The sequence below is a fragment of the Achroia grisella genome, unplaced genomic scaffold (genome assembly GCF_030625045.1).
Source record: "Achroia grisella isolate CSIRO2021 unplaced genomic scaffold, CSIRO_AGI_Agris_v1 utg3972, whole genome shotgun sequence".
Classification (NCBI taxonomy): domain Eukaryota; kingdom Metazoa; phylum Arthropoda; class Insecta; order Lepidoptera; family Pyralidae; genus Achroia; species Achroia grisella.
In genome coordinates this window covers 306,451-365,624 of record NW_026712838.1, presented here as the reverse complement: position 1 = coordinate 365,624, position 59,174 = coordinate 306,451, and the positions used below count along the sequence as shown (strand labels likewise).

Below are 59,174 nucleotides of genomic sequence, written 5' to 3'. Positions count from 1 at the left end.
TATTTAATGTTATTTACTTAAATGCACCGCCAGAGAGAGATCAACAGAGATTAGTGCTCTGTTTGTCGACCATAGGGGGTCGACTGAGTGAAAATGCTTTATGTTTAGTTCGCCATATGCACCTTTTTTGTATTTGTGTATTAAGTTATAGTAACTAAATAATATAAATTATATCCTAATATTGTTAATTTATTACAACAATATTACTTGTTATGTTTCGGTAATAATGATTAAATAAAAGCAATTGTGAACATATACAACTGTAAACATTTAGCTATAGGAATGCATAGTATTGAGCAACCAACAATAGAATACTTTTTTTAGATCTCTTAAAACAAAGATTTTTATTGTATAAGGAAATGGGACAGACTTAACACTCGAAATTTTCAGTACACACTTCAGTCAAGTAGATATTCTCTTCGTGTAAGAGACCTGTGGCGATTCTACGGATAACGCGCGGCAACACCGTTGCCTAGCGACGTTAGAAGACGAAAAAAATAACAAGCCTGTCATATTAAGACCTAATCGTTTTCTGTTCTGATACGTTGAATATATGTTTTATATATTATAATTAAACCATGCCATTATTGTAAATAACGCAAGAATATATTTGTACATAATCACCACTGGACTCGTTATTTCATTTTACTCCACCTGTCGCTTCCCGTTCCAGACGAACACAAACATAAAGAATAGCGATAACAATAAAGACGCTAAAGACCCTTAAATCCACAGTCCACGATCCTAGGATTGCAAGTTATAACATCGTCCGTAATTACCGCACCGTCACTCAAGGCAACCGCAATCTAATATACTATAAACGGCCCCTACATTATATACAGATGCAAACGCGGCCTCTCAACATGGACGCCTTCATTTATCTTTTCGTCATAACCGGCCATTAACCGCTAGCAGTGGCATCAGTTGACCAGCCTCCTAGCAAATCACTGTTGAGAAGTGGGTAAGTTGTACGTGCCCTCCTCGATCTCAACAGCGTCATCATGCTATCTGGAGATCTTAATTCTAAACATCCACTGGCACTACGTGTCCTCGAAAAACGGCCACCGACTATCTGACTCTCTCGACTTTATAGCCCTACTCCGAATGAATGTCTGGTATCTACCTTCTTCCTCATCGGTAGCTTCGACTCTATAGTATAGCTGAGGAAGAAAGATACTGCCCGCGGCATGCCTGTTTAATTGGTTTATCTAGACCCCGAGGTAACGCACTGTGCATTCCCATTTAATGGATTCGCCTCGGAAGTTGAGGGGTGGCGGGCACGACGTCTGGCAGATTAATAACTTTTAGTACTTGTACAATTTCAGACATTTAATTATTGTTTCATTAATGGTTATAATGTCAACTGGAAGGTACTGGTTTAGCTTTGACTCGCCGACAGTCGAAGTCTTTTAAAGTTACGTTTTATTTAACTTAATTTGTGCCGTCCTAAACAAAATGTGTTAAGAACCTCCTTGGTTCAATGGCAGGCGATATGCATTCTAGCAGCGCTTGTCAATGTAAAATAAAAAAAAGAAAATAATATTTTTTATGACAGTCTTATATACTATGAACATTGACTGAACTTGCTGACTAATATTAACTAGTGTAGGTATCCAAAATCCTAGTCCTGGTTTTCTTTAACACTGATCCTGATCCCGGCGTTGCTTAATACTGGTGAGTGCTACTATCAATTTCCTATATTAGGTTATGGGCTAATGCCAAACTTCAAAATGGATTTGTCGAAATTTCAAATTAATAAATTAGAAGGTGAAAATTGGATACATTGGAAGTATCGCATGTCAGCACTATTAAGGGGAATAGACGGTATAACGGATGTAATAAATGGATCAATTAAAAAACCGGAAGTGCCAGATAGTAGTGCTGGGGATTCAGCACCTATGGCTAAGTACGAAGAGGACTTACGAAGCTACACTAAGTTGGATAGTATAGCTGTACTTGTAATAACAAATAATATCTCTGATAATATTCTGGATAAAATTCTAAGGTTAACGACCGCAAAGGAAATATGGGATGAATTACATCGCCTGTACGAAGGTGTATGTGAGGACCGCCTGTATGATTTGTGTTTAGAATTTTTCAGATATAAAAAAAATCCTGTTGACGACATGGCTAACTCTTCCCAATCATTTCAGACCTATCTCTATTTTGCCTTTTCTATCGAAAGTTCTTGAAATTACGGTACATAAACAAGTATCTTACTTTATAAATAATTGTAACTTCCTTACTCCTTTCCAGTCTGGTTTTCGGGCTAGTCACAGTACTACCACTGCGTTACTTAATGTAACTGAAGACTTCCGTGAAGGTATGGAGAACACTCGACTTACTATTCTAGTTCTAATTGACTTCTCCAACGCCTTCAACTGTGTTGATCATGACTTAATCCTAACCCTACTTTCTCAACTCAACTTTTCGTCTTCAGCACTGGATTGGTTCTCTTCTTATCTTCGTGGTCGCCAGCAGGCCGTTCGCTCCGGGCAGGACTTATCTGACTGGTGTGAGTTGGTCGCCGGTGTTCCACAAGGCGGTATTCTTTCTCCCCTCCTTTTTTCTCTATTTATTAATCTAGTTGTCTCCCATCTCAGTTGCTCTTACCACCTGTATGCAGATGATTTGCAACTTTATGTACAATCGGACATTAATGACATCTCTGCGGCCGTAGACCGTCTCAATGCTGATCTCGACAACATAGCTCGTTGGTCCCATCGTTTTGGCATATCGGTTAATCCGAACAAATGCCAAGCAATAATTATAGGGAGCTCAAAACTTCTCCCAAAATTAAACTCGGCAAATTTGTATGTACGGTTTGAGAATAATATCATCCCTTTCTGTCCCAGCGTAAAAAACCTAGGTCTTCTTATCGACCCGACACTTCAATGGCATTTGCAGGTAGCGGAGATATCTCGCAGGGTCACAGGTATTCTCCGTGTTCTATATCGGTTTAAATTCTTTCTCCCACCTTCCACTAAATTGCTCCTCGTCCAATCACTTATACTTCCGCATTTTGATTATGCTGACGTGTGTCTTACCAGTGGCACTCAATGAGGAAATAGCCATTATTATTGCTAAAAGTTGCATATAGATGGCGTGATTGGTATCGATGGAATTCTTCATAGTTTTGCAAACGTTTTAAAAAACAAAACTGTGTTTTCAAAATAGTTTAATCCATTTTTAAAAAAATATATATACATGTTAAAATGAAATAATGCGTTTAGAAAAGTAATTTTCATATATTTACTCATTTTGTTATTTTCCAGTACTTAATTACACTTTAATCAGTGCTAATACGGGGCTCAATGTTTTCAAAATGCTTTCATAGATGGCATTGTTGTCATTTGTATCGGCCTAATTAAATGTCTTTTTTATATTTTCCAATAATAAGCACTTAATATATTATTATTGTAAATTAAACATATAAAAAAAGTTTAAGTAAATTAAAAATAGCCGAACAAGCAAATAATACTATTTCCAATAATACTTATGTATGAAGTGTTGTCATATTAAAAATAAATACATGTATTATCGATTTTTTTAATAATCGATAACAGGATTTTATTACAGCGCATTATTCGATGATGCTTTTAATGAGTCGTTGTGAACAGTAAATTTTCATTATTTTGTATTAAGTATAGCAGTATTCCGTTTCAAAGAACGGAATATAGTAGTACATTATTAGTGTCGTTGGTTATTTACATTTGTACTGAAAAATCGATTACATAATAATTTAAAATATCGAGTACGAATCGTAGCTGTCTTCGAATACTGGCAACTGGTAAGATTAAAATAGTTTTAAAAAAAAGAGCCAAATCGACCCTAACTCGAATACCATAAAGTTTATTTTCCTTTCTCATTAATATCATAGCAGTTTGTTTTTAACTTGCGTATGACTCTGTGGTATGATGTTTAACGTGTATTATTGTGTGTTATTGTACGGTGCATACATTTCAAAAATTATATTTTAATGTAGGTACATACATTTCTTTCATACATTTCATACATGTCAAAAATTATCTTTTAATGTAGGTACATACATTTCTTTCATACATTTCATACATGTCAAAAATTATCTTTTAATGTAGGTACATACATTTCTTTCATACATTTCATACATTTCAAAAATGAACTTTTTATGTAGGTACATACATTGTTTTCATACATCTCATACATTTCAAAAATTATATTTTAATGTAGGTACATACATTTCTTTCATACATTTCATACATTTCAAAAATGAACTTTTTATGTAGGTACATACATTTCTTTCATACATTTCATACATGTCAAAAATTATCTTTTAATGTAGGTCCTTACATTTCATACATTTCAAAAATTTCATACAATACATTTCTTTCATACATTTCAAAAATTATCTTTTAATGTAGGTGCATACATTTCACACATTTCAAAAAGTATTTTTTAATGTAGGTACATAACACCCCATGTCAGACCCCTTATATTTGGAAGAAACTTAAAAATAATGCCAAAAATATTAGATGAATATATTTTTAATACGAATATTGTTTTATTTTTGTTCATCAACTTTATCCCTCACTAACAATACTAGTAGTAGTACATAACCTGGTTTATACCGCTAAAGATATTGAAAGATGTACGAGTAATTCAGAATGTTATCAAGTTCAAAATAAGCACACATTACTTGCTTAGATAACAGAGTAATATTACTAGTAATAAAAACATTTGTAATACCCATATGTATACTACGTATGTATAGTAAGTACTTACGCTGCGGCGCCGTGAGACTCGTCTAAGTACTTCATCTACGCGCGGTAACCGCGCCGACCGACCAATAGGATAGCGCCTCTCGTGTTTCCAGAAAGTTCGCTCCTAACGGACGATATAGTAGTAAGACAATGAGTGTCCCAGTGATATCATTATAATATTTTCTCGTTAAATTTTATTGTAATATACACAATTTCGCACTAAATAACGTGTTACCCCGTTACACATTTCTAATAATGAAAAACCTAGACCGACCCTGTTCACTTAATCTTACAAGATCTGACTTTAAAAATTACGATATCCTCATATAGCCTTTCATTTCCCCTTTCAATACTTTTTCGCATTAAAAAGTAGCCTTTCTCAGGGTCTACATTATCTGTCTACCAAATTTCAATTAAATCAGTTCAGTAGTTTTGGCGTGAAAGCGAGACAAACAGACAGACTGAGTTACTTTAGCATTTATAATATTTGTAAGAATATCGCTATTAAAAATAGGGGTTGGTGAAAGACGGGTGAAAATTTAGGCGTGTATGTATTTTCAATGTAACATTATAAATAAATAAAAAATTGTCCATAATACAAAAAAATATTTTTTCGGGGTAGGCCACCCCTATGACTTAGGGGTATAAAAAATAGATAACAACCCTACCTCAGACCTGGGAAGTATACATATCAAATTTCATCAAAATGTGGGAGAAATATGGCAACTAACACTGTGATACAAAATTTATATATAAGATATAGCGGAATTCTCATTAGGTAAAAGAGGGGTACATCGTAGAATACATGAGGTATATACCAGTAAATTAATTGTAGCTAAAATCAGTCTCATACATATAACGATTGAAATAAAAAATCGTATAGCCCGATTTTGATACGTACGAGTATAAACGTATCAAAATCAGGCTATACGTATATCGCAGACGCGTTACAACATATCAAAAAAAATAGGCATGGAATGTAAAATAAACCATAACACAATAGGTATATACATTGGCACATAAGCGATATCTGCAGAGTGTCGGCTAACGATATTATACCTACACATTTACATTGAATCTTGAATCGTCCCTAATGAGGTACACGATACAGTTACCTACATATCTATTATATACATATCTTTGCAAAACAGATGTCATGTAGACTGAATTCACTGCCATCTATTTTCATGCTTTGTTACTAAGCACCCACTAGTAATCCGAACTGCTTCAGATCTAGCGACATCTAGCGGCTACGGTGGCGAAATAAAATAGCCCGAAGAATAGCCCGAGTTAGGAAGGAACCATTTTCTTGTATGGGATGGGGTATCTGTATGTAATATTATGTTATCTGTGGTCTTACTAACCTCTCCCAAGATCAGTTGAATAAGTTGGACCGTCTCCTTAACAACTGTATCCGGTTCATTTTTGGACTGCGAAAGTATGACCACGTCTCTAAATTTCGCTCACAACTTAAATGGTTGTCAATTCGTAACCGCAGAGACCTGCGTATCCTTTGCACACTCTTCTCTATTATTTTCGACCTTTCTTCTCCTACTTATCTGAAAGATAGATTTCGGTTCATCAGCGACTCCCATCCCCGTAACCTTCGCTCAGCTCATAACCTCCTTCTCTTTACTCCTTCCCATCATTCAACCTTTATGTCCAACTCTTTCACAGTCACGGCAATTAACCTTTGGAATGCGTTACCTGTAGACCTGCGCAGAACACAGAGTAAACCCATTTTTAAAAAGAAACTTTTTAACTACCTACTGAGTCGCCAGAATGAGCTATAACTGTTTGGCGTTGAATTAAGAGTATTATATTCATATATCTATATATATATTTATATATATGTACATTATATATCACATTTATATTTATATCGTGTATATATTATTTTATTTTATGTAATTTTTGTATCCATATCATACATAGTATTTTTATTTATTTATGTATATTTTAGTTGTATATTATATTTATATATCTACTATATAGTTTTTATTGTCACAGTTTTTCGCCACTACTGCCCTACAACGCTTTCTATTTGTACCTAAAGGTTAGCTGGTAGAGAATGCCATATGGCATTAAGCTCGCCTTTTGTACACGTGTTTTTTGTACAATAAAGAATAAAAAAAAAAAAAACATATTTTTCATTCAAGTCAAGTTTGTTGTTAATGTCTAAGAAGGATAGGAATATAGAGAATATCACAAGTCAGCTGTGTGCGCATGAAAAGGCACTCGGTAACAATGTAGACAGTGAATCTAGTTGTGAGGCCTTTGCTGTCAAAGGAGTCAAGAAGAAACCTAGTAAGTGTGAATACAAAGGCAGTAATAACAAGGACAGTAGCAAAAAGTTTAAATGCTTTGGTTGTAAAGAGGTTGGTCACCTTAAGAAAGACTGTCCTAAGAAAGTAGTTTCTCGAAAAGATGGCAGTAGTAAGGGAATTAACATGATGTTACTGACTGTGAATTCGGCTGAAAGTAGTATTGCAGATCGTGACCATTGGAATGTAGATAATGGGGCTACGAATCATGTTACAATGCGGAATGATATCTTTCAAGATTTCGAATACTTCAGTGAAGGTCACACTGTAATTACGGCGGACAAAAATGTGATCAAGGCAGTAGGCAAAGGATCAGTTTGTATTGAGGCCGATGTGAGATCGACTTTGAGAGATGTTTGGTATGTTCCTCAGATAAGTAGAAATCTGTTTTCTATATTATCGACACAAGATAGGAATCCAGGTAGCGTGTTTGAATCACGGGTCACTACTTGTACTATGAAAATAGGAGGAATGATTACCGTGACAGGAAATAGGGAGAGGTATGGAGGATTATATATGTTAGTAAATTTGGTACAGAAAGTTGATATATTGCAACTTTATCACGAACGTTTTGGTCATCAAAATAAAAGACATATAAGAAGTCTGATAGATAGAGAGTTGGGAATAAAAACAAAAGATAGTAAAGAATTATGCGAAAGTTGTATCTTTGGAAAATCTCACAGACAAAAGTTTGGTGTACGAGATAAAGCTACGAAACCTGGAGAACGCATATATTCGGATGTTTGTGGGCCTAAAAGTTTCCTAAAAGATTTAATGGGAAAATTTAAAATCACAACGAAGTCAGTATCCTACTTTCTCGGTATAGAGATAATAACCAGAGAAGACGACATAAAAATTCATCAGAAGTGTTATGTGAACAAAGTTCTTCGACGGTTTGGGATGGACAGCTTCAGACCGGTGCATACACCAATTGTTAGAGACATGTCTCAAAACCGGGATAAGGTCGATATGAGTAATATGTTGTTGAACTATAGACATATTGTTGGAGCCTTAGCATATCTCATGGTTGGAACGAGACCTGACATTGCATTTGCTGTTAGTGTCGTCTCAAGAAATTGGGAAATTCCAACTGAAGACGATTGTGTAAAGCTGAAACGGATTCTGCGTTATCTACAACATACGCAAGATATGGTTATTTTGTATCAAAAGGACTATAAAAAGGGCATCATAGAGTGTTATAGTGATGCTGACCATGGAGGAGACGTTGGTACTGGAAGGTCAACTTCTGGAGTACTGTGCATTTTTGCTGGTGGTGCTGTATCTTGGATGAGTCAAAGACAAGCAAGTGTTGCAATTTCAACCACTGAAGCAGAAATAGTTGCGGCCAGTGAAGCAGCTCGAGAATGCATTTGGCTAACTAGGATACTAAGCGAACTTACTGAAATACAGTATCCTCCTGTATTACAAGTGGACAATGAAGCCGCGGTGAGACTAGCGGAAAATCCTGAGTTTCACAAGAGAACAAAACATATTCTCATCAGGCACTTCTTTGTTCGAGAACTTGTGACAAAAGGTGATCTCATGGTTCAGAAAATTAGCAGTGAGTGGCAGCTTGCGGATATTTTTACTAAAGCTTTATCAAAGCCAAGGTTAGAGAAGATTAGTAAGCTGCTAGGATTACACATCGAGAGAAGATGTTAAGAACCTCCTTGGTTCAATGGCAGGCGATATGCATTCTAGCAGCGCTTGTCAATGTAAAATAAAAAAAAGAAAATAATATTTTTTTATGACAGTCTTATATACTATGAACATTGACTGAACTTGCTGACTAATATTAACTAGTGTAGGTATCCAAAATCCTAGTCCTGGTTTTCTTTAACACTGATAACTGATCCCGGCGTTGCTTAATACTGGTGAGTGCTACTATCAATTTCCTATATTAAAATGTTGTTCTAGACGTCCATGAATATATTTGTAAATAGGCTTAATACTGAAAGAAATGCTTTAGGTCCTTGTTGAATATCTTCCGAGAGTCCCACAACCATTAGTTAGCGTCTGATGGATGACTGTGATGATAAAGGCAAAAGCATAGGCGGGCGGGGTGGCATTTTTCAGCTATTGCCTGTTTCAAAAAATGTGAAGAAAGCGCACCTGAGTAACACCTGAGTGACAATAGTAAGTAAGCACTGTTTTACTATATTTGTAATTTATTTGAGACTAGCTAGCACTAGATTAGCTTCAAGCTATAAAAATCATATTTACAGACAACCAGACTTCTCATATCAGAAGAGGTAGAAAAAAAGAGGAGCAAATGAATAGTTTAAATTTAATAATCATATATGTATATTGTCTATGTTCTAGATTTAAACAGAAATACAATATTTTGATTACATATTAATAGACATTAATAATTATGTCAGACCTAATGAAATCTTAGTAAGATAAATCATTTTAATTGCAGATTAGCAACAACGACGTCAGTTAATTTACTTTCAATATTAAATTGTTTAGAAAACGGATTATCTGCTCAATGTGCGTTTTATAGAAGTTATATTCACAAATCGTCATTGGACGATGTAAACAAAGGCTATGGAATAAAATATGAAAGAAAATAGGAGTATTGAAAATTGTGGCTTGTTCATTGATAACACAAATCCGTAGTATTTAGGTGCAACATCTGTTGGTATTTCAGACATGATTGTAGAAAGGAAGTGTCCGTAATGAAAATGAAATGAAGTGATTCAACGAAATAAGGTTCAATTTTAAGCGGGTATATAATAATCTAAATAAAATCTGATTGACATATTCAAGTAAAAGAGCAAATGCACATTCATAGCAAATACAATGATGTATATATATATATATAATTATAATTTTGGATATGGTACAGAGACAAAATAAAAATATAATTTATTGAAAATGTATCATACATTTTTGCACATAAGTAAAGGAACCAAAATTGCTAAATTTGTACTAAATACATGAGGAGTTATAGTACCTTAGTCCTTTATACAGTACTTTTAAATACTACCAACGATGATAAAAATAACTACCTGCTTGTGACTATTGATTTGACCAATACACATGGGCGTAGCCAGCCATGGGGACATGGTAGGGCAGCTGTCTAAAATATTATGTAACTAGCAAACTATACCTGCAGTCTTAACCCGATTAATACCAGGCAGCCTACCCAGGCACACGGTGGCTACGCCCATGCCAATACACACAGCATAAATAGTAGCAAAACATGACTAAAGTTTGAAACTGTGAAAATAATATTAAAATTAATAACTAAAAAAACATAAAAATTTGCTAATAATCACAATATATGAAATCAATTGATATTAGGAGACAAAAAATTAGTTATTAAATAAAATTAAATAATAACAATTATCACAGACTAGCTTAGTAAATAAATATGAGTTACCAAAAAATTTTATTACTGATGATGATTAGATAATCTTATTAATTTAGGTGAATATAATGTGGATCTATTTATCTTACTGACAGAATAATGTATCTGTAATACATATTCTATACAAAAACCTGTAGCATGTTAGCTGTCTCATGTGCTAATAGTGCTGATAATGTACCTACAATGAATTCATGCGAGAATAAGGTATAAATGTGGGCTGTATTCTATGAGACTACCTATTGCAACAAGTAATAAATAATTGTTGTCCAGAATCGCCACACACAGTATTCTAAAATAGGTAGTCAAATAAAAACAATGTTAAGTACACAACTCTAGTAATTGCATTATGAAACTGTCTGTGTGTTCTAAAGTTTTTATATTTTGTTGAATGATTGCAAAAATAGTTAACTTAGGTATAGTAAACATAATACTACATGTTTTTCCCTACTCTCAATCACTGATATGGAATAAAAATAACTCCCATTTATAATTTTAATATTTTAATTTATACTGTGACATGCCAAAAAATAGCATAATGTTTTTTGGTTTATAGTCATTAGTTTATATGGTGTAGAAAAAATGCAAAAACGAAACAGTTAACAATTGCCTTTTTATATAGAATTTTGATCACCTGTATTAAGTAAAAATTTTTAAATATATGAAGCCTTTTTCTCGGACATCTCTGAAACTGGATTCGGTACTTCACATCAAGGACACAATAAGTTGAAACTCATTATTTGTTTTTAATGAACACATCAAAAAATCTAATTATTGTGTGCAAGAAAACTACTTAGTTTTCTAATTTCACATGATTTTTAGATTTTAATTCTTCTATGTTATTAGGCACTAGAGCAAACATATATACTGGATATATGCCATTTGGAAAATTTGTTTGTTTACATTGTTTGATACGTTTTAAATTAGCTATTTTAAATATTTTTATAAATTGTATTAATGATCTTGTTACAGATGAATCTTTATCATCTCTTTCTAATTCACCAGATGACGTGACATTTTCTTTCACTACAATAATGCCATTTTGAGTTAAGGCATTTCTGAAACAAAATTAATTAAAATTAATAAATATATACACAATTTTTAGATATTATGAACATAATTGGGTAGTACACTTCTGATTGACTTGTATTACAGACCATGAAAATGCTCTCTTTGGTTACATCAATTTGAGAATGGTTTGTCAAATTATTAAATATAGTTATAATACATATACATACATTTCATACACATAATTTAATTAATGTAATTAATACAAAAACAATATTACAGGACAACAAAATTTTTTTAAACATCAATTTATTACATATATAATCTTCATAAGTTCAATTAATGAGGCCGGAATAAGATTTCTATGAGACACCATGAATAACGAAGTGAAAGCAATTATAAAATACCTGCAATATTTAAGAAAAGATACCAAATCTTCGTCAGTCAAATGTCCTAGTACCCATTGATTCCATATAATATCATATTTTTTATCAGGCTTGAACTCTTGTAGTCCTACATTGTATAAATTGCCCAATTTAATTCTCTCTTCGCCAACAAATTCAGTGATCGTATTCAAGAATTTTTCATCAGGTTCTATTACATCCACAGATTGGAAATAAGGGAGAAGCAAATGTTTCGTTATTCTCCCGATTCCGGCTCCACAATCAAGTGCTATGTTTGATGCCGGTGGGTCTTTCAATGAAAATAACGATTTTAGAAATAATTTTGATCCAGCGATATCTAAATCAGATATAAATCCAAAACCTCCAAGTACGCCGTCAATAGTAGCAGGTATATCTGCCCAATATTCCAAAGCTTTGCCATATGATAAATCGTTTTGTTGGGTCATTATTATAAAAATACAACGGGCTATGCTGTCAGACGAGATAATTTTGAATTCTATAAGTAATTCAATGGCACCGATTATGCTTACGCTAGGTACTTCAAAAATTCATCTGTGCACATTGTGCTTTGGTTAATAAATTATTATTTATCTAAATTAAATATAAATGTAATGTAAAATAACAAAGTACGAAACTATAATGATCAGTCAATGAAGAATAAATCTTTGGTAGATTACCATAGCTATACAGAAATATTGATATAAATTATAAATGCTCTAGATTCTAAGGAGAGTTTGTTAATTGTCATCACTTCTTAACAGTAGGGATGTTCAATATATATCGATGTCAGCAAATATTAATATTTTGACAGTAATGTCTAATCGATAACAGATCGATGTTAAGTCCTCGATAAAAACGACAAATAAACGAGACGCAACAGTAATGACCAAAAAAATAAGAATAGAAACTATAAAGAAGTATGAATAAAGTATCTTGACAATTTTTTTCTAGTTTAGAACGAAAAATAAATCGCGATCTATTGTGGCACTATCAGATTATGACGGTTAACTACGGTAAATGCTAGATTGTGCTATAAGGCCTCGCCACCCTTTTGCGCGATTATGATTAGTATTAGAGCAAGAGCCCACGACGGCCAGACACGTCATATTAATAAACGTGAAAGTTCTTGTATGTGTCCCCAACACAGGTAAGAACGATCCCCAGACATGAAACCTGGATCGTGGTTGCTTTGGTAGGTAACAGGTAACAAAGGTGTAAAAAAATTCATATCAAATTCGTTATTTTAAGAAACTCCACATTTTCATATATTGTTCGTAGCATTATTATAACTTGCGCTGCTCATTGCCAGACAATTAGTGTGGTTCCAACCCCCCGTCGGACCCCCCTAAACTATACTATTTTATAAATAAACTTACGTCATTTTAATAAAGCTGAACTTTATATATATTATTGAGAGAACTATTAAACTGAGTTTCCTAAATTGCTAGACAGTTTTCTTGGTTCCTTATCCTTGGTTCATTAGGAAACTCAGTTATATATCGAGTATAAGTAAATAGATACAAAGTCTCTTAACACGTCGTGGTTTAACTCTACTTTATTTACTGCACAAGACATACAAATATCGAAACGATAACAGGTAGGTAGATAGTATCTCTATAGTTTACAATGGGACTGAACTGGAACTTATGAGTAAAGTAAATATACCAAGAGGTTCAAATCCACTGTCCTGCAGTTACTGTAATTTTAACCGGATAACCGATTTTTTTAAATGATGATGGTGCATGGTGCACCTGCCTACGCTGGCGAGGCACCATAGGAGGATGATAAAATGAACATGATAGCCCAAGAGCCCACGACTGCCAGACATACGTCATTTTAATAAACGTGAAAGTTCTTGTATGTGTGTCCCCAACACAGGTAAGAACGATCCCCAAATATGAAACCTGGATCGTGGTTCCTTTGGCAGGTACCAGGTAACAAAGGTGTAAAAAAAATCATACCAAATTCGTTATTTTAAGAAACTTCATATTTTCATATATTGTTCGTAGCACTATTATAACTTGCGCTGCTCAATGCCAGACACGTAGTGTGGTTCCAACCCCCCGCCGGACCCCCCTAAACTATACTATTTTAGAAATAAACTTACGTCATTTTAATAAAGCTGAAATTTATATATATTATTGAGAGTTCTCTCAAACTGAGTTTCCTAAATTGCCAGACAGTTTTCTTGGTTCCTTATCATACCAGACTCATTGAAACCGTATATTGGGTAACAACGGTGTATATTTCATATCAAATTCGTTATTTTAAGATGCTCCATTTTTTCACATATTGCTCGTAACAGTATTATAACTTGCTCTGCTCATTGCCAGACCCTTAGTGTGGTTCCAACCCCCCCCCGGACCCCCCTAAACTATACTATTTTAGAAATAAACTTACGTCATTTTAATAAAGCTGAAATTTATATATATTATTGAGAGTTCTCTCAAACTGAGTTTCCTAAATTGCCAGACAGTTTTCTTGGTTCCATACCAGACTCATTGACAACCGTATATTGGGTAACAACGGTGTATACAATTTCATATCAAATTCGTTATTTTAAGATGCTCCATTTTTTCACATATTGCTCGTAACAGTATTATAACTTGCTCTGCTCATTGCCAGACCCTTATTATAAATAAACTTACGTCATTTTAATAAAGCTGAAATTTATATATATTATTGAGAGTTCTCTCAAACTGAGTTTCCTAAATTGCCAGACAGTTTTCTTGGTTCCTTATCATACCAGACTCATTGAAACCTTATATTGGGTAACAACGGTGTATACAATTTCATATCAAATTCGTTATTTTAAGATGCTCCATTTTTTCACATATTGCTCGTAACAGTATTATAACTTGCTCTGCTCGTTGCCAGACCCTTAGTGTGTTTCCAACCCCCCGCCGGACCCCCCCAAACTATACTATTTTATAAATAAATTTACGTTATTTTAATAAAGCTGAACTTTATATATGTTATTGAGAGAATTATTAAACTGAGTTTCCTAAATTGCCAGACAGTTTTCTTGGTTCCTTATCATACCAGACTTATTGAAACCGTATATTGGGTAACAACGGTGTATACAATTTCATATCAAATTCGTTATTTTAAGATGCTCCATTTTTTCACATATTGCTCGTAACAGTATTATAACTTGCTCTGCTATTTTCCAGACCCTTAGTGTGTTTCCAACCCCCCGCCGGACCCCCCCAAACTATACTATTTTATAAATAAATTTACGTTATTTTAATAAAGCTGAACTTTATATATGTTATTGAGAGAATTATTAAACTGAGTTTCCTAAATTGCCAGACAGTTTTCTTGGTTCGACAACGATCAGAGCAAGTTATAATACTGTTACGAGCAATATGTGAAAAAATGGAGCATCTTAAAATAACGAATTCGGTATGAAATTGTATACACCGTTGTTACCCAATATACGGTTTCAATGAGTCTGGTAGGATAAGGAACCAAGAAAACTGTCTGGCAATTTAGGAAACTCAGTTTAATAGTTCTCTCAATAATATATATAAGGTTCAGCTTTATTAAAATGACGTAAGTTTATTTATAAAATAGTATAGTTTAGGGGGGTTCGGCGGGGGGTTGGAACCACACTAAGGGTCTGGCAACGAGCAGAGCTAGTTATAATACTGTTACGAGCAATATGTGAAAAAATGGAGCATCTTAAAATAACGAATTTGATATGAAATTGTATACACCGTTGTTACCCAATATACGGTTTCAATGAGTCTGGTAGGATAAAGAACCAAGAAAACTGTCTGGCAATTTAGGAAACTCAGTTTGAGAGAACTCTCAATAACATATATAAATTTCAGCTTTATTAAAATGACGTAAGTTTATTTATAAAATAGTATAGTTTAGGGGGTCCGGCGGGGGGTTGGAACCACACTAAGGGTCTGGCAATGAGCAGAGCAAGTTATAATACTGTTACGAGCAATATGTGAAAAAATGGAGCATCTTAAAATAACGAATTTGATATGAAATTGTATACACCGTTGTTTCCCAATATACGGTTTCAATGAGTCTGGTAGGATAAGGAACCAAGAAAACTGTCTGGCAATTTAGGAAACTCAGTTTGAGAGAACTCTCAATAATATATATAAATTACAGCTTTATTAAAATAACGTAAATTTGTTTATAAAATAGTATAGTTTGGGGGGGTCCGGCGGGGGGTTGGAACCACACTAAGGGTCTGGCAATGAGCAGAGCAAGTTATAATACTGTTACGAGCAATATGTGAAAAAATGGAGCATCTTAAAATAACGAATTTGATATGAAATTGTATACACCGTTGTTACCCAATATACGGTTTCAATGAGTCTGGTATGATAAGGAACCAAGAAAACTGTCTGGCAATTTAGGAAACTCAGTTTGAGAGAACTCTCAATAATATGTATAAATTTCAGCTTTATTAAAATGACGTAAGTTTATTTATAAAATAGTATAGTTTAGGGGGTCCGGCGGGGGGTTGGAACCACACTAAGGGTCTGGCAATGAGCAGAGCAAGTTATAATACTGTTACGAGCAATATGTGAAAAAATGGAGCATCTTAAAATAACGAATTTGATATGAAATTGTATACACCGTTGTTACCCAATATACGGTTTCAATGAGTCTGGTATGATAAGGAACCAAGAAAACTGTCTGGCAATTTAGGAAACTTAGTTTGAGAGAACTCTCAATAATATATATAAATTTCAGCTTTATTAAAATGACGTAAGTTTATTTCTAAAATAGTATAGTTTAGGGGGGTCCGGCGGGGGTTGGAACCACACTACGTGTCTGGCATTGAGCAGCGCAAGTTATAATAGTGCTACGAACAATATATGAAAATATGGAGTTTCTTAAAATAACGAATTTGGTATGATTTTTTTTACACCTTTGTTACCTGGTACCTGCCAAAGGAACCACGATCCAGGTTTCATATTTGGGGATCGTTCTTACCTGTGTTGGGGACACACATACAAGAACTTTCACGTTTATTAAAATGACGTATGTCTGGCAGTCGTGGGCTCTTGCTCTATGAGATCAGGTCTAACAATCCCCCCCCTCCCCGATAACAGATTTACTGCTAAATGAATAAAGGTCCATCTCGTTTTTATTCTATTAGAAGCTACCGCATTGAATGGGTTTAGGTTAATGAAACACTTTGTAATTACGAAAACATAACTCTTAATTAGTTATTTATATCGTTAATAATTGTTGTATATAATAATAATATCTGAGTACTATTCACATAGCGTAATCTGTTCCCAAGCTAATCAAAGTTTTTGTTATGCGCACTGCTCAACTGATATAAATATAGATACGGTTTTTATGTAATATATACATATTTACATAGAAAACGCAGACAGTCATAAATACAAATCTTTGTACCGTTCGAGGAATCGTGAGGCAGTGTGTTAAACTGCTAGAGCGTCAAATTAATTAAGACAATTTATACTAGTCCTGAAAAAAAATCTGATGCATTTTTTATACTACTTGATGGCAAATTGTTAATGAGGTCCTTCTTTTTATTTTGTTTGTGATTAACATTAATTATTTTATCAATAGATTCAAAATATGAGATGTTCCAAAATTTCACATCGTTATCATGTGAACTAGATGCAATGTATTGACCATCATGACTTATATCCATACATTCAACTGGTAACCGATGTTGGCCCACTATACCCAAATGGCGTTGGGGGAACATGTGTGTAGCTCTCAGCATTCCATCTTCCCCAGAAGTAACCACCACATTTTGAGTTATTGGTATCATGCATTCAATAGAATGCTTTTGTCCAATATATTCATCACTATGTAAACCAAACTCTTTCCAATTGAATAAATAAAGTTTTCCTTTTGATGATCCAACCAATAATTTTGTTTCGGATCGGAAAAGTCCCATACATGTTAATTCAGCATTATATTCTTCAGAAGTGCTATAAATTTTACTGAAACAATGTAATTAGTATTTTTAATATCTATTCACTTTAACAGCAATGTGTTACAATTATTTTTCTGATTTCTATTAACACCATCAGGGGAGTCAGAAGAAAATGGTACTTAAAATATAATTCATGTGCTCCAAAACCCGTCTGGTGGTGGCAGTTAATTGTTAATCCTAAATAAACTCTTTTTGTTTATATTATTCATTAGAATTACAAAATACCTTGCTTTTAAATCAATAGAGGTGAGCACACCATCGCCAGCTGCACAAACTAAATATTTCTGAACTTCATTACTAATCATATCAGAGACATAATCTTCACTAATTTTTAGACTGAATATAGGATCAGGTTTTCTTACATCCCATAATTTTACGATACCTCCATCATCACCTGTAACAGTAATAAATATTGTACATTATGTTTGTTTTAAAATGTGTTTTAATTGCATAAGGGTACATCCTTATACAATTATAAAATGTTTACATATATCTTTATATTTTAATTTTTGTCATAAAAAATTTTACCTGTAACAATTTTTCCCTCATCCAAACATTTTAAACTGTATACTGGTTCATCATGTGCATTTTCATAGCATGTCTTTAATTTTCCTGTTTCAACATCAGTTGCCATTATTACCTTGTCCTATAATTTGTGTTTATTGTTATTAACATGTGCAAAAGATATATATTGAAAGAAAAGAAAAATGCATGCATGCATGACATGTTATAACACTATGAAGGAAAAAGGTAACCTATACCAAATGAGTTTTGTAAAGTTTCAAGACAGTTAGAGTACACATATAACATATAGTAGCAAAGTAGAAATAATATATAGTCAAACTAGAATTACTATAAGTACTAAGCAATTTAAATTTTCTATGTGAATACAGAGTAGTTTCCAGAGGTAAACTTCATATTAAGTTGTCTGCATAGGTATCTAAGGGTAACAAGCAACTTGATTTAACCAAATTGCGTAAATTGAAATTTATGCATGATTTTTGTTAAATTAACTATTATTGAGTTTCTGAAAACTGAATTTAGAATGAAAGTAAAAGTAATGTAGGTGTGTGTATTACACTTAGAAACTCACTTTAGCTGTGCTGTATAGTGTGAGGCCATTGTTTTCAAACTCAACTTGCCGACAAGCTTTCAAATGTAACTCCAATGTATTTACAAGTTTGGTTTCATCATTGCTGTATTCATATAATAGTATGTCACCAACAATGTTAGCTATAGCTATTAAATTCTTAATGGGACTAAAGGAGATATCGACAATAAAATCTTCGGATGTAATGGTTGGTGGATGATCACGAGGTTTATTTTTCTCTGCTTTTATTGCTTTAACTACTTCGTCATCTTCATCTTCATCATCATCATCATCGCTCTCCTTATCCTGATTTGTACTTTCTTCTTTCACTATTGTTTCATTTAGATTGTCATTTTCATAATCCATACTATCTGAGGGAAATTATAAATAAATTTGTGTAATACAATAATAATAGTACAAGAGTACAGTAATAATATATTTAGACCTATGGTATATATAGGATGCGGTAATATGGTAACTATCCATACTAATATTACAAATACAAAAGTCTTTGTATTTTCATTATCTTTCCACTACCATATATGCAATTTAACATGAAGATTGATTGTATCTAAGGACATATCAAGTGTTACCTTCGCCATGACATTGATATTTGCCAATGCTCTGACTACTTTATTAGCAATAACAATTATTAATTAAATTACTAGTATTGCCTACTTAACTTCCTACAACGTACTTCCAATATGATATTGAATTTGCAGTGTCAAATATTAATTATTTTGTTGTGTATAAGTACCATTTTCTGACTCTTCATCGGTTTGATCACTAGTATCACTTTCATCGGAAGAATTTTTATCATAATCACGAAAATTAATAGGCATCTTTATTATTTGTCTGCAATATACGTATAAATATGATTGTTAATTCACAAGTACGAAATAATTTTCCTAATTTAGGTTAGGTTTATTTTATAAATTCATTTTACGGCCCTGGAATTAGTATAGATTAGATTCAGTGTTGCTAATTTAAATAAAAACATCGATATTTTTTAATACCAATTTAAGATTCGAATTATATCTAAATAAATAATATCGAGTAGAAAAATAATCCTGTGGTTAGCCAAACATTCGAATCAATTCGATTTATTGTGTGGTGAACATCGAATTGAATCGATATATCAATGTAAAATGAATATTCCGAATTGTCATTTTGCTTGTCTCTGTCAGTGCATGATTGCATTTGTCTTCTATTTGTTGTGTGTTGTCAGCCCGCTGCTTATCTCCAAAAATATAGTTATAATTGATACATGTATTAATTAACTATCAACATTAAGTAATGCAGCTTGGAGTTTTAAACTTGTGGAATCGAACAACTTTATGCACAAGTAGGTAATTTTATTGTTTATAATTTATATAGTAGTTTATTGTATCGTTATAGCATTAAAACATATATAAAAAAACATTATTAACTGCAATGACCGTATAGGCAAAGAATATATGAGTGGCGGGAAATATTAAATAGACGGCAAGGTTTTGCATTCAATTTTGCTGTTTCAAATTAGATTTTTTTAAAGCTAGCGATTTTGATTTTTTAATGAGAATAGTTTTGAGGGTACTCAATTTTAAGTTGTCTATATAGGATAGGTCAAAAACAATATAGGAATTCAAATTATTGTAATAGTATTCATAAAACGGAAAAAGAAGGCCTAGCTGTGGAAAATTTTACTTAAGAAAACATTGGAACTTTCTTCTATGTGATCCCATTTTGATTTTTTTTCTATTTCAAAGTGGGTGCTTCTGATGTGGTCCTATATAATAATAAATTGATCAAGATATTTGAAGCGGTTGTGGTCGGTTTTTTATAGCCTAAACACAGTGGTTTACATACCTATTGTTAAACTACTCGATCACGTAATCGGTTTAGTACCTACCTACGATAAGTTCAAAATTAATCTTTAAATTTCGCCTATGTTGTTTGTAAATTTACATGAGTATTCTATCTGACTTTTGTCTTAGTACCTATTTTTCTTACAACTAATTGTAAGAGCCTCTACATATTTCAGTTTCAGCCCGAATGTCCCGTGCCAACAACATTTTGGCGCATTAGTTGCTAACTAATAGTTGAGTGATAGGCGTCTTTAAACTTATGTAGGTTTTAAAAATAATAATAATAGTAATAATAATAATCTTTATTTGTCTCAAACAGAAACTTTTTACACAATACAACTATTGCCCATAGAATAATATAATTTAAAAACTAATTAATGAGACAAAACGGTCTATAACTCAGTGAGGGCAGTGAGTCCACCCTCTCTGCTATTTTGTTATAGCCTTTATCAGTAAAATACAATGTGAGATCGACGACGACGATAGCATATTAAGTTTTAAACTACAACTAACAAAGTAAAAATGAAAATTGACAATAACAAACTTATATAATCCAAACATTATTCAGGATTAGTTACAACATTAAATAAAATCTAAGAATTATTCAGGGTTATTTTATCATATATACCATCAGACGCAGACTTGCGTGTACACACATATATCGACATAACTTAGTTTTACAATACTAATTTCGTAGTAATTACAATACTACGAAACGAGGAATTGTTCTTGCAGCAACCATTTGCTACATTTGCGCCTAAATATTGGTAAGGATAAAATCAGTGATGAACGAACTGGCGGGGGCAAGTCGTTCCAAATTTTTGCTGCAGCATACTTAAAACAACCCCTTGTTCTTGTGAGCTTTATGAAAGGTTTAGAAAGCTGATGACATCTGTCTCTGAGGGAGTCTACTTTAGATTTATAAACATTAGTTTTTACATATAAATATGAAGGTAATTTTGTATTCCTTATGGAGTGCAAAAGACAAGCATACTTTAAAATACAAACATTGTGTGAATTTAATATATTATTTCTGATTAAATAAGGTGTAATATGATCTCTCCGCGGTATATTGTAACAAAATCTCATACAAGCATTCTGTACTCTTTGTTTTATTTTGGCAATTTTTGCAATCATACAAGGACTATAAACAATATCACAATAGTTTATTAGTGATAATACTAGACTATTGCATAATAATAGTCTTATGTCTCGTTTGAGAAACGTACGAAACTTATAAAGCATTTTTAATACCCCATAACATTCAGCTACTTTACTTCGGATATGCTGTTCAAATTTAAGATGCTCATCCATGAGGAGACCCAGATTACGTACATTATCTTGATATGGTATAATAATATTGCTAAGTTTAATTGTCGGTTTATATTTATTAATATTTTTAACTTGTTGTTTAGTTCCAAATGTAATAGTACTACTTTTATTGGGATTAAGTGTAAGACCATGTTTTACTGACCACTCTGTTATTGATGTCAGATCTATATTTAATTTGTTTACTGCAGTACTAACATCATGTTGACCTGGTAAAGTGTGAACATACAACTGACTATCATCTGCATATAAGTGTATTTGTGAGTGAGTTACTGCTTTAACAACACTAGCGGTGTATATGGAAAAAAGTATTGCTACTGAAAAAGGACACCTAAGCGTAAAATCGAAAAAAAATTTTACTACTATTTTTATTAATGACAGTTGTGTATTAATTATTTTATTGCGCATAAAATGAGTATGTGCACTGTAACATAGCTGTATTACTATTATTATGATATCAACAAAATGTAGTCAAAGTATAAAAAAAAAACTATTATCGCTAAATCACCAGAATGTAATTATTACTACTTTTCTATATAATAAAATGTATGGTCTACAACTGATCTTTTTCCGACCACTTGATTTCTCATCACTAAAATGCTATAATATATTCTGAATTATATTTTGTATTTAGCCGCCAACTAACGTTTAAATTCTTATATATAAAATTGTCGTGTTACAATGATGGTTATCATATTCCTCTGTAACGGCATGATTTTTAAAAAAATTATATTCATATTATGCAGGTCTGGGAATCGGCTACTATCTATTTTTCATACCTCTAAAGTGATAATGGTTGTCCACCCCAACATTTTATTTTTTACCCAAAACTTTTTTATAATGCATTAATAAATATATACAACCCTATGTTTTCATCCTTCTATCACCAACCCCTATTTAAGGAGGAAGGTATGAAAACTGGTGATAATTATTCTGCTAAAAAAAATAAGTTTTAGGTAAAACTACCGATTAGAAGAGCTCCAACTGGAATGTCTAAGGCATTCACCGTTCTCCCCGGACCTTGCTCCAACAGATTACCATTTCTTTTGAAGTTTGGATAATTTCTTATAAGAGAAAAAAAATCATGTCCAATGGGATGCGCTTTGGACTACCCAAAGCGCCTTCAAATATTTTGTTGATTCTCGTCTGAATGGTATTTTAGTAATGGGTTCAATGACCTTCCTATGAGATGGCAAAAGTGCATAAATAGCAATAGTATATACTTTGATTAAATAAATATATTATATTTTGAAAATATCGACTTTAGTTTACTGCCTTACAAAACGCCAATTTCATATCTTAGGACCTACTATATTAACACCTAAAACCCTACTTCAATGCATAAACTGTAATAAAAATAATATTTTGGTTGACTGAAAATTTGCTTTCTCACAAATTTTTTCGTTCAAATTCAACTGATATCGTCCGAGTTAAATTCATCAGCCCACTGATCGTAACGAACATATATTCGATTTTTTTTTCATGAAATTTCCGCTTGAAAACATATTGGTGGCATCATCCAATCAGGCAAAGGTCAGAAGAAAGTTGCGGTCCAATTTAGAAATGCCAACAGTCGTAATATTTTATTTTTTGGAAAATCAGACCTTATAGAGAACTATAATTGACACAATAATAAAACATAATTGACAGCTTCAATACCAAGATGCCATGTATACCGTATGGGTATCGTTAAAGACATATGTGCCGAATAGTCTCTGAAGAACTGGTAACAGGAATAGAGAACCCTGCTGATTCTAATAGTACCTACTCAGATTATAAAAGTGCGACCAAAATGATATGTAAAAAATATGTTTTGGTTTGTTTTGTTCCTGTGGCCATGAAATAACAGACCCTATATGCCCTAAATTCCTGGCGTGAGTGCCACCAGATATCTATTAAATTTATAATAAATGAATTATCTCAGAAAATCTAATAAATTATCTTAGAAGAAACATAACTTACTCCGAAGCTGCACTTAGATTTAGTTAGTATTGATGATTCCATATTCTTATCTATTTATACAATTTATTGCACCATATTGAAAAATATTAAATAAATTTGTTAAAAGATACCAAATTATATTTCTTAAACATATTGAATAAAAACCTCAATGATCCCCTATCAGACATAGCTATAGCTCTATCATTAGTTTTAGCCAACATATTAGGGGTTAAAGTAATAAATTGTACTGAAAAATGAAACTAGTTTTTTTCTAAGATGTGACATATTTATTTAATCTTAATATTTATCCTCATTATTTATATATTGCTGCCATTTAATCGGAAGTTTATTTATGCCTTTACGATAGATCTCTGGGAATCTAGATTCTACAAACTGTGTGAAAGCATAAGACTTTAGTACTGTCCTGGGAAGTATTTTTTTTATTACGTAGAAAATTGTCCAATCACGAAAAAAATGGTTGTCCTTCGGAGAAAGGTGTGGCGAGTATGAAGGATGACGTATGGTTTAAACTGCAGCTCTTATAGAGTTGCAAAGGTTTCTCGTGCAGTATGTGGTCTTGCGTTATCGTGGTGTAATAATGGTGGTGGTGGAGATCAATTCACGAGTCGGGGCTGTTTCACTGCCAGTTTCGCCATCATTGTTCAAAGTTCGGCACAGTAAACTTCTGCCGTCATTGCTTGACCACGCCTGAGAAAGCTATTATAGTAAATAATAGCATGAAGACACCACCAAAGAGTCACCTTTACTTTTTTTTGTAAGCTTTGCTTTAGGGCACTGTTGGAGCGTTTGACCTGGGGTCAGCCATTGCATTTTTGCTTACGGTTATCGTAAAGAATCCACTTTTTGTCAATGTCACAATTCGATCCAATATAAGGAATCAAATTTCATTTCTGTACCGATCGTACAATGCACAAGTTTCAACATCGCATTGCATTTTTTTCTCAATACCTATCAGTCAAATCATAAGGCATTAATTTTTTTTATCTTATTGATTTGTCAATATTGTAGGTAAGGTAACGTTAAACCATGCCACTAATTCCTGGGTAGTTTGACTCGGATCGGCTTCCACCATCTCCGTCAATTCAGCGTTATTCACCTGTATGGGTCTTCCCCATGGTTCAAGTCGAAGTTTCTCGTCCTAGACTTGAATTTTCGGAGTATCCATTTTTCACAGTCGGCAATTATCAATCAGCTTAGATAGCTGAATAAAAAAAAACATGATATTGAATGTTGCACATTTTTTAAAATAAGAATCTCATATGTATCCTGTGAAAACAGTTTCTCTCGAAAATATCACAGCGTCATGTCAATTCAAAGTAACTGTTACTATAGAGCAGTAATTTGTTACTTTAACCCTATTTTATTATTAAAACTCCTAATAGAAATCGACTTGAATGGATCCTTTAGAATAAGTTGATAGTTTGAGTATTTTTTTACTAACTTTCAGTAGGTATAGCTTTCAGTAACAATGAAAACTTTATAGGCGCCTTTCTGTATATATCCTCTGGCTATGATAACGTCAATCTCGCCATACTCAGACAGAAAATTATTCAGCTGAACATTCCATGAGTTTAGTAATATCATAAGTAATTTATACATGGACTGCTCCATTTATGTACATACTCCTCGGAGGTGTAGAAAGGACTGGCACAAGGATCCATCCTCAGTCCTATTCTATAGAATCTGAATACAGCTAATCTGGAAACCTCTGTAAAATGTTTATATTGCATAGTTGCTATATCTGAAAACGAAAATAAGACAGAAGATAAACTTCTGCACTAAATTATTTAAAAAACTTGGCTCGATAATGTACTGTCTCTATCCATACATCACATGGATCTGATGTAGTTGTTTTCTCTAAGAAAGTAAACATATTAGTATCTTAATCATATCCACATGCATGACATTAACACTAGATTTAAAGACAAATTTGCTGTTCTTAAGTATCGTTTAGAAAAAGTCAATAAGTCGGTCTTATATGCTGTTTAAAAGCATACGACACATATGAATATATTTTGTAATGAAACTATGGCGTTTCATTTAAATTGAAGTAAAAATTTTCTCTAATGTGATAAAACTTTATTTAGTAGTGAACGCTTTTTCGTGCGCGTAATATTTGTAAATGATAATCAAAATTAGGTGATAATCATTTCTTTTTTCTTTCTTTAGGGGGTATTATTATCAGGGATCTTGTTAGTCCAAGATTCTAGTGCCTGTTATTGATTGCCGATGAATGATATGTCTACAGACACAGACTGCTAGCCATAATGGCAATCAAAGGATATAAAGACTTTAATTATATTCTGGTGGCTGATTTTTATGTAGATATATGTTACAAAATATCGTTAAAATCAGTCTACAACATTAGCTGTCGTAGGTATATGTTACAAAATATCGTTAAAATCAGTCTACAGTATTAGCTGCCTTTACACATATGCTCTTGAGTGTGTATGTAAAATTATCAATCACATCTCGTGGATTTATTGGGCTTAATCTAACAGAGGCTTTGAAACACTCAAAAAGAAAAATAGGGGGTGCCACAGGTATTAGAAACTTAATTTGTGATGGACGTGAGCTGTGTTTATATAGGCTTATACGTTTTATGGTGTGTAGGTTCATACGGTTAACATTTCCCATCACAAGGGAGGGACAGGGGTCTATTCGCTAACCTTAAATAACGCTTATTTTATATATCGCAAAGCTTCTTCAATTACATATTAATTTTTAACTGACTATCCTATTCTCACTAATAATTTTTGTTTTCAGTCAATAAAATAATTATTTAATTTGTGGTTAATAATTTTGTCTAAACCAAAATTTTTGGAATAAAGCCATACTATATTAAAAATCCTAACTTGCTTTATTAAAAAAAAACTATTTTAATTCATATAGTATTTAAACATACATACATTACATATAGTAATTAAAATTATGTATTAATTATTAATAAATATGTTGCACATCTCTGAATATTATAGATAGAATCGTCATTGAATGTACCTTGATTTTACGGTTTGCATATTTGGTAGTTTGTATTTACACAAAATCATAAACATAACTTTTGTTTCGTTCTCTCTTTGTATATAGCGGATCTTGTACCTATAAGTCATAGTTTCCATGTCTAAATTACAATTTTACATGTTATTTAGCATTTATTGTAGATTCAAGTTAATGGTATAAAGAAAATAAGTTTTTTTTAATAATTTGTTCAAAATAAGACCTCCTATTTGTCCAGAAATCACTCATTATTGACCGATTTATTTTTACACAGCATACAACACGTAATTAATTCAAAACTATTTATTTCAACAGAAAGGAAACTAATCAATTTTCTTGTACATTAAAATTTACATGTGTAGTTACATAAATGTAGGTAGCTAGCAGTTGTTGGCCCTAGGACATGAGTCAATTTGTAGATAAATGTCAGTATTATATAATTGATTTTGTGAAGGAGGATGTACTCGTGTATTGGTACAATGTAGTACCCGTTAGTTATAGTTTATGGGGCCGTCTATATTGACTTGCAATGACAATGACATGGTGTGGCACGCGGACGAGTTGAACGTAGCTCTGTGCGTACCGTAGGTGAAACACAACACAGCGCTATTATGACGAGCGCTGCACGTGCACTGTACACGCGACTAGCTATCAAGCGCGACCTACTATTGGCTCAAGACAACGTTATTTACAGTCACGTGGAGCGGTTATTTTCCCGAATAAGTACTAAAATATCGTCTATTTGTACGAAAATACCTGCTTTTCTAAAGTTTTAAAGGAGTATAATGTGTTTTAGATGATATAACTCTAAAACTTTTGTTCAAGTTCTTGATGAAATTAAGTACAGTCGATGATGTACGGTCTTTGTTCTATCATTACATGATAAATGTACTTAGACAATTTTAGTAAACTGCAGTATAGAACGTATGTATAAACTGACAGATATATGTTGTTCTTTTTTAACATATGTGCAGTGAATGACTGAATGGACATCTTTAAATGTAAGTATATACTATATAAGTACGTATGTTAAAACATATTATTGGGGTAATTAAACACGAAGCTCTTTTTAAATAATTTAATAACTACATTAGTCACTATAAATCAAAAGTAAAATAGTGTTATAAATAATATACTATAGATATAAATAAATAAAAATATAAGAAAATAATTAAAAGGAAAATAAAGGCAAAATGAACCAACGTCTTTGTGATAGCTTAAGGCCTTAAAGGCCCTTAAGGCCTTTAATTTTCTACGAACGCCATCTGTTGGCATGGTACTACTCTGTTGTCTAGTACTATAATAGTAATTTAGAGATTTTGCCTATAAGAAGCTGTTAACCGAGAGTCGTGGGAGCTGTTGCCCCCGGACTTGATGCCCGGGAAACGTGGTACGTGATGTTGAAAAATAGTATAGACCTATATAATAATCTATCTGTAGATCATTATTTTTAACATCACTATTTGTACGTCATCTAGGACTCAATAGTCAATACGTTATTTAACAATGACTTTTGAAAAGACTGTCGTTTATAAACAAGAAGCGTAATTATATGTTACCAAAATACTTCAGCGGCCTTTATTCAATCAATCTTAATGAAGCGTTTCTTTGCTTATGATACGACTGTCTGTCTTTTTGGTATAGCTATGTAGTGCAATCGGGAGATCTCTATCTCGCAAAATCGCCGGTCATGTTCAGAAATCAGTGCCGAAATATAACTTGGGCGAGATTTCGCGAGATTGATCAAATTAAATCGATATCTAAAAACTTACTCGTTATGCACTCTTCATACGTTCATTTTACAGTTTGTTTGTAATAGGTTAGTAATGCTAAGTACCAAGCAGTGTAGAGTCTGAGAATATATTTTCATGATAATGATTGGTACAAAGCAACCTCACAGTAATTCGAAAGACGTGCGGTGTACCTGGTCTCTGCTATACCAAATTAAATGTGCCTATGTCAAGTATTGCATCTACCATGGTTAATAATGTCTCTCAACTATTCTATTGAATAACAGTTGTGACGTGACAAATGAAATCTTCTGTTTATATGTATGTGTGTTTTATTTCTATACAAACGTATTCCCCTCTTTTATCCATGGATAATTGTTCTCCTCTAGAGTATAGATATACATATTAAGATTGAATTGAATACAAAAATGCGACCATCAACTAATACAGTTTTTTTTATAAATTTCATTATTAATTATCTCTGCAATTTTCGCTTCGCTATTTTACATTTTCGAAAGTTAACACAATTAATACTGTTACAAGAATTGGTAATATATGGTCGGATAACTTTAGCGTTACTATGTTCGTTTAGTCAGTGATGACATGATATTTTTTATAGATAAAATGGTTGTTTACACTTTCTGTAAATTCTATTGGAACGGAGTATACCTACATTAATTATACCTACTTAATTACAAATTGTAAGTATGGTTGAAAAGTCATAATAAGTACAGATGACAGATGAGGTAATATATGAAATGAAATATAATAGAAGAAAAACTTACAAATGACTTACAAAATACTTTTCGAATAGTACATTAATTGTCTTGACAACTATCTATTGTTTATTATTTATATTTGAACATTTGCGATTATCTACTCTAGATATAATCTATAATTAGGATTTGTACCGAATATGAGTACGACGTTTACCAAAGTACTGCTGTGACAGTAATTATGGTACGGCAGTAATAATTTATTAATAAGACGGATAAATTTTGAAAAATCATTTAATATCGTACATTTATAAGGAACCTCTCTGCAAAATATAATTTTAAATTAACTTCTGGAAACATAGGCTATTTTATAATTAAATATTTAATTTAAAAACAATGTCGGAAAGTTGTGTTTTTACTTTATAAACTCGTGGTAGCCACTAATAACTGAAACCGTTAAAATTTTTACTTTCCCGATATATTTAGCGCATGACAACTTTTAATAGCTTGTTACGTTAATTTAGAAACAAATGTAATAAAATTAGATTTTTATATCACGGTAGTAACCGGTGGTTCAAAAAAAAACATGTGTATATCGACAAACGTTCCACATTATTTACCATCACTGCAGGTATTTTATGAGGTAGGTAGTGGCATTTGAGTAACTTATTCTTATACCTACATAGTAATGTAGGTATAAGAATAAGTTAAAAGTGTGAGAATATTTACAATAAAAGTACTCTTTTAAAAGAGTACTTTTATTATAAATATTCTCACACTCTTCTCATCTCATGCATATATAGGTACACACTTATTGCAATACACTACAACAACAATACAATACTTAGTATTATATTATACGTTTCAGAAACTTTCTGTGCTTTTCGTTTAGATCTCCACATTGTACTTTTTGTTTTCATTAGATATGCTTCTCTGTACACATACGCGGGTGGTCTGAAAAGTTTCCGACCTCAACTCAAATATCTTTTTACTGTTAAGTAGTAACCAAAGTTTCGGCTATTTTGGACGCGCAGTTTTTAGTTGACAGTAGTATGAGTGAGTCGCTGTGAGTGTTTTAGAATATGGAATAAAAATACTATGGATCTGTTATTACAAATCCGGTCCATCCGCCTTAGTCACCAAATCTATTCCTAAGCTACTTATTTTTGTTCCCACATCTAAAAACTACGCTCGGAGAACTGTAATTGTAAACAATTATTTTGCAGATAAAAATGCCGAGTACTCTTTGGGGGTGTTAGAGAGGTGGGACCATCGAAGAAGTGTGTAGAGTTACAAGGAGACTATGTAGAAAATTAATTGTAAATGTTAAGAAAAAAGTTGTATCATTAATATATCGGTAACATTGTCACCACTCACATATACATGGAATATTATGATATTTGAATATTCCACTTAAGAGCGATTTGGTCTATTTGAGTGATTAGTACTCCGACTTAAACCGAAAGATCATGAATTAAAATCTGGCCGTCATCATTAAAAAAAACTGCAATACCATTAAACTGTATTTATTATTCAGCTATAAGCGTTTAATTGCAATATTTAAAAAATATTCGCTTAGATATATATTTTTTATAATGACTTCAAATTATATATTATAGTTTGCAATTTGCAAGTAAATAAAAACTCTATATTGAGAGATCGTCAAATAATTCGAAGCCTTTTGAGCAATCTTGAATGGCGAGTTCGTAAAAGCAAATGCACTGTAATCGTAACGTTATTATTCTATTATTGTTGTTGTTTTATTCTTCGTGGCTTAGCTGTTCTCGATCCTGACGGACAATAAAAACTGAGTTAATTCTCCATTGACAAACCTGAGGTACTGGAGACATCAATGGTTTCATCTTCCACATTGTATTTAAATTCAAACGAAATGGGGGAAATCTTTTACTATAAAATTGTTAAATGTTATATATATAATGCTACCAAATTTAATGCATTTGATTCTATGTACATAATTTCAAGCTCATTATTTTTTTTGTACATAAAATATTCTTAGTAAATTATTCCCTTTCCTGTAAATAGGTTTGTAAAAATAGCTGTTGTCGCTACAGTCACTATATATGTATATTATAATGATAAGGAAATTTCTTGTTTTAATAGCATTAAAATATTTAGTACAAAAGTTCTTCACTGCGTGTAAATAGGTATTTATTTAAGTATTAAGGCTTTCATTGATCCCTACTGTACGTACGTACGTACTGTACTAGTATGGTCATTTTGTTACAAAAGTGCATTTCGTTAACAGTCATTTTTAATTTTAGATAAAATATGGAATGGGTACTACGGAGTCCCCAAATTCACAGCACATTCAGCAACCTCGGCTTTGTACACGGAGATGGATATCACATAAATGAAAACTGCAATGGTAAGGAAATCCTTTATTATGAACTGGTCTAATATTATTATTTGGTGTTGTTATCTAATTTATGATTTTATTAACAGCTGCTTTGGAAACAATTCTACGCAACATTTTGACAGAAGATAAATATTTACGAACGTACCGTAGAAGTATTAGTTTTGGGGAAAATATAAAGAAAGATCTGATTCCGCTCTTAATACATGCCAAGGAAGATAAAACCATAGAGTACATCATTAAAATATTGGTTAATTTAACAATTCCGGTTGAGTGTTTACTTTCCATTGAAGCTCTCATCCAAAATGACTTTGGACGTCATACGATGTTTGAGATTAATAATTTACTTTTATCTACAAAATCGGCTTTTACAGACAATAGGACGACAAGAGTTGTAATAGAATTTATAAAAAAAAATGTAGATATTGATCAGAAGACAAAGTTGTCGGCAGAGCAGTGTTCTAACATAAGTAACTGTCTTCTGTTGCTGAGAAACGTCTTGCATATACCAGAGGAAACCAGTAATCAGAGCCCAAGTTACAATGGCTCTAATCATACAGTACAAAATCAGATTTTATGGAATTTATTTAGTCAAAGCATTGATAAAATTCTTATAAAGTTGATGACTTTGCCTGATGCGGTAAGATATTTTTTAATTACGTGTCCTCATTTAACGTTAGGAACTAAACTAAACATCACAAACAACGTAGTGAGTACTAATTTATAATTATCCTTATTTTTATTATTTTATGTATATTACAAATATTTAAACATTTAAGCTGTTAAATGTTAAATTTAAGGTAAAAAGGAGAACCTTTATGAAAGGACTGTACATCTGTTACAGCGCAATCTTGGGGATATTTCAGTAACTACTAAAGATGTATCTATATTGAAAGGCATAGTTTCAGTTTAGTGCTTTCTTCTTCTTTCTTCTTTCTTTTATTTTTATATAATAGTTTTTGAAATTTCCAAATAGCTAAATGAAATTATTGCTTTTTTTTAATACCATGTAGTTTTCAACATATAGAAAAATCCGTTTAGTTTTACACTTTTGACTTTGTCCAAACTCCTCTGCGTGGGTTCTTTTGTCGGACCTATTTCATTCACAACAGCTTATTTTGTAAAATGTGTTTCTGTTGAAGTGTGAGAACCAATTAAGGCCGTACAATTACAGGCATGCCGAAACGCATTAATAGATTATATCAGTATTGTATTTGAAAAATCATCAAAAACTGTACAAATTGAATTCCAAACAAAAATTTTCTACAACAAATCTTGTAACATTTACCAGCAACTAGCGTACACATAATATGTAGATAAATAAATGTTTACTTAGAAAAACGCCCAGATCGCTAGACATATGAACTTAATTTTTGTGGTGTTCGGGGATCGTGCTCGCGACTATCGGTCAATAATTATAATATAAAGTATATAATAATCTAATTATTTATTTGTACTCGTCGTATACCTCCGAGTTCTATTCACATATTATCGTCATTTTTAATATAATATTTTATATATTATAGAATACTGGATGACTTTTTTCGCCGTGAGGAGAAAATGTGGCATAATAGGTGGGTACAGGAAGGCGAAACGATGGATTAAAAAAAATATGCTCCATTTATTTTTGTTGGAAAGTTATTTCAATATTGAAATAGTTCTTTGAGTTTTTGTGAGAGCTTTTGTGAGACAATTTTTAACTTTAGACCATAATATGTATCCCATATGATATTATACCTGTATGTTTGTGTATTTTAAATTGTTCTGTTATATATATTCCTCGTATTTTTAATAATTACATATCGTTACCTACAGCGACCATAGTTTTTTTATGAACAAAATCACAATATATACATCTCTAAACTTTACTGGCGGTATAAAAAATACTTGTTATATATATTTCCAGAGAAAATTCAAATAGGTTAGTATTCATTGTAATATCACTTCGGCTCCCTACAGATTCTACTTATGCTTATATATTAACTTTAACTTTCACCGAATTGCAAAAAATGTCATCCGGTATAATAATCTAGCAAAAATTATTCACTTAAGCCCAGGCCTGTTTTTTAAGAGTCGAGATGTGTGTTTTGTATTTTCTTCCTTTACAGACTCATTGGGGGGTTACAATGGTTCAGTTAATAGCACTGCTGTACAAAGACCAGCATGTCGTCACATTACATAAATTGTTGAATTTATGGTTAGAAACATCTTTATCAGATAGTTCGGAAGATAATGAGAGTAACACGTCTCCACCAGACCGAGGTAACATTCATTATTATTTACAACATTGTAGTTTTGTACACACCCATAAACAGATATTTAGTTCTAAATATACATGAGAATCTAATAACATACAATATCTAGGTTAATCTCATATAGGTACTGTAGTAACTATAATCACAATACGTATTATTGATTTTCAATTGCTGAAGTGTTTATTTTTACTTTTGCTATTTATGATTACTGATGGTTGCGTACCTAGCAAACAAAACAAGTTATTTTTAGGAAAGTAGTAACTACTTCGACTACTAACTCGAAATTCGAACTCGAACTACTAATCTACTAATCGATTTTATAAGAACACTTATATCAAGGAAGAAATAATATTTTATTTAAATTATTAACCGGGTCTTAACACGAAAGTTTAAAAGAAATAATATTTATCTACACTCAATAATATTTATGGCATGGTACGCCTTTTTTATGGTATGCTTCTTATTCTGCAGAAGTGTATTTATCTACAGATTAGAAGCATATAGTATGAAATGTGTATGTGTGTGAAGTTTTGCTTATTTTATCACAGATTTTCAGCATTTGAATGAAATCTCTATTTTTTTCATAATTATTCAATAACAGACAGAACTCAACATCAGAACCTATGGCTGTTACGCTTGCATTCCTTGTTTCACGGTACATTCATTGTAATAGATTAGCGGTTCATCTTATTGTTAACTTCACTTGGATAATAGTCAAGGACTATGATTGACTTTTAGGATATTCAATGTTAAATTGAATTAAAATGTTGAGCTATACGGTAATTGATAGAATAAACGAAGGAAAATATGATTTCAAATTAATAGAAAATAAGTAAATAATAGCTAATTAAAATTAAGTAGTAATTTACAAATAAAATAAATAATAGTAATCGTATGGAGTGTCCATCGACTCATAAGTTTAGGAAACACAGAACTATTACACATTACAAAGTCATCATACCTGTTTTTATTTCAACACAATTTGAAATATGTACCAAAATACTGATACGTAATAATAACAAATTTTAGGCCGCCGTTATTTATAATAATTACAGACTCGTCCTGTATTTTCTTTATCTTATCCTATATTCCTTAGTTAGTTTATTGGTGATTTTCATATATAAATCTTCAATCATGTACTTAAATTATAGGTATAAAATGCACATGTAATTTAAGAATTAATCAAAAGTCTAAGCACAAAATGTTACATTTCCAATTAAAAAAAAACCGGTCAAATTAGAGTCGTACTCGCATACTGAGGATTCCGAATAAATAATCTAAATACATAAATTTCTTTATGTGATTAGTTATATGAGTTTATTCTTTTTGTGATTATTGGCCCAACAATAGGTCTATAAAGATATCAAATTTAAAATTGATAGTATACAGACTAACGGACACTACAACTCGTACCATAAGGCCGCAGTTTTGGCTATTTGGTGTTTTCTCGAAAAGGAAAAAGGATTACGTTAATTCTTAATAAAAAAATTGGCCACGTTCAGTATAAAATCAGAATCGTAAATATTATCCACAAAATTTTACTGCTTTAATATCATAAGCAATAAAAGTACTTATTTAGATATGACTTAATTTAATAACGTAAATTATTCATTGTTATTATAGTAATCAAATTAAATATATGTGTAGTTTACTATAATACTAATAATGGTTACCACATAAAGGATTTTTTATTTCAGTAACTCTAACAATATCTTTTTAATTTATACTCTATCTGCTAGTCTGACGTATGAGTAATACTACTATTATAAATTTTAATCAAAATCTGGAATAACAATAGGTAAAGCAATTCGTATTTACTGGGCTTAGTCCATCATTTTGATAAAGCTTTAGGTATTTAAGCTAAAAATTAAAAATTCTATATTTTTTGACTGATAACAGTAAAAAAATATTGAACTTTTAATTTTTGTGCAATATTGTTACTTGCTTCTCAGTGTTCTCATTTTTTAATACTATGATTTAACTAACTAATTACCTACTTAGCAAGAAATCATCCTAAACCCTCTATAAACAAAAATTTCATAGAAATGGTCAGTGAAATCATAATTATCGTAATAGTTCTATAGCATATATAATAAATGTTATTTAGTTAGTTCTATATATATATATATATATTTAGTTAGTTCTATATATCAGTTTTGCAATATTTGCTCGGAAACCTCAGCGCCTGAAACCGACTTGCAATTTACCGGTTTTTTATGATTTTATTCGTTTATTTTTAATATTGGTACTTGTAGGTAGTGATGATTCATCCCCAATGTTAACATCGGATCCGACTTCAGACTCTTCAGACACGGGAGGAAGCGGCAAATGTAATGATGAACCCAATTCCGTCAATAATGAATGGGACTCGCCCTCCATGAAAAATACGACTGAGAATGGTAATCAGTCTTACCAAAAGCCGCCCGCTGCTGAAAAGAAAACTAAAGCCGAAAGCAAGGGAGAATCTATTGCAACCCAATCTGAAAACTCTCAGGAACAGGATAATGTAATACATATACTTATTGATAGATATATAATTATGTAATATACATTATTATTATGTACACAGCTGTAAATTTTTAACTTGTACAATATAATATTTTTTCCGTATATAGGTATTTTACATTTTCTTCTATATTTAATGTATCACAGTATATATTTAATCGGCTTTATGTTATTATATTGTATTATCTAATTTACGTGCAACGTAAAATATAGATATAACTATAAACAATGTTAAATATAAAATTAAGGATATAAAATCAATAGTGGACCCAGGACACCTCGTCACTAAAAGCAGTGCTACCTTATTAGGTCGTTTATTCACATTTGTCGAGTCGTTAAGTAGGAGTTTGGTTAAAAATAGATGTAGAACTTTATACATGTTAAAGTAATATATACACTATGATTACAGAATAAAGCAAAATCTTGTAATGAAAAAAATAATAAGGAACTTTCCAAAAAAAATGACCAGAAAGAGTCGTCTAATAGTGAAAAAAAGACAGTAATATCAGAAAACTCAGACTGTGGTTACGGAACTCAAATCGAAAATCAAGGTTCGATTTCTACGTCTAGCAATGAGGACGAACCAGCTAAGAAGCCCGTACACCAGAAACCTCATAATACCAAACAGAGGAGCAACAATAAAACACGTACCAGTACAAACTTGCAAGATAGGAAACGGAAGAAACTCGTAAAAAGAGGAAAGGCAAATATGTGAGTTATTTTTTTAATATTCAGAAATAATTAAGTAAATAATAGGAAGATAATTGAATTTGGACAAATGAATGACTCTGGCGTAATTATAAAGATTATTCAGAAATCAGAAAATAACTAAATTGTATTTAGGGACCATTCAATTTTTTTATTAATTATTACTATTTAAATGCTTACGAATTCGGGTAATCATTATTAATGCACTATTATAAGCATATCTGTATATGAATTAAAATAAATTTTGATCAAATACCTCTAACCGTTAAAGCGTGATTGTGTAAAAACATTGAAATATTTTTACAAACTTTAACAATATTAGAAATATGTCTAGGGCATAAAATACTTTCTTTTTTCAGTATCAATGTTCAAGGATTATCACACAAGACGCCTACAGACGATGACATTTCTAACATAATGAAAGAGTTTACAGTAGACTTCCTTTTGAAAGGATATAATTCACTGGTACAGACACTTCACAGCCAGATCATTACAAATATGCAACTGGAAATTGACACTTCTCACTTCTTTTGGCTCGTCACATATTTCTTGAAGTTTGCTACGCAAATAGAATTAGATTTGGAACATATATCTTCAGTGCTTTCCTATGACATCGTATCGTATTTGACCGCGGAAGGAGTAAATTTATGTGAGCAGTTTGAGTTGTCTATAAAATTAGATGGCAACAATTTGAAACCAAGCATTAGAAGATTACATCTTGTAAGTTTTTCATACGTTACTACTTGTTTATTGGGACGTTATTTTTATTAATACAGGCGTTATTTTTATATACGGGACCTTATTTTTATTAATACAGGCAGTGTAATTACTATAAATTCATTATTAATTTATTAAAAAATATTTTTAAGAAGATGACCATATCTATTATTGTAAATATATACTTTCTGATACAGATAATAGATAGCTGAAAAATGATTAAATGTTTACAGCAATTATTCGAATTAAATGTTATTATGTTATTGTAATTTAATCAAAAAAATCTTTTTACTTTTCATTTATTCTTATTTTTCAATTTTTCTAACGAATATAATTTATATTTTGACTTAATGAAGTTTAATTTAACTAAGAAATTAGATAACTAATAACTTATGTCTGGTCTCTATATAGTTTTCATTACAAATTTAATTAAAATTTGTCAAATGTACTCAACACATCTATCCAGTAAAGAAAAAGATATGCTTATTATATTACGACTACAACTATTTGGTCTCAACTTTACTATGATAAATATTGCCATTTCATAAATCCTACTAAGGGTATAGTAGATTTGTTAAGTTAATTAATTTTATATTTGCTCTCTCATACAAATTAAACATACATTTATCTTTTTCTATTAATTGAAGAAAATATCTTTTGATGACGATGCCTGGACATAACTTATTGAATGGCAATTCAAACAGTTCAAGCTAAAAACAGAAAATATGTATTTTAATAATTAGACTTTTGACTTTTATGAACAAAAGTATGAGTGTCATTTTTCACTTCTTATGCCATGAATTTGTATTAATTGTACTTTGTAAGTAACTGGAATAGCAAACAAGATTACGGCCTACCTAATGGAAATTGGAAACCATCTCCTATTTACATAAACAAACAAGGGCATCATATTATAAAAATGCTATCTGTTAGTGTTTTTATTGTAATTGACTGAATTGAATTGACTGATGAATTGATTACATTTACATAATCGCAGTTATAGGTCTAATGGAAAAGTATGTATAAATTTTCGCCTAGGATTATCATCTTATTTATCTCATTACGAAAGGTGGTCACTGCTATCCGAGAATTTGTTCAAGCCATAGAGGTATATAAAAAAATTGCTCACATGTGTAAAGAGGATCAGGATGCATTGCTGAAATTACAAATAAAAATGTGCGAAACTGAAGATCTACGATGTTTGTTGGTTTTGCTTTTACGCCATTATGATCCCAAGTACCATACTAAGCAATATTTACAGGTATTTATAACAAGAGGTATTTTTATATATTAAACAGAGCTTCAAGGTGGAGGGGTCTTAAACTCATGTAATAATAAGTTTAGTGACAGTACACCCTCAAAATAGTTGCTTTATTTAAAATATTACAGACGAACAATGATGCTCACATTTTGTTTATCTATATAATATATAAATATCAATATATTACTACTTATTAAATTAATTTGAGTTACGAGATATTTATCTATTAAAATTTATGTTTTTAGGATCTCATAGTGACGAATCACATATTATTGTTGTTTTTGGATAGTGTGATGAAGCTACCAGACTACAGTGGATCTACTTATATGCTGGATCATATAAAACAGTGTGTATAAATTATGTTATTTATAAAAAGTATGATATTGTATCTATTACCGAAATGGGAATAATTTAGATTCTATTATTTTCTTTGTTATTATTATATTTTATTATATATTATAGTAATATTATTTTATGATATAATATAGTTATTGCTGAGAATAACAGTTTATACTGTGTGTGATGAGGTGTTGCTACATAATATATTGTTTATTGTAGTACCTATCTAGGTAGTGAGTATACCGGTGAAATAATTGTACTATTTATTGTGCATTAGTAAGTTTATTTGTTAGCGGGCTAAATGGCTTATAAGTAACGCGTTCATTCGACGCAGAGTCGGGACGTAAACTGATTTTACATTGGACTTAAATCTATGTATGTTAGTGGAGACGCAAACCAATATAAGGGTCTGAAGTGTTGACCGAAATATTACAAGTGTAGGCACATTTTAAAAGACACGCTAGTCTGTGATTTTGAATTGTTCTTTAAATATACCATTCTGATATTACATATTTATTATTATAATTGATTTTTTTACTTTTTTTTGTTACACGTTAAGTTGAAATGAAGATAGAGTAAGATTGACTATACAGAATAAATAATGATGTAAGTTAATGTCAACTTAACAATAACTTTGTGAACTTATATTTCCGTCATTGGTGATTTTATTGTGACAGGTTTGCGACACCCGAAATAATGTATCAGTATGGACTTCTGTTAGAGGACTACGCCGGTAACGGAGAGTTTGTTAACGACTGCATTTTTACTTTGATGCATCATGTTGGTGGGGAATTGGATTGTTTGATTACATTGTTCCAACCGAAAATTCTGAAGACGTTCACTTCTATTTGGAAATCGGAATTCGAAATCTGTGATGTAAATATTTATTTCAATTACCTATTTTCACTCTAACACAAAAATGATTTTAAGATCCCTTTTCTCTTGATCTTGTACACTGAGAAGAGCTAATAAGTAAATAATCACACCGGCATGTGATATTAAAATCTTATTTTTCTAGTTATTTATCTACCACAAATACGAAGAAAATAATTATAAATTTTTTTTGGAAGAACAATATTAGAAGGAAAACTTTATTAAAAATTAAATACGACGTGTATTTTATTTTTGACTAGCTACCCACTCCGGTTTCGCATGGGTGTACATGAATTATACATATAAACAATTCATTTGAATCACTCTATCAATTAAAAAAAAAACCGCTTCAAAATCCGTTGTGTAGTTTTAAAGATTTAAGCATACATAGGGACGGACAGACAGCGACAGCGACTTTGTTTTATACTATAAAAAAATGAGAAATATGAGATGTAAATTAAAAAATATAATAATTTTTACACGTTATTTATCATACAGAATGTCACCATTTATTTCCGCGGAAATAAATGGTCATTTATATAGAAATAATCTTTATTCAAATAAACTCATTACAAGCACTTTTGAATAGTCATATTTTGATTCTACCACTCATTCGGAATGCAGATTCATCACAAGAAGAATAAGCAAGAAACTCGTGTGTTACTCTTTTTAATATATGTTTTTTTTTACATAAATAATTACAGTATAACAAGTAAGAGACATGCGAATCAACATAGAAATCGCTACGCGCTCATTATTAGTGTAATCAGATAATATTGTCAGTGCTATGGATTTAAAGTTTTTATATAAAAACATTATTATCGTTAACGAATTCTTCAATTTTATAGTAAGCTTTTTTTTGTAAAGGAACTGTTTTATTTGACTGATTATATTATATTTATATTGTGTAAGGTTTATGCTGCCGTATATTTAAAAATATAGGTGTCTGTACCGTAAATAGGGGACTTTAGAAATACATCAAATAATATAATTGCAACAGTTTAATTAATTGTAATGAGTGTTATTCCATATGTTGAGTCGTTTGATGTTTTCAGGATTGGTCTGACCTCATTGAATATGTAATAAATACATTCATTAAGAAACCACATACGTTGCAAAGTACTACTAACTTTAGACTAGACACAGAAAATTTTGATGGCGACAGTTTCTTTGTAAAACCGCTTACACCTTCCAAAACGACGAAGCAGATGTCTGATGTAGATTCCAGAAAAAGATCTGATGATATATCCGGCAGCACATCTAGAGAGAGGTAATATGTACACAATAACAATACATTGAATGAATACAATTAATTGTCGAATGTTAATTGAACATTTGCTTCCTATCATCTCTTCTAATACCACATAGGTAACCAAAAAATTCGATATCATATTAGGTAAATTCATACAGTTAGTATATGTCGGGGCTATAGTTATCCCAATAGATATGTTGGGGTTAGTAGTAGCAGTAGGTAGTCACAAACTACTGACGATTCTTCTTTATGTGTTTGGCTAATTCCATAGGATCTTTGAAAAAAAATGTGGTATTTTCCTAAAAATCCTCTTCCTTGTCTCCCTTTGTAATATTTCGTGTTTTGTTTTCCGAAATCCCTCCCTCTTTCGAGTCTACTTAAGCAATGGATGTTTCCTTATGATCATAAGAGTGTTGTATGTCGGTGAAAGCTGTAGCTCGTATAGTATACAGATAACAGATGGCTGTCAATCAGTATTTATATTATTTATAGTTTCTTAGGGGCCTAGTTGCAGATAAAAGTCAAACACAATTCAATAATGAAACAAATTTTATACTAAATTGAATTGTCTGTTTAGTCGTTATATAATTACTTTTTGCATAAATAAATATTGCACTTGTGCCCAATTATACCAATATTTTGTTTTAATTGGAGGTTTTAATTTTTATTTAAAACCGGTTTCATAGTTCATAATGTAAATGTAACTCAAAGTTCATGTTACATTTTTTAGCTACAGATGGACAGAAGACGAATTGTCATCATTGAGTTGGAATTACATGCAGTGCAGTGCCTTGCCGGACGTTATCGGAGAGATCATAAAATTATATAAAGAGGACGATGCAATAAAGCCTAGAGAGTCGGTCATAAAAGAGTTATATAAACAAAACCTGATAAGCAAAGATGAGCGTGACAATTTCTTAAAAGGAGAAACTAATAGAGGAGCTAATCTTATCCAAGCACATAAGGAAATGAGAGACGATGAAATAGGTAAACTTTGCGATCAACTATCGCAAGACGGTAAATCTAAATTCTTAGATTGGGTACAGAAAGTACTTTTGGATACATGTTTCGCAAAAATATATGTCGAGAAAAAAGGAAAATTGCAACAAAACGAAATGCTTGGTAACAAATCAGATAAATTATTGAACTTTGAATTGTTCAAAAAGAAATCGGATGACTTACCTGTTATGTCACCAGTGTCATATCATTCGCTATGTAAGTAGTATTGTATATTTGCCATACAGTTTTGTCGGTTGCGCCATGTTAGAGCGAGAGGAGCATATTTTTATTTTCACATAACCACATGCAATAGGTCTGGATTTAATACAAATTGTAAATATGACAAACACAAACAGAAATGTTTATAGAAATAAGTTCATTCTTTGTTTTAGTGTTCAATCAATCTGTGCCACTCGTTCCGTGGAATTGTGAACAGTCGTCCATTTGTAAGGACTTGAAGTTTTTGCAATTGCTTCATAAGCTAGGTTTCCACATGCCCGTCGATTCTGGAAAAGTATTTATCAGAATACCACACTTTTGGACTGCAGATTTTCTGTATGACGTTGCTGCTAAAATTTCGCCGATCGATAACAGTATGTTGTTTATTAATTTTAAATGTTTCGTTTTACCGTTTTACTTTTTTCCAAATTAAACATTGCATGCCTTTTAAATCAAACGTCGATTTTAATAAGTTGCTCCTTTATACCCAAATTACAGTAACTCTGAATTGATAAAATATGAATTTTATAAAAAATGCATCAGTGGCAATTAACTACTTAATACAACATTTGAGTTCTGACTGTACTTATTTCCTTATTCCAGGTAAACTAAATTTCTCATTGAATGATATAATGGAAAGCAGCAGCATTGAAACAGCACAGCAGAACAGTTTTATATCGGATGCTACTAAAGATGTTGTCATGGTAAAAACACCTGAGAACTTCTTTCAAATACACAAACAGAAACATCTAGCTACTATGGTTAATTTCACTCCCATGTAAGATTTTAGTTTTCTTTTAGTCTTTAATAATGATAATAATTTTTTATACCACTTTAGATAGCATTTTGTTATTATCGTGATATAATAATATATATTTTTTTTATAGGCCTGGTTCTTCATTTAATGTTGAGAATGAAGATGTTAACAAACATAATTGGTTGGAAGTTATACAAAAGTCTCAGGATTACAAAATTACTTTAAATTTAGAAAGGTATGAAACTCTTACGTATTTATCTTTATATTTGACTTATAACATTCATTCATAATTTTATAGATATATATAGCTGAGTCTTGTTGGTTGTGCTCTTACTACAATCATTCGAACTTTTTCCTTCATCTGCTTGATATAAGTCTTGGTATTCCCCTTCGTCTCTTTACTTTTATAGTAACAATAAAGATAACTAGAGATTTGTCAAAAAAAGTTTTATACTACGTATAAATTGCAAATTCCAGTCGTGGTTGTTAAAGTAACATAAAAGCGTAAGCTAATACGAATATGGGATATTGAGATGTACTTACGTCTTGTTATTATATCATATTTTCGTACGAAAGCATGTTTCCTCATTTATTAAAATAAAAAATTTTGATATATTAATCTCAGATTTCTTATTAAATTAGCTATTTGGGAGTAAAAGCCCTGTCAAAATCGGTTCAGCAGATTCAGAGCAAAAAGAGATAGTCATAATTTTTACATTAATTTTATTATGTGTAGGTACCGTATATACTTTCATATGCATGTAGTGAAAAGCTATTAATTTAATATTACAAACAGACAATAAAATTTTACTTATTTGTATTTGTAGACTATTATTAATAGTCTACAAATACCTATAATATTTTGTATTATTATTTCAGAAATACTATAGAGAAAGAAGACATGCACTTCGATGCAGTGATGCAATTGCCGACGAAGGATATAAGTTCCACGTCGCCATTGCAGCTCATCAGTACTCCGGTGATTTCAGATATTGTGTCGCCTTCACATCTGGTTATGCCCACTGTTATGAGCGTTAAACAAGAGAGTTCTAACTTCAACTTACATTTAGCAGATTCTGAATACTACAATAACAGGTAATAGAACTACTTATTTATTTCAGCCAACAGTTGCAAACATTTTTACCCAGACCAATACAGTCATACTCATGAGAGTATGAATGTTTGTATTGATCTGCACGTTTCCTATGTATATTATGTATGTATTTACATTTCTACACCCCTAACACACGTTAGTTAGTGTTTCCTATGAAATAATGGGAATATATATAAAATAAAAAACATGATTGAGTTTAGTGATTTGACGATTTCTTTTGTCTATGAAGATTGTATGTTGATGTCCCCTGTGATCGTATCAGTAAAAAATGAGGATGAAACACAACACTCAGTCCATAGTGGGCGACTGATCAGAATTTTTGAATTTATTATAATGGAATGGTACACCCGCTAGCGCTAACGCTATAACCTGACGGGCCACAAGTGAAGCACGATAAGGAAAGTAACAGACACCGAAACTGTGTTTAATATACAGATATCGGCGAAATCAGTTTGAATCTTAATTGTGAAGGATCATATCCATACCGTAGATTAGACCTACATAATACATAATATTTATATGTAGAAGAAATCACTTAAAGCCTGAAACATTATCAATGTTTATGTATCAGTGTGGTCGTAACTTTTATTTATCTAGGGTGACAAATCTGCTTGATAACAGGGCATTGGAAAAGGGGTCAATATATAAATGACTATTACTGCTCTTGTTCCCATAGTTGTGAATAATTTAGTTAATTATCTTGTTGCAGTGTGTGTGAAACCGCGTCCGTTGCATCCGATTTAACTCGCATGTATGTATCCGATGAAGACGAAAAACCAGAACTTCTACGTCCAGTAATCAATGTGAATCCGTTATTGGACGACCGATTTTCTAGTGATTCTGATAATGCCAGTGCTGAGAAACGGCCTCGGGTACAGTTTTCTCCGATATTTTAGGATTAATTGTGATTGCGAAATATTTTTTTCATTGTATTAGTTATGTAGAATTCCACCACTTTATTAGTAGTAGCTACACTTTATTATATCGGTAGTTGTTTCAAATTAGGTACTGTAAAATTTATTTTCGTTTTGGTTTATTATATTTTTTTGGTATCTAGAAGTATAAACTGATCTAACTAAACTATTTTTAAATGTTAGAATATTTGTAGTCTTTCTTTTATGTAATTTAATATTACAACTTTTATTTTGTATCTCATTTCAAGATTTTGTTTTATAGAAACGCCACAAAAATATATTTCGATGTGTATCTGTATTAGAATTACAGACTAGGTCTAATATTATATAATTACTTTTTCATTTAAGTTTATGATATTATGTAATAAGTAAATAGATTTTGTAAATGGTTTATTCTTTATTTTCAAATCATAATAGCTATTGACCTACACATCTAGTAACAAAAATGTAACAAATTAACATAAAACATAATAATTAATACATAGTACAATAACAGTACATTAAAGTGTTTCATACATCAGATACATACATAAATAGGTATAAAACAATCACACTTGGCATACATAAAAATTTAATGGTAACTGTGATCATTTGATCCTTCATTATGACTACTGCTTAATTGGTTTTTATTGAAGTAATCTTTAATCGCCGTATCGTAACTTTTCGATTCGAAGTCATTTCCATTACCAGAATTACCATAATAACTTGCAGGTTCTTCATACGAACCACCAGAAGATCCGTCAGATGAATAGTCTTGACCTAAATTTTGTCCATGTCCTGAATTATATCCACTAAAAGATTGACTCTCTGGACCATAAGAGTGTCCGCCGGACGAAGAGTCGTGTGCTGATAGTTCCTGCACGTGGTACGGGCTCGATTGACCACTTAATTGATGTGAACCTTGTAGGCCGCCGTAACCGCCATCACTGGAGCCATGCTCGTCAGATTTAGTGGACACAATGTGTGGCACTTTGATAATTTGTGGAACTGGAACCGGGTATGGTTTTGCGACTGGTACAGGATATGGTACTTTTTCTCTTACTTTTACTGGGTATGGCACTGGAATTTTAACTGCGATAGTTTTGGTTATTTTTATCACCTTCACTGGTGTTTCCGGTATTTCTACGTGTTGACCCAGATTTTGTAACTCAGTTTCGTATCCTTCTACTGGTATAGTATGTGAATGGTGGGATGCATAACTTTTATACACACAGCATAATAATATTAACAATATCTGGAACAAAATAAAAAAAGAGTTTTAAAGTGACTTCCTGTCTCAAACTGGGCTGTATCAAATTATCTGTATAAGTTTATCCGTCCATAAGATAACAATGTTACTTTCACATGAATAGTTAAAATAGCAGTTAATTATCAATTAGTTGTTTAGTAGTAACAGAATCTTATCTTTACCTACATTTAAAATATTAATGTAAAACTACTTATTTACTAAAACAATTTATTACTAGGTCACTTATTCTATTTTTGATATCTGTTAGGTACACATAGTGAAATAAATTGACATAATATAGCACAGTTGATGACATAAGATGTTATATAATTATTGGCAATTTCCGTATTCCGGACAAACAAAAGTTAAACTGTCGACGAGTGGTGCAACGATGTAGAACGAGAGCAATTGAAATTATTTACTAACCGGTATTTCCATTATGTCGCGCGTGACTGTACGTCTACAAGGCACTGAAAAAACTATCGAACGACAAGTGTTTTGACTTGCTTATATATGGCGCATTCTCTTCACTAGAAGAGACGGGGTACAGGCCGGCCGTTTACTTTCTTCAATTTTATTAGCTGTCGCTCTGTTAGCAGCGGCTGCAGTCAAAAGTTGAACACTATCCGTTACCATTCATTCATCTTAAGTTTCTGTTCACGGCCTATTTGGTTATTTATTTTATGTAATAACATAAAAAAGGGCGTAGGTTTGAGTGTACTGATAAACACAATCCTTATAGGCAGTTGTACATTCAAAATAATCGGGTTCATTTCATAATCTATATTTACTACGATTCATCATGAGACCAGAGTGGAATCCCGACGCTGTTGCTTAAGTAATTTAAACCATCCAATAGTTCATGAGGCCACAGATAAATACTTACGCTAAACGTTGAAAAAAGATGCGTTATAAACCAATTTTTGTATGGATAATGATGAATAGGCGCGCCCACCTGGACTAATGGTATACGAATCGTGGTATTTATTAGGAATTAACTGCAATAGCTCCGGACTCCGGACTTCGACGTGATATAATAGCTATATTGCTAGCATTGAAACCACTTAGCTATTACTGACATCCACTACAATTACAGCGTTCGTAAGGGGTTATAATATTTGTAATAGCTTGAAAGAAACCTACTTATAATCGTGTATGAACAAGTTGTATCTTGTTAGCAATAAACTCGTTTACATCACAATTACCTATCACAACATTGTATTGCTGCATATGTAATAGACGTAGGTAAGTATGTTAGAATGACTAGCCTAATTTTACATAACTACCAATAATCAATAACTATGTGACATACGTTAGATTATTAGTGGTGACAAACAAGCATAACGGATGTTCGTTGGCAGGGCGTTACCATAGCCTACAGACGCCTGAAACAACAGGAATTTTACTGCGTGTGGTCGTTCCTTAGGAAATCTTAATATGTAAGACCTTTTATATGTGATATAACTTGAAAAGCTCTATCTTCTATCCCTAAATATAATTTCTTAATAGAGGTTCATATTTGTTACTTTTAAAATATTGCGGTTATATTCCGGAAGGCGTTTTGATGAGTTATATTATTTGGTAGACATTTTTACATTAACACCTATTGTTGTTAGTATCAACTCCATATCTGTGGTGCATAGAAACCCAAATTAATCTCTTAATTTAATGTTAAAATGTAAGTTACTAAGTAATTATTATATAATTAGTCTCTTTTACCTTTTTTGTAAAAAGTCGTCAGCGGGGGTTCCTATTTTAGCAACGCACGCAGTTTGCTTATATGTATGTCGAAGCAGAGATGGCAGATTGGATGCGACGAAGCAGAAGCGTAGGCAGACCAACTGCCAGATGATCGTATGCTATTAAAAAGACGACAGGGCAGGCTGGGACAAGATGCGTCACAGATTGATCTGTGTCCGTCCAGCAGTAGACTAATAGATGCTAAAAGAGAGAAGAGGCAGCAGTTTGCTTCGTAAGGCGTGTTTCTATTGAAGAGCGAGATAAAGCAGTGAAATTACAGGATAAGAGGAATGACATCTTAATCTGGAATTTATTAAGATAAGTGATCCCTATTGTGGGTGGTATCACGGATGTTACATGACGTTCGCAGTGCTGTTCATGTATGTAGGCGACAATTACCATTTATATGTCATGTATTCAAAAAATTGCATTGCTAATATTTGGTGTGCGAGTTTTTTTACAACGAAAATCGCTTGTATGAATTTCAGATCTCTAAAGTGCAGTTAAGTCCCAAAATCGGCCCGTTACACCAAACAACATCGCAACGTATAGTAGATGCATAAGCCCATAATTTAATGATAGTGTACTGATATAGATACAGGCTCTCGAAACAGCGCCTGTCTTGCGACAGCTCGGTTTACATTTTCAGCAGCACTAGGGGAAACCGAGGAGAGTAGCGACAATTTTTATTAGAAAGAACATGTCAATAAAGATATATTCCTTGATTATTAACTCTGTGCCTCAAAACAACTCTATTCTTGTTCTTTTAAAAACAATAATCAAAGTCAATGAAGTTACAAGGTTTCTGAGAATGTCCACGAAAACTAAAACTGCTCTCTTGGTCAAAATATTAAAACTAATGGTGTAAAATTAAAAATGTATAATTCGACAAAGCGGTATCACATGTAGGGCACTACGCTGCTACGGCTGGTAACGTCATATGAAAATTTGACATTCACACATACATATAGGTATATCTATTGTAAATACATTACAATACAGAATATATCCTTGTGGATAGTTATAAGGGGAGAGGATGGCTGAAAAAGAGATGGAATGTGAAAGGAGATGTGATAAGAAACGAGGTGAATAAAAATAACACTGTGAACAGAGATGAATGGAAAATAGACACTTATTACATATAAAAATTCGTTCATTCACTTATTACATTTATCATGTAATAAAATAAAAAAAAGTGGTATATTGATTTATTATTTTATAAGTATTTGAATAGAAACAAACATAAATATAAACAAGTTCTGACTGGGCTAAAATTAAACTTTCATTCTATCAGATAGAACTCTTACTATAGAACCGGAGCCTCCAATATTGTAGGCTTTCTCATGCCAAAGTAACAAATGTCCACTAGAACCTTCCGACGGACACTCAAAGCCCCTATATATGTATTTCATAAGAATATCAACATCATCCCTGGACAGGTTACCAACAGCTTCTTCTATTTGAGCGGATTTGATAGCCAGTAGCACTTTCAGAGTTAAGGCTAATGCACCATCCTGAAATAATTAAATTTTATTAAACACAAATCCAAATTACATACACATATACATACTTCAAAGAGAAATTAACATATTTCAAGATATCTTCTTTATTTTAAAACTGATATTCGAAACGAAAATACTCTTTCATTGAATTGGTAGCAACCTTTTATGACGTCATATTTCAAAATAATAACAATAATATAATCTTTATTAGAACAAAAACTATTGTACAAATTAGGGCAGTAATGATAACAGTCATATTAGTAATAATACTGTGTCCTGGCTGAGAACGTTCACCTTCAGACAGCGGCATTACGGTTCCAGTTTATATAAATATATTTATACAATATTGATGCATACATATATTAGACATGCATCATTACTATTTACCATTACAATAAATATTTAATCATCTAAAGTATATATGGACACTCATGCACAGATAAATGTACATACTGTTATGATAATCGATAGTCATAGTGTGAGACGCAATAGATAGATTCACAATTGTAACCACATCATTGTACTGTAAGAACTTATTAATTATATCATATCAAACATACCAGTCTATTATTTGGTCAAACCAATACACATACAAACTTATTAGCTTATGTTATTAGTAAATACATAGTATAGTATATCTTTTTTATCATGTTGTATTAAAAAAAAATATATTAATTCAAGATAATACACAGCGCCATCTAGACCCAAGTTAAGCTAGCTAAAGCATGTGTTATGGGTACTAGATAACTGATATAAATACATAGGTATTTTTTTCATATTATGTATTATACATAGGACACATTCAGACCAACACAAACAATCATACTTATGAATACACATGTTTGTGCCATGCGAGGAATCAATCCCACAACCATCGGAAGTAAAGTGGTGTGTTAAACCATTAGACCTCAGAGGTTGTCATATTATAAATTATATTTTGTCTACTTCATTAGCCATAATCAAAACAGGTTTTGTGTTTGGGACTCTGTGAATTCTTTTGTAATACTAATATTAATTATCCCAAATGGTAGTCAGAGCCATCATAGGCAGTAAAATGTTGATATCATGGTGAATGCAACACTTGACATGCCTTGACATTTCACTTGGTATATTAAAATTTAATATAGTAGGGGACAAGTCCACCTACCACATATAGCCTATAGGGTTATGTTTACTGTGCAGAATAAGGAAGAAAATATAGTTCTAATGGTATGAAAAAACAATACCTTAACTTGTTGATTTGAAGATCCCATTGGAGCATTACTAAGTACTAGTTGAAGAGCTTCAATGCATCGTCCTGTATATCAAAATTCAGGAAACAGTACTATAACAATTGTGACTTAAAAGCAAATGAAGTAGTATAAAGCTATAAATCATTTATCACACACTAGAATACACCATTTTATAAATATATTTAATCAAATAATGAAATAAAATTAAACATAGTTAATCTAATTAATAAATAATAAGAATATCATCATATCATAAATAATAATAATATCTAAATAATAATAAAAGTAACTAATTATTCTTTTCCTACACTGTAAATTGTATTTAATAATTTTGTTTCCTTTACTCTATTGGGTGATACAAAACAATATGAAGTTCAAGAGTAGATAAATAAGTAACATTCTTATGAGTCACAATGGATTCACTATATTAAGGACTGGAAATCATATATATTAAAAATATATTTATGTACGATTCTTTATTACTGTATAAAAATGATTGTAGATTGAGATGATAATATAGAATTTATAAAAGGATATTGATTAAGTAAAGTCGAGACTTCGCCTTCGTCAGGACCGGTTGGCACAGATTGTTCAGCTTCTTCTTCTCTAAAGTTGTCTTCGTTGTACTGATCAATATCTATTTTTCGGAAAGCCGAACTTGACGTGTTTTTAGCCATTATTAATTTTAATATAAAAAACGAAATAAAGGAAAAAATATTAAAATTACAGAGTTTAAGAATGTATATTTATATTGTGTTTAGTAAATTGAAGTACATTTCACAAACTGTAGAAGAATAGAGAGAGATAGAACATCAACGATGATTTCTATTTTTTTTTATTTATTAATATTTTACGGCTCTGGATTAGACATTAGTGTTGCCTTATTATACTCCAAGTACTGCCAAAATCCACCTCTATTTTCAGTTCTTCAAGAAGTTTTCAAAACCTATATTTTAGGCTCTATTTCTTAGCGTTACATTATTTGCTTTTTTTACACAGTATTGCCATTATGAAGCATTGCGTTCAGTTAGCTCTTTATTCCACTGTGTAAGCTAACCATAACGGTCGTTGAATGGCGATATTTTCCTATTTAATTCAATCTGGTAACCCGCTTCTCAATGTGTCATCTAAAATAAATTAATTTGTCTTTGGTCATCACTCCTATGCTTTGAATAGGAATGATGACCAAAGATTATCGAAAAAATATCGATATACGATATAATTTTTCTTGTTGAAGAATTATTCATTCAATTTTTTCGGTACTATACAATTACCCATATTTTTATTGGATGATAATGGATTACTGCATCTATTAGTGCTAATATATATTGGCCGAGAACCAGTGGAGGTAGATACAATTAGCATAAAGTAAATTTTAACAAATACAAACTCCAACCATTTCCTTAGCCTTTGACGGTCTCGGTGGTCTAGAGGTTTAGCAATTTACTTCCAATGGTCGCCTATTGGAAGTAAAGCGGTACTTCCAATAGGCGACCATTGGAAGTAACGGTTCGATTTTTCGCACGATACAAACATTAGTATTCATGAGTATGATTGTCTGTATCGGTCCTTTTTTTTATATATATAATATCTATGTATTTACAAAAAAACATACATATATCTATGTATTTATCAGTTATCTAGTACCCATAACACAAGATGGCGCTGTATGAATTGTCGTGATATTATTATTAATATTTCCAAACCAACGTGTTAACAGCAAGTTATGAACTGAGACAAGTGAAACGGCAGTGGACAGAGCCATTATGCATGTACCCCGACTCATACTTCATTCCTCTCTGTGTCCCGTAATTTCACTGCTATATCTCATTCTCCATTCAAAAGATAGACTTGAGTTCAAGTTGCTCGGCGGCTGAAGTAGGTGACAGAGTTAGTAATTCAGACGACTTTGCATAATATCTACCTTCTTTACATGTAGTAAATTGATAGAACTTTTATTATTTCGTCAAATATATATTCGGTTATACGAATATTTTTGGCATAAAAGGTATTGTAATAAATAATCAAATGTTCACTATTTAGACATTCTTCTTAAAATTATTTTATATAAATCAAGCAGCAAGGAGAACATGTCGATGTTTTAATAATTCTTGACAGTTGATATCGATATTTTAATAAGACTTCTATATTGAACATCCTTAATTGCTGTGTACTTAAATAAAATTGTTGTGGTTTTCATGTAAAAATTCATTGAATATTTTGTTCTATTCTTTATTTTACTTTCACATTAGTATCCTATAGTTGTACTTTTCACTTGTTTCATATTCGTTTTATTAAACTTTATCAGGATGACAATGGGTGATGAATTGCCTGTCACATCTTTAGTTTTGCCCGTTCTTATTCGTCCTGTTTTGACACAGGTATGGTTACGTGACTATTTACTACTGATAAATAAACTGGTTTTAAGCACCTTTATAAAATTATAATCAATACCTTGTATATAGTGCCTCGTCTGAACGATTTTTGTCATTCTAGTTGGAAAAATATGATCTTGGAGCATCGCAGACGTTGCGTGCAGCGCTCACGAAAGCAGAAGCAGCTGTTCCAGGCCTTAACTATGACTTGGTGGCAGGAATAATGAGGAGAGCTGATATACCTGTCAATATGAATGAAAGCTTACTTCGACTTCAAGGCACTCTCACTGAAGCTGAGTGTACTGTTCTTAATCCTATGTTACAATAAACATGAACAATCTAATAAATGAAATGTTCAAGTTTCACAAAAACTATAGTTCTAAGAATATTTATTTTACAGAAATATGCTATTGTTATTATTCATATGTAGGTTTCTGTGTAGAAATTTAGTGCAACATAAACAAAATAACTTTAGGGGCTTTCTGACTTCTTGTGATTTTTTATTCTTGACAAGCATACATTTCATTAGTGCAGAAATTTGCAGAAAAATTTTGTTTTTTAAGACTATCATTGTCTCACAGTCTCATATCAAAGTACTAGAAAAGCGCTTTTATGTACTAGTGGAAATTTAAACTCCTGCAAGTAAACACAAACATATACTAACATTGTATGTTTTTATTTGCACATGCCTTGTGTTATGGGTACTAAACAACTGATAGAAATACTTCAAATACATTTTTTTATTTACAATATACATGGAAAATTCTTAGACCAGTATAAACAATGAATACAAATGTTTGCACCATGTGAGCAATTCAACATGTGACCATCGGAAGTAATGTTTGGAATTACTGGGTAACAGACACTGTCAGTCATCATCTCTAAACTTTACTATTAATCAGATTTTTATGGACATGATAGTTTTATAGTTTATCCAATTTTAGATATAATTAAAACTGTACATTTTATTCTCAATAATTCTGCATAAGTGCTTTTTTAAATAACAAATGAATTCCTAGCTTAATTTCATGACTTCATGAATCTTTGTTGACTTTTGTGTTTTTTATGGAAGATAAAGGAGACTGTTAAATTATGTTATAATAAATTATAATTATTCATAATAATTAATTGTTAACTTCACTAAAAGTAATAGCACTGTAAATTGGATATATGGATCTATGAAACAACAGTAAAATTAATTTAGTGAATTCTATATTTTTAGGTACTGATTTGAGATTGAATAGAAGCGAGGAAGCATTCCAAGAATTGAATAAGAAATCCACAGCACTGAAGAAAATATTGAGTCGCATACCTGATGAAATCACAGACAGGAAAACTTTTCTTGAAACTATTAAGTAAGCTTATGAAAACATATGTATATAAATTATTTGCGAGTAGTGATAATGTTTATTATATAAAGGTACTTAGATATTAATTGTCAAATCATTGATTTGATAGTTTTGGTGCTATAGGTAATAAAATAACAATAAACTACAGAATATGCCCAATCTCAACAGATATTGCATTTCACTTGAGACAATGTTAATACTGTCTTGGATGTAAAATAATTAAACTTTTAAATTAATGTTATATGTTCATACTGATATTATGGTAATAATCTATATTAGTATTGATTAATTTTGTTGATGTATTTATGTATTTTAGGGAAATAGCATCAGCTATTAAGAAATTACTAGATGCGGTGAATGAAGTGTCAACTTATACTCCAGGGGCAGGGAAACAAGTACTTGAACAAAGAAAAAGGGAATTTGTTAAATATTCAAAGCGATTTTCTAATACATTGAAGGAGTATTTTAAGGAAGGACAGTAAGTATTTTTATACAGTAGTTAAATGGAATCATGCAAGATTTGCATGATTCCATTTACACTTCTTAAGTTATATATGTACTGTAGGCAGAAGGTTTCTAGTTATAAAAATTTTGGATATCATATATTTGCTGTAACATAGAGTTGTTGCATTCTACTGGACTATTTTTTTTGCATTTAGCCTCTTAGTTCTTATAAGAGAGTCCAATATACAATGGACAGTATTTATTTCAGTTTAACATGTTTAAAATTCATGCAATTACCACTATCAGCCTCACATGAAGTTATAACCTTAGTATAGCAGAATATATTCAAATTAATTAACTTTAATGTTAAATATTTTTATTTTTCAGGGCCAATGCTGTGTTTGTTAGTGCATTATATTTGATTCATCAGACCAACCAAATCTTGTATACTGTTAAAAGCAAGTCTGAATAATTTACCGACTTAAAGAAAAGTATTCTTTAATTTATGTTGACTATAACTTTTTAATTGTTGCTTTAACTTTAGTTACGGTGTTTGTTGTTTCTACCATAAATGGTTAAAATGTAGTAAATAATCAAAATTATTTGATTTAGGTGTATATTTCCTTTTATTTTTTATTAGTATTCATGTGAAGTACATGTTAATGGGGAAATAATATTTAAAAGTTGAAGTTTTAAGTACATACTAAAATTGTATAATTTTAATAATTTTAGATTAATATTATATTTGTTAATATAAAGACATATTAAAAATTAAGTCTTAAAACTCATTTGGTTTACCCTTTTAAAGAATTTTATTATGTTTCTGTCATGTGACAGAGTATCAATAATATAATTAATTGTCAATTGCAAAGAACATCAGTTACATAATATGTAGGATTTTTACATTATCCTATACATTATATAGCTTATTTATATAGCATAATTTTAGTTATTAATAATATATTGAAAAATAATCTACTTACAATTGTGTATAATTACTAAATACCTTTTGTCTAATATTTAGTAGTGCACAAATTATGTTTTTAAAAATATAAATATTTAATTATTCAAAATTATAGTTTTACATAGAGTTTAGTGCATTGCCATCATCATCGTATATTTCGCACTAATAGAATCCAGGATATACGCCACCGGTAATTGTAAGGCAGGAAAAGATCAAGATAACCAATTTCCTCCCGGTTAAAAACTTCAAAATTATTAAGAAAATTCTGTTATGAAGTTTAGTAAAAGTCAATATCTTTTCCGAAGGTGGGTTGAGAAGTAGTACCCTAGCGAACATATAAAAACATCAGTTATTTCCTCCCGGTTCGAATTGCTATCAAATTATAGATACATATTGAAGGCAAAAATTATTTGGTAGGCTATAGCGTGGTGCATTCTATGTAAGCACGAATATGTTAAAAAAAGTTCCTTGATTTCCTCTCATTTAAAAATTTGTCAGATCTGTTTATGCTATTTAAAAAAAATAAAATGGATAGTTGTCTGTAATGTGTTGCGATGCTTACTACTCAGCTGAAGTCATTTAAGTAGAACAATGACAATTCGACTTTTGATAATGACAGACCTTATATAGCTCTAATTTAAAAGTCAATTTCGTTAACCTTATTTATTTAAATAGATGACTTTGTTAGTTTGTTTAGGCCGCGTTAGATGTACAAGCTGTACAAAATATATTTTTATATTTAATGACCACAGAATGATTGAATATAAAGCTTATCTAAAATTTTATATATAACTACAATTTTATTTAGAACATTCTATGGAATGTAATTAAAAATAATTATTTTTAAACTTACACATCTATACATTTCAATAAAATTGGAGTGTCTGTTTGTAATATTGAAATAACCATTTTTTACTACATGCATATGGATATAAATACGTTAGATACACCAAAATAACGTTTTTTACAATTTTAGTTTGGACCGATTTTAACGGGACTTTTTTTGGCAGGTAGTTGATGTAATAAGGAGTAACTTAAGCTACTTTTATTTTAGTAAAATTCTTTTATTTTAGAAAAATAATAATGATAGAGATAAATAATTTTCTTAGACTACAATGTAATGAAATCTTGTCACACAAAGATTATCTTCATATCACACCAATATTTTTTTATATTATTCCCTAGGTCATATCCATAGCGAGGACGGTATTCCCAGCATATACCTCTTTCCGTCAAATTAAATCAAAATTAGTGTAAAATTTGAAAATTATTATTATGGTTTAATTTAAAATTTTTTAAACAGCAGATAATTAAAAAATGATAAGAACTATATTTTTTAACGTTTGGAAATTCTTCGAAAGACTAACCACCCGACATGCGGGGTAGGTATGTGAGCCATATTTGGGTATTCACTAAAACCACACGGTGTAACTCCAAGCCATTGCCAGAGTCATGGGGGTGCGTCAGCATTCTATCACGAGTTACCTGAGAGAAAATAACCCTTAAAAAAATTATTAGGAATATATCCATAACAGATCTCTCTGCATATTTGTTTAGATTGAAACTATCTTAGTTGCAATAAAAAGGCACCCGAAAGGCGTATGATAGTCAGTTTATTTTGACTATTTACAATTTTAATCAATAGTTTTATGTCATTTGGTATATTACATACATCCTTACAAGAACCCTGTGAGTGTTATAATATATACCTAAATCAATATTTTAAATTTGAAGATTCCTTAGGGCCTTTACACTTATTATTTAATAACTTTTACGAGTATCTCATGTTTTATTCAATGATATTGAATTTACATACTGATTACTATTTTTATAAATAAAAAGTATAAAAATTATTGACATAATGAGCACTACATATATTTCTTATGTGTCAAATAAATCCCTTGGGAATTTTTTCAAAGCATAGTTTTTGGCAGTTCCACTTGGATTGCTGGTCTCAGTGAAAGAGTTTGGTAAAATGATATCGTGACCGCACTTAATGGGTCATGAAGCCTGCGATGTGATTCGTCTCGTCGTGCGATCGCGGACAATGGCTGGTCGTGTCTTTTGCCCTCGACGCGCCTCCGCTATGCTTGCCCGTGACACTTGACACAGGAACCCATGCTCCACGACCTCCACATATTTCCGCGTACATCTTTTTTATCACAGAACCATGGGCTATCTGCCTACGTTTTAATTTGATGAACCGGGGTAAAAGCACCGTCATTTAATGGAATTAGAAAAAACTTTAGAAAACGAATTACAAGAAAGCCGTATCAATCTACCAAAATGGTTGCATACAAATAATGTAATTAGAAGGTACAAATGCAAATTGAATAATTATATATTTCTATATGTACAAGATCAGCACGATAGATATATGACAAATACCTACTAAAACAATTTTATTATTAACTAGCTGACCTCCCGCGACATCGCTCGCGTGGTATTTACCTTTATTTTTCTAAAATAAAAGTAGCCTAAGTTACTCCTTATTATATCAGCTACCTGCCAAAAAAAGTCCCGTTAAAATCGGTCCAGCCATTTCAGAGATTAGCCGGAACAATTAACTAGAAAATAATGTCAT

At 31.6% G+C, this 59,174-nt stretch overlaps 6 protein-coding genes and 1 long non-coding RNA gene across 11 annotated transcripts; 3 read left to right on the top strand and 4 right to left on the bottom strand.

Annotated features, from left to right (window-relative positions):
* Nucleotides 1-8,168: 8,168 nt before the first annotated feature.
* Nucleotides 8,169-9,951, top strand: LOC131844115 (uncharacterized). The gene is made up of 3 exons (XR_009357569.1): nt 8,169-8,937; nt 9,033-9,199; nt 9,486-9,951. It is a non-coding gene; the product is annotated as an uncharacterized LOC131844115 (long non-coding RNA).
* Nucleotides 9,952-10,475: 524 nt separating this feature from the next.
* Nucleotides 10,476-12,557, bottom strand: LOC131844107 (N-terminal Xaa-Pro-Lys N-methyltransferase 1-B-like). Its single transcript, XM_059192891.1, has 2 exons — nt 11,852-12,557; nt 10,476-11,494 (listed from the first exon to the last, which is right to left on the bottom strand). Exons 1-2 carry the CDS (start codon nt 12,292-12,294, stop codon nt 11,230-11,232), a joined length of 708 nt encoding a protein of 235 aa, XP_059048874.1. The 5' UTR covers nt 12,295-12,557; the 3' UTR covers nt 10,476-11,229.
* Nucleotides 12,558-17,033: 4,476 nt separating this feature from the next.
* LOC131844103 (WD repeat-containing protein 55 homolog) lies at nt 17,034-19,775 on the bottom strand. 3 transcript variants are annotated; one of them, XM_059192884.1, is made up of 5 exons: nt 19,646-19,775; nt 18,892-19,259; nt 18,327-18,444; nt 18,024-18,192; nt 17,034-17,805 (listed from the first exon to the last, which is right to left on the bottom strand). In XM_059192884.1, exons 1-5 carry the CDS (start codon nt 19,728-19,730, stop codon nt 17,307-17,309), a joined length of 1,239 nt encoding a protein of 412 aa, XP_059048867.1. In that variant the 5' UTR covers nt 19,731-19,775; the 3' UTR covers nt 17,034-17,306. The 3 variants fall into 3 exon arrangements, with proteins under 3 accessions (XP_059048867.1, XP_059048869.1, XP_059048868.1); XM_059192886.1 differs by having other exon boundaries at nt 19,567-19,740; XM_059192885.1 differs by having other exon boundaries at nt 19,572-19,740.
* Nucleotides 19,776-20,086: 311 nt separating this feature from the next.
* On the top strand, nt 20,087-46,068 carry LOC131844097 (protein timeless). 3 transcript variants are annotated; one of them, XM_059192876.1, is made up of 17 exons: nt 20,087-20,233; nt 31,752-31,855; nt 31,933-32,483; nt 33,952-34,105; nt 36,399-36,604; nt 37,013-37,314; nt 37,671-38,031; nt 39,098-39,289; nt 39,535-39,635; nt 40,306-40,504; nt 41,557-41,771; nt 42,484-42,968; nt 43,145-43,345; nt 43,575-43,749; nt 43,859-43,963; nt 44,608-44,823; nt 45,552-46,068. In XM_059192876.1, exons 2-17 carry the CDS (start codon nt 31,759-31,761, stop codon nt 45,736-45,738), a joined length of 3,747 nt encoding a protein of 1,248 aa, XP_059048859.1. In that variant the 5' UTR covers nt 20,087-20,233; nt 31,752-31,758; the 3' UTR covers nt 45,739-46,068. The 3 variants fall into 3 exon arrangements, with proteins under 3 accessions (XP_059048859.1, XP_059048857.1, XP_059048858.1); XM_059192874.1 differs by having other exon boundaries at nt 36,354-36,604; XM_059192875.1 differs by having other exon boundaries at nt 20,087-20,237; nt 36,354-36,604.
* Nucleotides 46,069-46,180: 112 nt separating this feature from the next.
* On the bottom strand, nt 46,181-48,423 carry LOC131844156 (filaggrin-2-like). Its single transcript, XM_059192956.1, has 2 exons — nt 47,411-48,423; nt 46,181-46,990 (listed from the first exon to the last, which is right to left on the bottom strand). Exons 1-2 carry the CDS (start codon nt 47,420-47,422, stop codon nt 46,328-46,330), a joined length of 675 nt encoding a protein of 224 aa, XP_059048939.1. The 5' UTR covers nt 47,423-48,423; the 3' UTR covers nt 46,181-46,327.
* Nucleotides 48,424-49,724: 1,301 nt separating this feature from the next.
* Nucleotides 49,725-52,293, bottom strand: LOC131844133 (actin-related protein 2/3 complex subunit 5-B). The gene is made up of 3 exons (XM_059192932.1): nt 51,996-52,293; nt 51,453-51,525; nt 49,725-50,238 (listed from the first exon to the last, which is right to left on the bottom strand). Exons 1-3 carry the CDS (start codon nt 52,133-52,135, stop codon nt 49,999-50,001), a joined length of 453 nt encoding a protein of 150 aa, XP_059048915.1. The 5' UTR covers nt 52,136-52,293; the 3' UTR covers nt 49,725-49,998.
* Nucleotides 52,294-53,612: 1,319 nt separating this feature from the next.
* LOC131844142 (programmed cell death protein 10) lies at nt 53,613-56,324 on the top strand. The gene is made up of 5 exons (XM_059192943.1): nt 53,613-53,839; nt 53,955-54,132; nt 55,056-55,188; nt 55,499-55,660; nt 56,014-56,324. The coding sequence occupies exons 1-5, from the start codon at nt 53,768-53,770 to the stop codon at nt 56,096-56,098; spliced, it is 630 nt and encodes a 209-aa protein (XP_059048926.1). The 5' UTR covers nt 53,613-53,767; the 3' UTR covers nt 56,099-56,324.
* The last annotated feature ends 2,850 nt before the right edge of the window (nt 56,325-59,174 follow it).

Excerpts from the sequence above, each read along its gene's own strand:
- LOC131844107 (XM_059192891.1), bottom strand. The coding sequence starts at position 12,294 with ATGACCCAACAAAACGATTTATCATATGGCAAAGCTTTGGAATATTGG. Across the intron at positions 11,495-11,851 it reads TCTTTTCTTAAATATTGCAG|AAATGCCTTAACTCAAAATG; the intron begins GTATTTTATAAT and ends ATTTTGTTTCAG.
- LOC131844103 (XM_059192884.1), bottom strand. The coding sequence starts at position 19,730 with ATGCCTATTAATTTTCGTGATTATGATAAAAATTCTTCCGATGAAAGT. Across the intron at positions 19,260-19,645 it reads CGATGAAGAGTCAGAAAATG|ATAGTATGGATTATGAAAAT; the intron begins GTACTTATACAC and ends AATTTCCCTCAG. Across the intron at positions 18,445-18,891 it reads CACTATACAGCACAGCTAAA|GACAAGGTAATAATGGCAAC; the intron begins GTGAGTTTCTAA and ends CACAAATTATAG.
- LOC131844097 (XM_059192874.1), top strand. The coding sequence starts at position 31,759 with ATGGAATGGGTACTACGGAGTCCCCAAATTCACAGCACATTCAGCAAC. Across the intron at positions 31,856-31,932 it reads CATAAATGAAAACTGCAATG|CTGCTTTGGAAACAATTCTA; the intron begins GTAAGGAAATCC and ends TTTTATTAACAG. Across the intron at positions 40,505-41,556 it reads CGGAATTCGAAATCTGTGAT|GATTGGTCTGACCTCATTGA; the intron begins GTAAATATTTAT and ends TGATGTTTTCAG.
- LOC131844133 (XM_059192932.1), bottom strand. The coding sequence starts at position 52,135 with ATGGCTAAAAACACGTCAAGTTCGGCTTTCCGAAAAATAGATATTGAT. Across the intron at positions 51,526-51,995 it reads GTCTCGACTTTACTTAATCA|AGGACGATGCATTGAAGCTC; the intron begins ATATCCTTTTAT and ends ATTTTGATATAC. Across the intron at positions 50,239-51,452 it reads CTTCAAATCAACAAGTTAAG|GATGGTGCATTAGCCTTAAC; the intron begins GTATTGTTTTTT and ends TAATTATTTCAG.
- LOC131844142 (XM_059192943.1), top strand. The coding sequence starts at position 53,768 with ATGACAATGGGTGATGAATTGCCTGTCACATCTTTAGTTTTGCCCGTT. Across the intron at positions 54,133-55,055 it reads CACTCTCACTGAAGCTGAGT|GTACTGATTTGAGATTGAAT; the intron begins GTACTGTTCTTA and ends CTATATTTTTAG. Across the intron at positions 55,189-55,498 it reads ACTTTTCTTGAAACTATTAA|GGAAATAGCATCAGCTATTA; the intron begins GTAAGCTTATGA and ends TATGTATTTTAG.